The following is a 72,089-nucleotide window of genomic DNA, read 5'->3' on the forward strand; positions in this document are numbered from 1 at the left end:
ATCTGGAGTCTTTAAGAATATTTTCAGCTACATGTTGGCCCCTATAAATCTGGATTCTTTAAGAATATTTTCAGCTACATGTTGGCCTCTATAAATCTGGACTCTTTAAGAATATTTTCAGCTACATGTTGGCCTCTATAAATCTGGACTCTTTAAGAATATTTTCAGCAACATGTTGGCCTCTATAAATCTGGATTCTTTAAGAATATTTTCAGCTACATGTTGGCCTCTATAAATCTGGACTCTTTAAGAATATTTTCAGCAACATGTTGGCCTCTATAAATCTGGATTCTTTAAGAATATTTTCAGCTACATCTTGGCCTCTAGAAATCTGGATTCTTTAAGAATATTTTCAGCAACATGTTGGCCCCTATAAATCTGGACTCTTTAAGAATATTTTCAGCTACATGTTGTCCTCTAGAAATCTGGATTCTTTAAGAATATTTTCAGCAACATGTTGGCCCCTATAAATCTGGACTCTTTAAGAATATTTTCAGCTACATCTTGGCCTCTAGAAATCTGGATTCTTTAAGAATATTTTCAGCAACATGTTGGCCCCTATAAATCTGGACTCTTTAAGAATATTTTCAGCTACATGTTATCCTCTATAAACCTGAACTCTTTAAGAATATTTTCAGCTACATGTTGGCCTCTATAAATCTGGATTCTTTAAGAATATTTTCAGCTACATGTTGGCCACTATAAATCTGGACTCTTTAAGAATATTTTCAGCAACATGTTGGCCACTATAAATGTGGAGTCTTTAAGAATATTTTCAGCTACATTTTGGCCTCTATAAATCTGGATTCTTTAAGAATATTTTCAGCAACATGTTGGCCTCTATAAATCTGGAGTCATTAAGAATATTTTCAGCTACATGTTGGCCTCTATAAACCTGGACTCTTTAAGAATATTTTCAGCAACATGTTGGCCTCTATAAATCTGGAGTCTTTAAAAATATTTCCAGCTACATGTTGGCTTCTTTGGAGCTGGATTCTTTAAAAATATTCTCAGCTACATGTTGGCCTCTTTAAATCTGCATTCTTTAAGATTATTTTCAGCTACATATTGGCCTCTAGAAATCTGGATTCTTTAAGAATACTTTCAGCAACATGTTGGCCCCTATAAATCTGGACTCTTTAAGAATATTTTCAGCTACATGTTGGCCTCTATAAACCTGGACTCTTTAAGAATATTTTCAGCAACATGTTGGCCCCTATAAATCTGGAGTCTTTAAGAATATTTTCAGCTACATGTTGGCTTCTATAAATCTGGATTCTTTAAGAATATTTTCAGCAACATGTTGGCCTCTATAAATCTGGAGTCTTTAAGAATATTTTCAGCTACATGTTGACCTATAAATCTGGACTCTTTAAGAATATTTTCAGCTACATGTTGGCCTCTATAAATCTGGACTCTTTAAGAATATTTTCAGCTACATGTTGGCCTCTATAAATCTGGATTCTTTAAGAATATTTTCAGCTACATGTTGGCCTCTATAAATCTGGATTCTTTAAGAATATTTTCAGCTACATGTTGGCCTCTATAAATCTGGACTCTTTAAGAATATTTTCAGCTACATGTTGGCCTCTATAAATCTGGACTCTTTAAGAATATTTTCAGCAACATGTTGGCCTCTATAAATCTGGAGTCTTTAAGAATATTTTCAGCTACATGTTGGCCTCTATAAATCTGGACTCTTTAAGAATATTTTCAGCAACATGTTGGCCTCTATAAATCTGGATGCTTTAAGAATATTTACAGCTACATGTTGGCCTCTATGGAGCTGGATTCTTTAAGAGTATTTTCAGCAACATGTTGGCCTCTATAAATCTGGATTCTTTAAGAATATTTTCAGCTACATGTTGGCTTCTATGGAGCTGGATTCTTTAAGAGTATTTTCAGCTACATGTTGGCCTCTATAAATCTGGATTCTTTAAGAATATTTACAGCTACATGTTGGCCTCTATGGAGCTGGATTCTTTAAGAGTATTTTCAGCAACATGTTGGCCTCTATAAATCTGGATTCTTTAAGAATATTTTCAGCTACATGTTGGCCTCTATAAATCTGGATTCTTTAAGAATATTTTCAGCAACATGTAGGCCTCTATAAATCTGGATTCTTTAAGAATATTTTCAGCTACATGTTGGCCTCTAAGGAGCTGGATTCTTTAAGAATATTTTCAGCAACATGTTGGCCTCTATAAATCTGGATTCTTTAAGAATATTTTCAGCTACAGGTTGGCCTCTATAAATCTGAATTCTTTAAGAATATTTTCAGCTACAGGTTGGCCTCTATAAATCTGAATTCTTTAAGAATATTTACAGCTACATGTTGGCCTCTATGGAGCTGGATTCTTTAAGAATATTTTCAGCTACATGTTGGCCTCTATGGAGCTGGATTCTTTAAGAATATTTTCAGCAACATGTTGGCCTCTATAAATCTGGATTCATTAAGAATATTTTCAGCTACAGGTTGGCCTCTATAAATCTGAATTTTTTAAGAATATTTTCAGCTACAGGTTGGCCTCTATAAATCTGAATTCTTTAAGAATATTTACAGCTACATGTTGGCCTCTATGGAGCTGGATTCTTTAAGAGTATTTTCAGCAACATGTTGGCCTCTATAAATCTGGATTCTTTAAGAATATTTTCAGCTACATGTTGGCCTCTATAAATCTGGATTCTTTAAGAATATTTTCAGCTACATGTTGGCCTCTATGGAGCTGGATTCTTTAAGAATATTTTCAGCAACATGTTGGCCTCTATAAATCTGGATTCTTTAAGAATATTTTCAGCAACATGTTGGCCTCTATAGACCTGGATTCTTTAAGAATATTTTCAGCTACAGGTTGGCCTCTATAAATCTGAATTCTTTAAGAATATTTACAGCTACATGTTGGCCTCTATGGAGCTGGATTCTTTAAGAGTATTTTCAGCAACATGTTGGCCTCTATAAATCTGGATTCTTTAAGAATATTTTCAGCTACATGTTGGCTTCTATGGAGCTGGATTCTTTAAGAGTATTTTCAGCTACATGTTGGCCTCTATAAATCTGGATTCTTTAAGAATATTTACAGCTACATGTTGGCCTCTATGGAGCTGGATTCTTTAAGAGTATTTTCAGCAACATGTTGGCCTCTATAAATCTGGATTCTGTAAGAATATTTTCAGCTACATGTTGGCCTCTATAAATCTGGATTCTTTAAGAATATTTTCAGCAACATGTTGGCCTCTATAAATCTGGATTCTTGAAGAATATTTCGAGTTACATGTTGGCCTCTATAAATATGGATTCTTTAAGAATATTTTCAGCTACATGTTGGCCTCTTTTAATCTGAATTCTTTAAGAATATTTTCAGTTACATGTTGGCCTCTATAAATCTGCATTCTTTAAGAATATTTCGAGTTACATGTTGGCCTCTATAAATATGGATTCTTTAAGAATATTTTCAGCTACATGTTGGCCTCTTTTAATCTGAATTCTTTAAGAATATTTTCAGCTACATGTTGGCCTCTTTTAATCTGAATTCTTTAAGAATATTTTCAGTTACATGTTGGCCTCTATAAATCTGAATTCTTTAAGAATATTTACAGCTACATGTTGGCCTCTATGGAGCTGGATTCTTTAAGAGTATTTTCAGCAACATGTTGGCCTCTATAAATCTGGATTCTTTAAGAATATTTTCAGCTACATGTTGGCTTCTATGGAGCTGGATTCTTTAAGAGTATTTTCAGCTACATGTTGGCCTCTATAAATCTGGATTCTTTAAGAATATTTACAGCTACATGTTGGCCTCTATGGAGCTGGATTCTTTAAGAGTATTTTCAGCAACATGTTGGCCTCTATAAATCTGGATTCTTTAAGAATATTTTCAGCTACATGTTGGCCTCTATAAATCTGGATTCTTTAAGAATATTTTCAGCAACATGTTGGCCTCTATAAATCTGGATTCTTTAAGAATATTTTCAGCTACATGTTGGCTTCTATGGAGCTGGATTCTTTAAGAGTATTTTCAGCAACATGTTGACCTCTATAAATTTGGATTCTTTAAGAATATTTCGAGTTACATGTTGGCCTCTATAAATATGGATTCTTTAAGAATATTTTCAGCTACATGTTGGCCTCTTTAAATCTGAATTCTTTAAGAATATTTTCAGTTACATGTTGGCCTCTATAAATCTGCATTCTTTAAGAATATTTCGAGTTACATGTTGGCCTTTATAAATCTGGATTATTTAAGAATATTTCCAGCTACATGCTGGCTTCTTTAAATCTGGATTCTTTAATAATATTTTCAGCTACATGTTGGCCTTTATAAATCTGGATTATTTAAGAATATTTCCAGCTACATATTGGCCTCTATAGACCAGGATTCTTTAAGAATATTTTCAGCTAAACGTTGGCCTCTATAGACCTGGATTTTTAAAAATATTTCCAGCTACATGTTGGCCTCTATAAATCTGGGTTCTTTAAGAATATTTTCAGCTACACGTTGGCCTCTAGAAATCTGGATTTTTAAGAATATTTTCAGCTACATGTTGGCCTCTATAAATCTGGACTCTTTAAGAATATTTTCAGCAACATGTTGGCCTCTATAAATCTGGATTCTTTAAGAATATTTTCAGCAACATGTTGGCCTCTATAAATCTGGATTCTTTAAGAATATTTTCAGCTACATGTTGGCCTCTTTAAATCTGGATTCTTTAAGAATATTTTCAGCTACATGTTGGCCTCTATAAATCTGGGCTCTTTAAGAATATTTTCAGCAACATGTTGGCCTCTATAAACCTGGACTCTTTAAGAATATTTTCAGCTACATGTTGTCCTCTAGAAATCTGGAGTCTTTAAGAATATTTTCAGCTACATGTTGGCCTCTATAAATCTGGATTCTTTAAGAATATTTTCAGCTACATATTGGCCTCTTTAAATCTGGATTCCTTAGGAATATTTCCAGCTACATGTTGGCCTCTATAAATCTGGACTTTTAAGAATATTTTCAGCCATATGTTGGCCTCTATAGATCTGGATTCTTTAAGAATATTTTCAGCTACATGTTGGCCTCTATAAATCTGGATTCTTTAAGAATATTTTCAGCTACATATTGGCCTCTTTAAATCTGGATCCTTTAGGAATATTTCCAGCTACATGTTGGCCTCTATAGACCTGGATTCTTTAAAAATATTTCAAGCTACATGTTGGCCTTTAAAAATCTGGATTCTTTAAGAATGTTTTCAGCTACATGTTGGCCTCTATAGACCTGGATTCTTTAAGAATATTTCCAGCTACATGTTGGCCTCTATAAATCTGGACTCTTTAAGAATATTTTCAGCAACATGTTGGCCTCTATAAATCTGGATTTTTTAAGAATTTTTTCAGCTACATGTTGGCCTCAATAAACCTGGATCCTTTAAAAATATTTTCAGCTACATGTTGGCCTCTATAAACCTGGATCCCTTAAGAATATTTCCAACTCCATGTTGACCTCTATAAACCTTGATTCTTTAAGAATATTTCCAACTACATGCTAATCCATTTTCTTCCCATCCTTTCCAACCTTTTGATTTCCCTCTCACATCATAAAACAATCGACCGCTCCATAATCATAATTCATCACGTTTACATCCAGTTAACCCCTTGGTCAGTGATATTAGCCTTAGCATTATTATTATTTTATGTTTTTGGTCATAGATATAAAAATACATGTGTAAATACTGGCACATGTTTGCGAAAGGCGATCCCCTGTACATGTGTGTGGATACTGTTAACCTTATTTTAATTTCACAGTTAACACTTTAACAGACATACAGATTGAAATCTTAGATGTTTCAGAATAAATATTATACTGACCAGCATCACAAGCGTAACCACAAACACTGGTCGGTTGATTGGTTGGTTGGTCAAGCAGAGATAAGGGTTTACACAATGTCTAAAAAGAAGAAGAATAATCATTACTCATAAAAATTCATCCCCATGCTTTGTTCTTAGAACTAGTCGTTGGTCTTGTTACATTCAACACCATGAAATAGATATTTCACAAAAAGAAGAAGAAAAATTGAATATTAACCACACATACATTTATGTTCATGCACCCATGTTTTTGGGGAGCAAATACACTATAAGACGAATGTAATGATACACTGAAAGTGTTATATGGACGGATTTTTTCTGAATATTTCCAACTCTATATTGACCTCTAAATATAATATTTTCAGACACATGTCGGCCTTTATAAACCTGAATACTTGAAGATTATTTTCATGTTGGCCTCTATAAACCTGAATTCTCTCAGAATATGTTCAATTCTATACTGGCCTCTATAAACGGGGATTCAACTCCATATTGACCTATATGAACCTGAATTCATAAAGAAGATTTTTCAGTTCCATGTTGGCCTCTATGAACAAATATTATTGAAAAATATTTTCAGCTCCATGTTGGCCTCTACAAACCTGGATTATTTAAGAATATTTACAACATCATGTTGGCTTCCAGAAACGGTGATCCTTTCAGAATATTTTCAGATCCGTATTGGCCACTATAAAAGTGGATTCTTGAAGAATAGTTTCAACTTCATGTTGTCTTATATAAACCTGAACTCTTCCCGAATATGACCAACTCCATGTTGGCCCCTAGAAGAGGGAATCCTTTTAGAATATTTTCCGCTCTATATTGAATATTTTCAGCTCCCTTTTGGCTTCGATAAACCTGTATTTCTGAAGAAGATTTGCATCTCCATTTTACCTCTATAAATCTGGATTCATGAAGAATATTTCCAACTCCATTTTGGCCTATATAATCCTGAACTCTTTCCAAATATGTGCAACTCGATGTTGGCTTCGACAAACAGGGATGCATTCAAAATATTTTCAGCTCCATATTGGTTTCTATGAAGCTGAATTCAGAATTTTTTCAGCTTCATGATGGCCTCTATAATCTTCCGAATATCTCCAGCACCATGTTGGTCTGTATACGAGAGGATCCTTCAAAATATTTTCAGCTCCATATTTTCGCCTCTATAAACGGGGAATATTTAAGAATATTGTCAGCTCCATATTGGTCTCTATGAACCTGAATTCTTGATGAATATTTTGAGCTCCATGTTGGCCTATTTTAACCTGGATTCTTTCACATGGAATATTTAAGAATATTCTTAGCTGGAGTAGTGTAAACATAAATCTATATAATATGATTTAATTCAATCCTTTTTTTGGCCAGATGGCTTTGAATTAATGTAAAGTTGTTTTTAAAAATAAAAAAAATAATAATATTGGCCTCTACGACCCTGAATTCTTGAAGAATATTTTCGGCTCCGTGTTGGCCTTCATATGCGGGGTCCTTTCAGAATATTTTCAGCTCCATGATGGCCTCTATAAACCTAGGTTCTTGACGAAAAATTTTAGCTTCATCTTTTCCTATATAAACGCGGATTCCTCAATAATATTATCAGAATATTTCCAACTCCATATTGACCTCTATTAGCGGGAATCCAATAGAAATATTTTCAGCTCCGTATTTGCCTCTTTGAACCTAAAATCTTGAAGAATATTTTCAGCTTTATGGTGGCTTCTAAAAACCTGAATTCTTTCAGAACATTTTTAGCTCTATATTGGCCCTAAATAAACCCGGATCCTTTCAGATTATTTCCAACTCCTTGTTGGGCTCTGTAAGACTATTTTCAGAGCTATATTGGCCTCTATAAACTCGGATCCCTTAAGAATATTATCAACTACATATTTGCCTCTATAAGCGGGGATTCTTTCACAATATTTTCTGCTTTATGTTGGGCTCTTTAAACCTGGATTCTTTCTGAAAAAATTTAACTCTATATTTACCTCTATTGATCTAAATTCTTGAAGATTATTTTCAGCTCTGTATTGGCCTCCATAAACTTCAGTTCAACAACAACTGCAGCTTACAGCTTTCTTTTTTTGTTCCTATTGCACCTGCTCTATACGTACATGGAATGTATGGAGGTAGAAGCCATGTGTAGAACTGCCGAGGTAATGTTACTTAACATATACATACATACATACATACATAAAACAAAAAAACATTGTTCCACAACATCCCATACGGGACAAGGGAGACTTCTCTCATATCAATGAGTGCACCCCGATTTATATTAGCTCAATGATATGGGACCTACTGTTTATCGCCGAGTCCGAACGGCGTGTCTTAAGACACCACTTATGGAGAAGTTTTTCAAGCCTGAAATACTCAGGAAATGTCGCCAACATTACTGAGGGGTATTTTGCCACCGTTGAAAAATGTTTGATGTTGCCTGACCGGGGAATCGAACCACCGACCTTCTGCGTGCAAGGCGGGCGTGCATACCATTGCACCACGGTGGCACCCTACATACATACATCCCGCTCATAAATAGCTGTACACCCAACATTTGTCTGCTTTTGGAAGGTCAGAAACTACTGGTCTCGGAAATGACCAGAGGGGTATAGTGCTGGCTGAGCACATTGATAGCTCTACGATTTCCACGGTCAATAAGGACACCCCTACCAGGATAACCATCGTGCCACCTGGTCTGACAAATAACGGCGCATAATAACCCTAACAAGAAATTCAAACCTTTGTAGAGTGAAACAGACAATTCTCTAAGGGGGGTGACATCTCCAGTACTCTTTAACTTCTACCTTTCTGCAATTCCTCGACCTCCAGATGACATTGAGCTAATTACGTACGCGGATAGTTGTACGCTCATGCTGAAAGGTCCCACCTTTGATAACATGTCTTTAGACCATTTCGGAAAGGAAGAGTGTTTCTATAGACCCATTCTGAGAGAAAGGGTGCTTCTTTAGACCTTTTCGGAAAGATACGGTGCTTTTATAGACCCTTTCTGAAAGAAAGGATGCTTCTATAGACGTTTCTGAAAGTTTTCTGAAAGAAATTGTACTTTTTTAGACACTTTCCGAAAAAAATATACTTCTATAGACCCTACCGAAAGAAAGAGTGCTCCCATAGACCCTTTCTGAAAGAAAGGGTGCTTCTATAGACCCTTTCCAAAAGAAAGAGTGCTTCTAAATACCCTTTCTAAAAGAAAGGGTGCTTCTATAGACCCTTTCTAAAAGAAAGGGTGCTTCTATAGACCCTTTCTAAAAGAAAGGGTGCTTCAATAGACCCTTTCTAAAAAACAGGGTGCTTCTATAGACCCTTTCTAAAAGAAAGGGTGCTTCTATAGACCCTTTCTAAAAGAAAGGGTGCTTCTATAGACCCTTTCTAAAAGAATGGGTGCTTCTATAGACCCTTTCTAAAAGAGAGGGTGCTTCTATAGACCCTTTCTAAAAGAGAGGGTGCTTCTATAGACCCTTTCTAAAAGAGAGGGTGCTTCTATAGACCCTTTCTAAAAGAGAGGGTGCTTCTATAGACCCTTTCTAAAAGAGAGGGTGCTTCTATAGACCCTTTCTAAAAGAAAGGGTGCTTCAATAGACCCTTTCTAAAAAACAGGGTGCTTCTATAGACCCTTTCTAAAAGAAAGGGTGCTTCTATAGACCCTTTCTAAAAGAAAGGGTGCTTCTATAGACCCTTTCTAAAAGAATGGGTGCTTCTATAGACCCTTTCTAAAAGAGAGGGTGCTTCTATAGACCCTTTCTAAAAGAGAGGGTGCTTCTATAGACCCTTTCTAAAAGAGAGGGTGCTTCTATAGACCCTTTCTAAAAGAGAGGGTGCTTCTATAGACCCTTTCTAAAAGAGAGGGTGCTTCTATAGACCCTTTCTAAAAGAGAGGGTGCTTCTATAGACCCTTTCTAAAAGAGGGGGTGCTTCTATAGACCCTTTCTGAAAGAAAGGGTGCTTCTATAGACCCTTTCTAAAAGAAAGGGTGCTTCTATAGACCCTTTCTAAAAGAGAGGGTGCTTCTATAGACCCTTTCTAAAAGAAAGGGTGCTTCTATAGACCCTTTCTAAAAGAGGGGGTGCTTCTATAGACCCTTTCTAAAAGAGAGGGTGCTTCTATAGACCCTTTCTAAAAGAAAGGGTGCTTCTATAGACCCTTTCTAAAAGAAAGGGTGCTTCTATAGACCCTTTCTAAAAGAGAGGGTGCTTCTATAGACCCTTTCTAAAAGAAAGGGTGCTTCTATAGACCCTTTCTGAAAGAAAGGGTGCTTCTATATACCCTTTCTGAAAGAAAGGGTGCTTCTATATACCCTTTCTAAAAGAAAGGGTGCTTCTATAGACCCTTTCTAAAAGAAAGGGTGCTTCTATAGACCCTTTCTAAAATAATGGGTGCTTCTATAGACCCTTTCTAAAAGAATGGGTGCTTCTATAGACCCTTTCTAAAAGAGAGGGTGCTTCTATAGACCCTTTCTAAAAGAGAGGGTGCTTCTATAGACCCTTTCTAAAAGAGAGGGAGCTTCTATAGACCCTTTCTAAAAGAGAGGGAGCTTCTATAGACCCTTTCTAAAAGAGAGGGTGCTTCTATAGACCCTTTCTAAAAGAGAGGGTGCTTCTATAGACCCTTTCTAAAAGAAAGGGTGCTTCTATAGACCCTTTCTAAAAGAGAGGGTGCTTCTATAGACCCTTTCTAAAAGAAAGGGTTCTTCTATAGACCCTTTCTAAAAGAGAGGGTGCTTCTATAGACCCTTTCTAAAAGAGAGGGTGCTTCTATAGACCCTTTCTAAAAGAAAGGGTGCTTCTATAGACCCATTCTCAAAGAAAGGGTGCTTCTATAGACCCTTTCTAAATGAAAAGGGTGCTTCTATAGACCCTTTCTGAAAGAAAGGGTGCTTCTATAGTCCCTTTCTGAAAGAAATGGTGCTTCTATAGACCCTTTCTAAAAGAATGGGTGCTTCTATAGACCCTTTCTAAAAGAGAGGGTGCTTCTATAGACCCTTTCTAAAGGAGAGGGTGCTTCTATAGACCCTTTCTAAAAGAGAGGGTGCTTCTATAGACCCTTTCTAAAAGAGAGGGTGCTTCTATAGACCCTTTCTAAAAGAGAGGGTGCTTCTATAGACCCTTTCTAAAAGAGAGGGTGCTTCTATAGACCGTTTCTAAAAAAAAGGGTGCTTCTATAGACCCTTTCTAAAAGAAAGGGTGCTTCTATAGACCCTTTCTAAAAGAAAGGGTGCTTCTATAGACCCTTTCTAAAAGAAAGGGTGCTTCTATAGACCCTTTCTAAAAGAAAGGGTGCTTCTATAGACCCTTTCTAAAAGAAAGGGTGCTTCTATATACCCTTTCTGAAAGAGAGGGTGCTTCTATATACCCTTTATGAAAGAAAGGGAGTTTCTATAGACCCATTCTCAAAGAAAGGGTGCTTCTATAGACCCTTTCTAAATGAAAAGGGTGCTTCTATAGACCCTTTCTGAAAGAAAGGTGCTTCTATAGTCCCTTTCTGAAGGAAAGGGTGCTCTATAGTCCCTTTCTGAAAGAAAGGGTGCTTCTATAGTCCCTTTCTGAAAGAAGGGGTGCTTCTATAGTCCCTTTCTAAAAGAAAGGGTGCTTCTATAGACCCTTTTCAAAAGAAAGAGTGCTTCTAAATACCCTTTCCGAAAGAAAGGGTGCTTCTATAGACCCTTTCTAAAAGAAAGTGTGCTTCTATAGACCCTTTCTAAAAGAGAGGGTGCTTCTATAGACCCTTTCTAAAAGAGAGGGTGCTTCTATAGACCCTTTCTAAAAGAGAGGGTGCTTCTATAGACCCTTTCTAAAAGAGAGGGTGCTTCTATAGACCCTTTCTAAAAGAGAGGGTGCTTCTATAGACCCTTTCTAAAAGAGAGGGTGCTTCTATAGACCCTTTCTAAAAGAGAGGGTGCTTCTATAGACCCTTTCTAAAAGAGAGGGTGCTTCTATAGACCCTTTCTGAAAGAAAGGGTGCTTCTATAGACCCTTTCTAAAAGAAAGGGTGCTTCTATAGACCCTTTCTAAAAGAAAGGGTGCTTCTATAGACCCTTTCTAAAAGAAAGGGTGCTTCTATAGACCCTTTCTAAAAGAAAGGGTGCTTCTATAGACCCTTTCTAAAAGAAAGGGTGCTTCTATAGACCCTTTCTAAAAGAGAGGGTGCTTCTATAGACCCTTTCTAAAAGAGAGGGTGCTTCTATAGACCCTTTCTAAAAGAGAGGGTGCTTCTATGGACCCTTTCTAAAAGAGAGGGTGCTTCTATAGACCCTTTCTAAAAGAGAGGGTGCTCTATAGACCCTTTCTAAAAGAGAGGGTGCTTCTATAGACCCTTTCTAAAAGAAAGGGTGCTTCTATAGACCCTTTCTAAAAGAAAGGGTGCTTCTATAGACCCTTTCTAAAAGAAAGGGTGCTTCTATAGACCCTTTCTAAAAGAACGGGTGCTTCTATAGACCCTTTCTAAAAGAAAGGGTGCTTCTATAGACCCTTTCTAAAAGAAAGGGTGCTTCTATAGACCCTTTCTAAAAGAGAGGGTGCTTCTATAGACCCTTTCTAAAAGAGAGGGTGCTTCTATAGACCCTTTCTAAAAGAGAGGGTGCTTCTATAGACCCTTTCTAAAAGAACGGGTGCTTCTATAGACCCTTTCTAAAAGAAAGGGTGCTTCTATAGACCCTTTCTAAAAGACCCTTTCTAAAAGAAAGGGTGCTTCTATAGACCCTTTCTAAAAGAAAGGGTGCTTCTATAGACCCTTTCTAAAAGAAAGGGTGCTTCTAAAAAAAGGGTGCTTCTATAGACCTTTTCTGAAAGAAAGGGTGCTTCTATAGACCTTTTCTGAAAGAAAGGGTGCTTCTATAGACCTTTTCTGAAAGAAAGGTTGCTTCTATAGACCCTTTCTAAAAGAAAGGGTGCTTCTATAGACCCTTTCTAAAAGAAAGGGTGCTTCTATAGACCCTTTCTAAAAGAAAGGGTGCTTCTATAGACCCTTTCTAAAAGAAAGGGTGCTTCTATATACCCTTTCTGAAAGAGAGGGTGCTTCTATATACCCTTTCTGAAAGAAAGGGAGTTTCTATAGACCCATTCTCAAAGAAAGGGTGCTTCTATAGACCCTTTCTAAATGAAAAGGGTGCTTCTATAGACCCTTTCTGAAAGAAAGGTGCTTCTATAGTCCCTTTCTGAAGGAAAGGGTGCTCTATAGTCCCTTTCTGAAAGAAAGGGTGCTTCTATAGTCCCTTTCTGAAAGAAGGGGTGCTTCTATAGTCCCTTTCTAAAAGAAAGGGTGCTTCTATAGACCCTTTTCAAAAGAAAGAGTGCTTCTAAATACCCTTTCCGAAAGAAAGGGTGCTTCTATAGACCCTTTCTAAAAGAAAGTGTGCTTCTATAGACCCTTTCTAAAAGAAAGGGTGCTTCTATAGACCCTTTCTAAAAGAGAGGGTGCTTCTATAGACCCTTTCTAAAAGAGAGGGTGCTTCTATAGACCCTTTCTAAAAGAGAGGGTGCTTCTATAGACCCTTTCTAAAAGAGAGGGTGCTTCTATAGACCCTTTCTAAAAGAGAGGGTGCTTCTATAGACCCTTTCTAAAAGAGAGGGTGCTTCTATAGACCCTTTCTAAAAGAGAGGGTGCTTCTATAGACCCTTTCTAAAAGAGAGGGTGCTTCTATAGACCCTTTCTGAAAGAAAGGGTGCTTCTATAGACCCTTTCTAAAAGAAAGGGTGCTTCTATAGACCCTTTCTAAAAGAAAGGGTGCTTCTATAGACCCTTTCTAAAAGAAAGGGTGCTTCTATAGACCCTTTCTAAAAGAAAGGGTGCTTCTATAGACCCTTTCTAAAAGAAAGGGTGCTTCTATAGACCCTTTCTAAAAGAGAGGGTGCTTCTATAGACCCTTTCTAAAAGAGAGGGTGCTTCTATAGACCCTTTCTAAAAGAGAGGGTGCTTCTATGGACCCTTTCTAAAAGAGAGGGTGCTTCTATAGACCCTTTCTAAAAGAGAGGGTGCTCTATAGACCCTTTCTAAAAGAGAGGGTGCTTCTATAGACCCTTTCTAAAAGAACGGGTGCTTCTATAGACCCTTTCTAAAAGAACGGGTGCTTCTATAGACCCTTTCTAAAAGAAAGGGTGCTTCTATAGTCCCTTTCTGAAAGAAAGGGTGCTTCTATAGTCCCTTTCTGAAATGCTGTTGACTTTTACCCCTTACTGTACATTCTGGTCATATGCGTTGACCATACATTGTTAAACAAATTGTTGGACGGTAAGTCGGTCTCTGTACGCTCTGTAAACATTTATGGAGATAAAAATTTATTATATTAAAATATGGTCAGTGGTTGTTGAAACGGTAGTTGGGTTAGGTTGTTTGCTTGATTTGGTTGGGAGGGTGGATGGTAGTTATGCTTTACTGGCTAACCAGTAGGTATTTGGGATTTGTTGAATTTGTTTGGTTTTATGTGTGCTGGGCTTCTCGATGATGTTGAGTAGTATTAGAGACTGATGACACGTGGTTGTTACCCCCTTTAAACACTATGAGTCCTTTGTGTTAAAGGGGTCAATCTGTATATGATATTTTATGCCGCCTTCTTTAATGGTGCTACGGTCAACCTATTTATTTATGTTTTACAGTTTTTATGAGGTTTGAAAATGTGTTCTACTTACATACATATGTATGAGGGAATATTTAAGATGTTTCTTTCTTTTAAAGGACATAGGATAGGAATAGCCTAGTAAATAATAACATTCAGAGGTTCCTATACAACCCTAAAATCTAAGCATTATAAGGATATTGATCTTAACCGTGAATATCCACACCCGAAAACCTATACTACCACCTGAAATCTCTAACTTAAGACGATAGAACCTAAATTACAATATTTTTTTGTATGCCAAAAAGTTCCTTCCTTTGACTTTGGTCTGATTGGATTTATAGCCTAAAATACATTATAACAAAACCAACCTCCTCCTCCTCCCCCTGTAAATACTCTTCTTAATTTTGTGGTCAAAATGCAATGCAATTAATACAATTATTGTCTTTGTGTTTGTGGCAAATGAATTAACTGTTAATTTCCACAAGTATTCAACCCAACTACCAAAATACCCTCCCCAGGCCAACCAACCAGTCGTTTGTTCGTGTCGTCATCACCCATTCTTTGGTGTCCTTCATTCAATGAGCAGAACAAAAATCAATAGCTTAATGTGCAAGAAGCACTTTGACTTCGTACATTGTATGGGGTATTACAAGTGTATCCACCAGACATAACAATTCATTTGGCTAAAGAGACGAGCGAACGAACCAACGGACATTAGCGGCGGGAGAGGCAGACAGATATGCGGGTAACTCAGCAACTCAGCCAGCGGAAACGATGTGAATTGAAATCGAATAAAAGAAAACATTGCGAAAATGGCTACTAAACGCATTAAGAGATTAACACACTGAGATAGATACATTTATTGGCATGTGGGGTAATGCGATGGCATGGCCTGTAATGGCCTAATGTGGCCTGCAAAGAATCCAATATAATATGACCAAGTTAACAAACAAATGACTTAATGACCCTCATTATTGGTAACAATAGGAATAACAAGTAAATGTAACATTCACCCGAACATGCAGACACATAATGTGGGGGGCTATAGGCCAGGCGGGGGGAAGCAGTAATCAACCGGGGGAATAAAGACCATTGCCACTAAATTTAATGATACGCCAACAGGTATAAATGTTATGTGGCACGCGTGTATGTAAGCGTGTTTTTTGGTTAACACATTCAAAAAGGGGTATTAACGATTTCCCGTCTACGCTAGGGGGTAGAAGAGGTGTGTGGGGGGGGGGGGGAAATCACATTCGCATGCTTTTGAATCCATAACAATTTAACTCTAATGATTGTGTAATTCCCACAACAGGAAATGAACAATGAAGAGTTAAATTAATGCCAAATTGTAAGCCCGATTGTGTTCTGGTGTAAAGATTTTTTCTACTAATGGACATCAAATGCAAATGGGGAAAATAGAGTTGCCTATGGTGGGTATACCTTACAAAGGTGGTCCGTTACAGAATTTTCGTCCTTTACGCGGCATTATTTCAGCAATCCATATAGGCCCATGTTATTTTCAGTTATGCGAGGTCACTTTAACAAACCCATGCTAAGATTAGGAGTAACGTAGTGCTAAGCAAGTATTCCTTACGGACATCCCCGAAGCGACAATTAAAGGAGAATTAGAAAATGATGTTGTAGAAGCAAGGGAAATATTTAGGAGGATAGAATTGAAGTAGAGGTTGGGAAAGAAAAGCTTAATTGTTCAGTGTGGTATTGCAAATTCTTCTTGCTGCAGCCATTTCAGACTCTTGGAAAAAGAAGAAAACTTTTTTGTTCGGTTTCACAGAAGGTTTAGGGAGACTGGATCGTTTGTTCACCCGTTATTCGTAGTCTTTTACTCGTAAGCATTGGACAGCGACACAGTAAATGTTCCATTGTCTCTAATTCCTCCTCATCCTCACAAAGTCTGCAGTAGTCGGCGCCTTCGGTTCTACCCCATTTATAAGAAAATGCTCGTATATTGCAGTGACGTGTGATTAGACCAACTGTTAGTCTGAGTTCGATCTTTTTCAATGAAAGATGATGTTCTGCGTTTGGAAAGGAGTGGCCAGATTGCCTTGGAAACCCTACATCCAGGTTCGTTTTGCAAAAATCTGGCTAGCCTTATTCCGATAGCCCTGTTCTAACAGCCGCATGAAGTGGCACAAGGGTGTCTAGACTGAGTTTTCTATAATGATATCTTGTGACTCTGATCCGCGGCGTGCCAATTCATTCGCCATTTCATTTCCTACAATTTTGCAGTGACCTGGGACCCAACACAGTGTTACTGCTGATTTTAGGTCACTTAATACTTTTATAGTACAATCCAAAACAACAGTAGACGTGATGGAATAGGACATAAGTGATTTGAGGGCCGCCTGACTATCGACGTGTATAGTCACCGGTCCATCGATGTCCCCTTTTATTCCTCAGTTGATCTTGCCCTCTTGGCGAGGAAGATGGCTGAGGGAGTGGACTAGCTTTCAGTTTCACATCCTTACTGGCAGAGGCCTTAATTAATCCAATCGACCAACCGTCTTCTCTAGCTGTGATTTTCCTGTGTCCTCCTTTTTAGATTCCGTAGGGGCCGCATTCACTTTGACTCCTCCGCTGTACGTAGTTTCAGCGACGGGAGTATGTGATGCTTCTATATTCGCCCTTTCCCCAGTGAAGGCAGCGGGATTCCTTCAATCCTTCTGGACTTCTAGGGTAGCTGGGGGTGGGTTGTCTCGAATTTCTCCACTACCTTAAGGTTCAACCGTATTAGTTTCACCTCTTTTTCCGATAGTAAAGAAGGTTCCCTGCTTACAAATTTCCTTAGAAAATTCAGCGACCTTCTGTATCCACTTCTTCTTCTTTTTGATTCAACGGTACGGCGGCGTCTGGCGGTAGTGGGAAGGCTGTCGGAGGTGGTTTTCATTGGTCCTCCTGCCTCAACCGCATTTTGCCAGTTAAGTCCTAGTCTATCGGCTTTGGCCGACGAAGGATCCTTCTCGATATACTCCTTTGTTGGATTTACGATATCCGATCTCACAGGATTACATATCGAAGACTCTTGCCCAACCGACGACGTTTGAATGACAGTCACGTTCATTTCATCGTCCGATGAGGATGCGTAATCGATGTTGTTAGCGTGAGAGCTACCTTGACTGAGTCGCAGATTCAGAGTCTTATCAAGAAGGTTTAGTAGTTGCCTACTTTGCTCTGTCAGATTATCGTGGATTTCAGATTCGAAGAAGGGAATAGTCTAATATACTTAAGGGTTTACTTCGATGTCACTTTGATTGCAGCCAAACAACAGATACACGAAGTCCAAAGTTGGGGTCTTAACGTCAAGAAAGAGATTTTTAATTTTTGCTTTCATTTAAAATCCAATATTGAAAAACTTCTAAAGGAATATAGTCTTCAAGATGACAAGATTTCAAAGTTCCCAGTTGATCCGGAAAATCAATCTCAGGGAAATTAAATAACAATAATAATAATGTGTACATTGCAGCAAGGCCAGGGGCTCAATTCTGTTCCTATAAAAATCTGAAATGAAAACTTTTTAAAGGAGAAAATTGTCAAATGAAAAAAATTATAAAGGAAATGTTTTTCATTTCAAATTTTCATAGAACAATAATCCAGCCCCATATATAGCAGTGAGTATATTAATGAAATTAAAGCGAATATTATGGTATCTAAAAGGTATCTTCCGAGCACTATCTGAAGCTAAGCTATGATGATTACCAAGGTAACTTTCTTATAGGCTATGTCGATGCAGCAGCCTTATACTTAAAGTTATAGTCATTTACAATTCGATGTCTTCGATACATACTGAGAATATGGTGGCCAAATGTTATCAGCAATTCTAAACGCTGCGAAAGGTGCAATGCCGATCCAATAACAATAATCATAAAAAGAAGAAAATGGAAATGGATAGGGCACACGTTGAGAAAAAATAACGATGAACTATGCCGTCAAGCCGTAGATTGGAATCTTCAAGGTAACAGGAAAAAAGGAAGACCTAAAAACTCTTGGAAAAAAAGTCTTCTGAAGGAGTTAGAAAACCACAAAATCATGGAGCGAAAAAATAAATAGCGATTGACAGGTTACCGTGGAAGAAGTCCCTATGTTCGGGTGACGTAGGGGATGGAAGATACCTGATCGGCTTTAACATGGCAAAGCACAGGATTTATCTTGGTCCCACTTTCATCTCAAGTGGACACTGACCTCCCCGTGGTGTCACCTGGGGAGCTGCCTTTAACACCCGTTAAAGGTAGTGAGCTAACATGTGCCGCGCGTTCACCCATAAGAACGTTAAAAACTTGGTTTTGGGCGTCGGGTTAGTAACCCTCCCCTAGAAAAAGCAGCCTACTATGAAAAAACAAAAGAAAAGAAAAACAAATCCCTCTAAAGTTGACGACCCCCGCAAACGTTTTAAGGACCATGATCTGCGAATCTGCACCTGGAATGTTCGCACTCTTTATAGAGAAGATTCAGTTTACACGCTGGCAGATGTACTTGTAAAGTACAAGACCGATATAACAGCCACACAGGAAATACGATGTATAGGCAAAAACGTCACAACAACACCTAAAGGTGATGCACTCTATTATAGCTGCCACGACACAAAGCATGAAATTTGGTTGCGGATCTGTAGTTGGTCGGAGGTTAAAACATCTGGTCTCCAGCTTCACCCCAGTGAATGAAAGACTCGCTGCAATTCGATTAAAAGCAACATTCTTCAACATCAGCTTTATTTGCGCTCATGCTCCCACTGAAGACAAGGACGAACAGACCAAAGATATATTTTACGAGCGCTTAAAAGAAACTTATGACCGTTGCCCTGCCCATGACATTAAAATTATACTAGGCGATTTTAATGCCAAAACTGGAAAGGAGAATATCTTTGGCCCAACAGTCGGGAAATTCAGTCTCCACAGTGAAATATCTGACAATGGTATGAAGCTGATAGTCTTTGCAGCTGCAAAAAACATGGTAGTTAACAGTACCAGATTTAAGTATCTCGATATTCATAAGGGCACCTGGCTGTCTCCAGATCAAAGAACAAATAATCAAATTGATCATGTTGTAATAGATGGAAGACATGTACCGAGCGTGTTGGATGTAAGATCGTTTCCAGGAGCAATCATAGATTCGGACCACTATCTTGTTGCAGCAAAGGTACGTACCCGTCTAAACGTTGCAAATGAAGTACGAACAGATACAATACGGAAGTTGGACATCGGTAAGCCGCAAACGCAACAGATAGCCACAGCATATTCCACTCAACTAGCCCAATTGCTTAATGAAAGCACTCCCCGTACCGATAACATATCAGCACAATGGAAAAATATTGTCCACTCCATGCAAACATCCGCAAAATCCATACTTGAATACCAGAGACCTCCACCAAGGAAAACATGGTATGACCAGGAGTGTGGTGCTGCTACCGAAGAGAAAAATACGGCGTATAGGGCTACTTTACAATCAGTAGCAACGCGTAGTGCACGAGAGAGGTATCGAGAGAAAAGGAAAGAGGAGAAACGTCTTTTCCGCAGAAAAAAGAGAGAAATGGATAGGCGGGAGTGTGAAAAAATCGAGATATACAGGAGCCAGAATAAAGTCCGAAAATTCTACCAAAGAGTGAAACATCAAACTGATGGCTCTGGTACTGGCACATCCTCCTGTAGAGACCAGCAGGGTAATTTGGTAACTAATACAGATAGTGTGCTAAGGATATGGAAAGAACATTTTTCCAAACTGTTGGTATCCGATAGTAGCGATGATGTATACCGCCCAGCCAGGATGAAGTAAAGACAGCAAAAAATCGGCTGAAGAATAATAATGCAGCAGGAGCCGATGGCTTGCCAGCCGAGCTGTTCAAAACCGAAGGCGACACGCTGATAAGGTGTATGAATCATCTAGTTAGCTCCATCTTGCAGGAAGAACGAGTACCCGACGATTGGAACTTGAGTATCCTGTGCCCCGTCCACAAGAAGGGAGATAAGACTGTATGCTCTAACTACAGGGGCATAAGTCTACTCCCTATTGCCTACAAGATCGTGTCAGGGATATTGTGCGAACGACTAAAGCCTATGGTCAACGAGATAATTGGACCATACCAATGCGGCTTTAGACCTGGCAAGTCCACCATTGACCAGATATTTACCCTACGGCAAATCCTGGAGAAGACCCAAGAGATGCAGATCGACACCTACCACCTTTTTGTCGATTATAAATCAGCCTTCGACAGCCCGCTGCGTTCAATGGTATTCCAAGCCATGTCTGAATTTGGTATCCCCGCAATGGTCATTCGGCTTTGTAAAATAACTCTAACTGACACAAGATCTTCAGTTAAAATAGGAAAGAACCTCTCCGAAGAGTTTAGTACCAAAAGAGGTTTCAGACAAGGAGACAGCCTTTCGTGAGATCTCTTCAACATCCTGCTAGAAAAGGTTATACGAGAGGCAAACGTCAAAATAAGTGGCAGAATCTACACCAATAGCCATATGTTACTTGCTTATGCTGATGATATAGACATCATAGGCCGATCAGTAAAAGAAGTAATTGATACCTTTATGAAGGGTCTGGCGGTTGGCCAACAGATGCTACTTCGGTCTGAGTAAGCATTCAAACAAAAATAACGATTTACAAAACACTGATACTAGCCGTGCTGATGTATGGTTCCGCCAGCAGACAAGGCAGTGCTTGGTGTGTTTGAGAGAAAAATTCTTCGAAAGATCTACGGACCAATCTGCGTTGACGGTGAATATCGACGTCGTATGAACCACGAGCTGTATCTGCTATACAACAACATCAGTATAGATAAACGTATCGAGATGCAACGATTGAGTTGGCTAGGCCATATCATAAGAATGATCGATGATGAACCCCGCCACATGGCGGTGCACGCTTGCGTTTCTGCAGAATTGGCAGGCCTAAGCTTAGATGGAGCTAACAAGTGGATGAAGAGAGGAAAAGGCGCGGTATTCCAGAATGCGAAACAGTAAACAGAGAGAATTGGAGATCTTTTCTTAGTTCGGATTATAGAACAAATGTTCTGTAATGGGCCAGCTAAGTAAGTAAGTAGTATATTCCTCAAGAAGTTACGCGGCACACAGGATACGTTTTTCAACTTAATAGTGGATCTGTCTCCTGGTGTTCTAGAAAGCAGTCTTGTATAGCTCTCTCATCTACCAAGTTCGAATTTATTTGACTTTCAGAAACACGTATTGAAGCCATTTGAATACTTGCATTTTACAGACATGATAACTTTGTTCCTTTACTTTTTAATGGTAAAATTGGCAAAAGAGAAAACTGTCAAAGCCGCTCAAAATTGCTCTCTCATGACCAGCTTTACCAGAAAAGTATAGGAACGAAAAAATTTTAGATCTGTTAACAATGTCAAACAGAAACATAAAAATGAAATGTCTTCTTTTATTTCACAGTTTTTAATTTTGTTTTGTCAGCGTTCGCCTTTTTCTTCTGTTTTTGTTTATTTTTTTTTCTTCATTGTCAAATAATCGTCAAACAAATGTCGAAAAATCAATTCTACCATTTTTTAACAGAAGAAATTTGTCTGGTAGCCTGTGGTAGAAGAGAAAGGCATTTTTGCTATCTCTCCTCTCTCACTCACTTAAGAATTGCTTCCAGTTTTACCCCTTTTTGCAAGGAACACACCTGATATTTCCACAAACAAAAAAAGCTCTAATAATTTACGAGGATAGATAGAGGAAGAATTTTTTTCATCTACTTCAGCAAGATCAGAATTATTATCACGGGTACTTACTGGGTACTTAGCTGGTCCATTACAGAGCATTTGTTCCATAAGCCGAACTAAGAAAAGATCTCCAATTCTCTCTGTTTAGTGCTTCGCTTTCTGGAATACCGCGCCTTGTCATATCTTCATCCACTTGTTTGCGCCATCTATTATTTGGCCTGCCAATTCTGCGTGCACTGCCATGCGGCCCGAATTTATACGCCTTTTTAGCGGGTTCATCATTGCTCATTCTTATGATATCGCGTCTCGATACGTTTATCTATACCGATGTCGTTGAGTAGCAGATGCAGCTCGTGTTTTATACAACGTCCATATTCATCGTCAACGCAGATTGGTCCGTAGATCTTTCGAAAAATTTTTCTCTTAAGCACACCAAACTCTGCCTTGTCTGCTTTTGCAAGTACCCAGGCTTCTGAACCATACATCAGCACGGGTAGTATCAGTCTTTTGTAATGCGTTATTTTTGTTTGACGAGATGTAGCTTTATTCCTAAATTGCTTACTCAGTCCGAAGATAGCATCAGTTGGCCAATACTATTCTTCTACGTATTTCACAACTGATGTTGTTGGTTGTGTTTACGGCGATGCCGAGGTAGACGAAGTCCCTTACTACCTCAAAATTATAGGAACCAACGTCAACAGTTGGCCCGATCTCTATGGACGCATTGTGCGACGACACCATTAACTTTGTCTTCTCGCCGTTTACCGCCAGACCCACTTTAGCAGATTTCCTTTCGACTTTTTCAAAGGTATCAGTTACTTCCTTTACCGATCGACCTATGATGTCAATGTCATCGGCATAAGCAAGTAACATATGACTGTGCATCTCGTATAACCTTTTCCGGCAGAATGTTGAAAAGATCACACGAGAGTCCATCACCTTGTCTGAAACCACTTTTGGTACCAAACTCTGCGGAGACGTTCTTTCCTATTTTAACTGACGATCGAGTATCAGTTAATGTCATTCTACAAAGCCGAATGAGCTTTGGGGCGACACCAAATTCAGACATTGCTTGGAATACCTTTGAACGTAGCGGGCTATCGAAGGCTGCTTTATAATCGACAAAATGGTGGTAAGTGTCGATCTGCATTTCTTGGGTCTTCTCCAGGATTTGCCGCAGGGTAAATATCTAGTCAATGGTGGATTTGCCAGGTCTAAAACGGCATTGGTAAGGTCCAATTATTTCGTTGACTATGGGCTTTAGTCGTTCGCACAATATCCCTGACACTATATTGTAGGCGATAGGGAGAAGACTTATGCCCCTATAGTTGGAGCATAAAGTCTTATCTCCTTTCTTATGGACGGGACACAGGATGCTCAGGTTCCAATTGTTGGGTACGCGTTCTTCATGCCAGATGGTGCTAACTAGCTGATGCATACGGATTATCAGCGTGTCGCCTCCGGTTTTAAACAGCTCGGCTGGTAGGCCATCAGCTCCTGCTGACTTATTATTCTTCAGCCGGTTTATTGCTGTCTTTACCTCATCTTGGCCGGGTTGTATACATTCAATACCATCTGCTGGGATTGGATCTGTGGTATCTTCGTCGACTTCGCTACTTTTGGATACCAACAGTTTGGAAAAATGTTCTTTCCATAACCTGAGCACACTATCTGTATCAGTTACCAAATTATCTTGCTGGTCTCTACAGGAGAATGTGCCAGTGCCAAAGACATCAGTTTGATGTTTCACTCTTTGATAGAATTTTCGGACTTCATTCTGTCTCCCGTACATCTCGATTTGTTCACACTCCCGCTTTTTCATCACTCTCTTTTTCCTGCGGAAAAGAAGTTTCTCCTCTCTCCTTTTCTCCCGATAACTCTCTCGTGCACTACGCGTTGCTACTGACTGTAAAGTCCTACTGATTGTAAAGCCCTATATGCCGCATTTTTCTCTTCGGTAGCAGCACGACACTCCTGGTCATACCATGGATTCCTTGGTGGAGGTCTCTGGTATCCAAGTACTGATTTTGCGGCTGTTTGCATGGAGTGGGCAATGTTTTGTCATTGTCCTGATATGTTATCGGGACGAGGAGTGCTTTGATTAAGCAATTGGGCCAGATGAGTGGAATTTGCTGTGGCTATCTGTTGTGATTGCAGCTTACCGATGTCCAACTTTCGTGTTGTGTCTGTTCGCACTTTTTTGCTACGTTTAATCTGGTGCGTACCTTTGCTGCAGCAAGTCTATGTTTGCACCTCGATCAATTTGTTCTTTGATCTGGCGACAGCTAGCTGCTCTTATGAATATCGAGATGCTCAAATCTGGTACTGTTAACCACCATGTTTTTTGCAGTTGCAAAGTCTATCAGCCTCATACCATTGTCAGATGTTTCACTGTGGAGACTGAATTTCCCGACTCTTGGGACAAAGATATTCTCCTTTCCAATTTTGGCATTAAAATCGCCTAGTATAATTTTAATGTCATAGGAAGGGCAACGGTCATAAGTTTCTTCTAAACGCTCGTAAAATATATTTTTGGTCTGTTCGTCCTTGTCTTCAGTGGGAGCATGAGCGCAAATAAAGCTGATGTTTTAATCGAAGTCTTTCATTCACTGGGTTGAAGCTGGAGTCCAGATGTTTTAACCTCCGACCAACTACAAATCCGCAACCAAACTCATGCTTTGTGTCATGGCAGCTATAATACAGTGCGTCACCTTTAGGTGTTGTTGTGACGCCTTTCCCGTTCCATCGTATTTCCTGTATGGCAATGATGTCGTCCTTGTACTTTTCAAGTACATCTGCCAATGCGTAAACTGCACCTTCTCTATAAAGAGTGCGAACATTCCAGTTGCAGATTCGCAGTTCATGGTCCTTTAAACGTTTGCGGGGTTCGTCAACTTTAGAGGGATTTGTTTTTCTTTTCTTTCGTTTTTATACCCTCAGCCTTTAGGCTATGAAGGGTATATGAGGAAAAGTCAAAATTTTTTAGTTTCCATGAAGCCAAGGTTTGCACTATTATAATACGCGAACTATTGTAGTTTACCGGTAACTATGACTATTGCTGGATTAATTTAGATGTTTTTGTACAAAGCTCAAAAATTTAGCAAAAAAATTTAATTTACGTGGTAGTTACGACCGCGTAAAGGAAAAAACATAGGTAAAAACACGTTGAAGCTAAACAGGTTTTTTACATTGCTATTCGATTTCTAATTAAACCATTCAAATGACGGACATCTGTCCAAAGTAAAAGTAGGAGAATACAAAATGAAGATTACACTTCTAATGTATCACTTTCCAAAATTTCCACTGCATCCACCTTTTGTGGATGCTGACATTTTGAAGCCGGATTTCAGGTGTTTTTTGTATTTTTTATGTAACTGGGACGCGCATTCGGATATTTCGAAAAACCAATTATAGGATTAAAGAACTCTCGATTTCGCATAATCTGATATGTATATTGAGTATGTAGCCCACACAGCAGCAGAGTAATCTACTGCCAAAGGCCAAAATTTAGTGTGATATTTTTTCTAAAAAACCTATTTTTTGGGTACAGTATTTACAATATCGTTTTGAGTGTGCTGGTACCCCGCGATATTTTAGTTTTTCGACGATCCGGATCATATGAATCGCAGATCGTAAAAATCCATCTACTAGAACGGCGGAAATGGCTACTGCAAAAATTGAAAAATTTGCGAAAAATGTTTTTCAAAATATCGCTGACTAATTCGCGTTTTATGTGGATCGTTTCCATTTCAATGAAGAAAGTGAATCATCACTCGCGTTTGTGCGAAAACAGCGGTTTGAAAAATTCAGTGGCATGGGAGCTGTATCCGATTTATCCAAAAAATACTGTGTGATGCTACATCCACGGTTCTTAATGGATTTTATTAAAATATGTTTAGATCGATGTATTTTTTCACGGTTGATAGTGAAATCGGATGCGCATAAAAAGTGTATGCACTTTGTGCAAAATATAAGCGTTATACAGTTTGTTGCACACTAAACTGCAGACGATGCTACATCTTAGCGGCCAAAGTAAATCCTGGCAAATGTGTACAAATTAAAAAAGAAGAATTCGCTGTATTGGTAAACCGCATGCGCATCAAGTGATTTTGAGGATTTCGCGATTTACACGCATTTCAAAATGAACATTACCCGATACAATTTTATTTCAAGATTATACCCCATTTAAAGGAACCCAACATTTATTTGAAAGATATCCGTATCTTCTGCTAGATGTTAGCGTGTTTTCGAGAAGTGATTAGAATAAAAAATGTGATTTATTGCGTGAAATTTAACTAAAATAGAAGGAAAACTCCGACCTATTTTTCTTACATTTTGTTCAACTAACTCACAAAATAAATTTTAATAAATATTTTCTCTTACAAAAATTTTATAAATTTCCTCAATATATTTTTTGTTTTTTTGCTATAATATGCAAACCGCTAAACGGATTTGTATAATTTTGGTTTCATTTGAATCTTCGCGATGTTTAGATTGCGTACATATTTTTTATATATTTTCAGATGCATAAACAGCTTGAATTTTATTAGAACAAGTTGTAAACTACCAATTGTTTTGGATGCTTTCCTAATTTCCGCGAAAATTTTCAACTTTTTCACTAAAGTTATGGGACCTCAGTAAACATATAGTATGTAGGGAGCTCCTAATTAATAGAGTTTCTCAATATAATGATTAGAGTCTTTTAAAGATTTTTTTCTTTTTATCAGAATTGAAACCGCCATAACTTTTGCGCGCAACAACCAAAATTAGTATCTCGAACAGATTTAAGAATGGGATTTTTTTCCCAATCTATGTACCAAAAATCTTTCATGTAGCTAAAAAATTTTTTTTTAATTTTTTTTTTATGGAAAACTAAAAAATTTTGTCCTTTCTTCATATACACTTTCATACGGGCAAAATGTGCCTCATCGAAATAATGGTTTTAGACCCCAAGTATGTTTGGACGAAATGTGTTTCAGACAATTTGGAGTCGATTGAGCAATGTCCGTCCGTCTGTCTGTCTGTCTGTCTGTCTGGCTGGCTGGAGCGCACGATAACTCTCGAAGGGATGAACCGATTCGGTTCAAATTTTGGCTTTCGTAATATTTTGTTCAAACTTAGTTTAAGTTCGAAGATGAGCTATATCGGTCCACTCCTTCCGGTACCTCCCACACAAAAGTTCGAAAATGTTCGGAAAATTTGTACGCACGATAACTCTTAAAGGGTGTAACCGATTTAGTCCATACTTTGCCCATCGTGGAGCGTGTACCAGACTTAGATCAGGTTTTAATATGGACTCAATCGGTCCACTCCGTCGGGTACCTCCCACACAAAATTTTGGAAAAGTTCAGTTTAGGAACATCTCTCGAATCGCTTTGATTTTTGCTTTAGCAACTTGTATTCACTGCCCTCCATACGACGGTATAAGTTTCATCAGGGGCAAGTCCATACTTCCTGAGAAAATAGCATGAAAGTTGCAAAAAAACCCCTATGACACCGTGTGAGGAGGTTGGGGGGCAAAATAACTCTCGAACGGGTCTGCCGATTCGGTCCAAAGATTGGCCCTAGTAATATTTTGTCCAAACATAGTTTAAGTTCGAAGATAAGCCATATCGGTCCACTCCTTCTGGTACCTCCCCCACAAAAGTTCAAAAATGTTCGGAAAAATTGTTCGTACGATAACTCTTGAAGAGAGTGACCGAATTGGTCCATACTTTACACATCCTAATATATCTACCAGATATAGATCAGGTTCAAATATGGACTATATTTGTCCACTCCATCCGGTACCTACCTTTCAAAATTTCGGATACATGTTCACTTTAAGACCCGCTTTCGAATCACTTTGATTTTTGTTGATGCAACTTGCATTGCTGCCTCAATTGCGATGGTAAAAGTTGTTTCAGGGGCAATTTCATACTTCTTGAGCAAACATCCCTGAAGGTCTAAAAACCCCTATGGTACCATATTTAGTGGATGGAGATCCATTCTTTTTAGTATCTCCTCCGCAAAACTTTTGATATTAAATCCTTATCAACATTTTTGTCATTTCAAACGCCCAAAATTTTTAAAGCTCCCTAAATACATGCGCATACACATACACAGGCTGAGGGTATATCTCTGTCGACAAAGCCGACTGATACTTTTTTACTTGTTTCATACTAGGCTAATTTTTTCTAGGGGAGGGTTACTAACCCGGCGCCCAAATCCAAGTTTTTTACGTTTTTATGAGTGAACGCGCGGCACATTTTCGCTCACTACCTTTAACGGGTGTTAAATGCAGCTACCCCAGGTGACACCACGGGTCAGTGTCCACTTTAGATGAGAGAGGAACCAAGATAAATCCTAGACTTTGGCATGTTAAAACCGGTCAAGACCGTTCCTTGGTTCCTGTGAGCATACATACATATGTTCCCACAACATCGCTGAAGGGACGAGGGAGACTTCTCTCATATCAATGAGTGCATGCCGATTCATATTGGCTTAATGATATGGGTCCTACTTTTTATCACCGAGTCCGAACGGCGATAAAAAGAGATATTCTTCATGGCTGTAATACTCAGGAAATGTCGACAGCATTACTGAGGTGGAATTTTGTTACTGTGAGCACCAGACAACAATTTTAACCTCCGGCTAACCAAATAATAACGCTTTACATGCGAATATTGTCATCCCTTACCGTTTTAAATTTTGGAATGTTTTCATGTGGTCAAGTTCGTCCACCAGTGTCAAAACTGCATCTAGTCTGTATAGGTTTCCCTCATGGCAGAACTACCAGGTAGTGGTATCACACCAGCTGATCGAATATGAAAAGTCAAATCCCTTTATAAAAAAATTATTTTTGTTGTAATTTCCCCAACAACATAAAGAAAGTTTTGACGTAACATATTCAAAATTTTACGATGCCACTACCTGGGTAATTGTGCCATGGTTTCCCTATATTTCAGATTGTCAGTCCCTAAAACGTCAACAGGGTTGAATTGATTCCTCGGTTCTTTATATTTCATGATAAGGTATTTTTCGAAGGGTTAGTCAAAAGGTATGCTCTTTTCCCCTTACAATATTTATTAGAAGGTCACCCTTCGACGACAAAGGATATCAACACATAACTGTATACTTATCATATTTATTAAACTGTTATCCTCCCTCTCTCTCTCTCTCTTAAACACTTTGAAGTGAAACTTATTGACCTTCTTCGCATGATAAAAAACTTTAAAATTTATGAGCAATTTGTTCATCTTTTGATGGGATATTTTAAAGGACTTTCTTTTTGCTCTAGGACATATTGGGCGTGTTAAATTGTTTATTCGATTTCCTTTAAATTCTTAACATTGATCCGTTACGGTAGGAAAACAAAACGTTTTGTCGAGGCAGACACGTGCCAGTGATTGAATTCAGACATGAAAAGTGTGAAAATTTGTTGTTTTCCAGTTTTTCCGCTTCACACAGAAGGAGAACAACAAACTTCCCCGCCTTTATTCGAAGAATAGGACTAATATTGCATGGGTGTTATAAAGGACCTGTCGTGTCTCTGTCCTCTGGCTGGCAGTTAAAAATAATATTTTTTTTTTAAATAGAAAAAAGGAAAAAGTGACAAAATTTTAATTCGTGCGGAAATATCGGAGCAACGTTTTGCTGGTGTGCTATTGTTTTTTTCGTTCTTCTTTAAAACATTTATGGGGAAAAGGGGAAGTGTGTATTAATAATTGCACACATGTCTAACCGTAAACCCTGTTGTTATCCTTTTATTCTGCCCTTTGCTTTTATGAGAGATTTCTCTTTTAAATTTTCTTTCTTTTTGAGGTTTGATTTGTTTTATGATTTATTGAGCCAATCTTCCTTCTGAGTCATGTCGGAAGGTGTTGCCAGCAGAAACAACAAAGCCAGTTATGTTGCAATTATGTGGCTGGTGGCACACGCTTCAATAGCTTGAAGGGTTTTGTTTTTAAGGATATTTTTTTACAATTTATTGAACACGCATGGGAAAGGTGTTTTATGGCTTAAGCATTAAGGGGATTGTATTTTAGGTAGTGCATGTCCTACAAATAGGAGACTTTACATCTGGACCAGGAAAATGAAAATCCTTGGAATCGATGATCATGGTTCGAGCTAGGGCTGCACAAGGGAAACAGATTTGTATTAATCGATCTAGAGTCGACCTTAGAGACTGTGTCTCATGCCGCAGCCGGAAAGTACCGTTGCTAAGTACCCAATAGTACCGACAAACAACAGTCTTTCTACATTCCAACTCCGACTTTAGGCTCGGACCTTGACTTCATCCAATACCTATTCCACGACACCGCTTCCTGATTCGACCTTCTAAAATATTAATAAACCAAAGAGATAATTTCCATCTTTATATCATCCGATCCGATCAAGTATTGATAAGCAACTCTTTGTATTCCCTCTAAAAAATTATGTCGCATTATATTTTTCATTCTTCCCGATTCCAGAAAAGATTGATTAACAATTGAAACCCATTAAGAAATTTTAATTATTATTTTGTTTTCTAAATGTCTCCATCGGAATGAAGGTGAAGAATGTGAAAGCCGCAATTGATTACGAAGAAAACTATGCCATTGAAGCAGTTCTACGGTCATTGAACCCCCTGTTGGAGCTTATGGAAGCGGACTTATCATGAAATTGAATACCGCGAATGATTTTGCACACGTTGTAACAAATTCTTCCCCTCCCCCAAGCCAAGCAAAAACCCCGCCAATAAAGTGTGTTTGAAACCTGATTGTGAAACTACGGAAAATATTTTTTTCATAAAAAAATAAAATTAAAACAAATTGAATAAAAAAAAACATAAAAACAATGTTGCTGACAATTGCAGTTTTTGGTTTTCAATTTGCTTTTGCACTCCTTTGATGAGATTGAATTAAACTGTAAGTCTGTATTTAATTTAGCACAAACAACAAACAATAGTTGTAATAATAATAATTTTTTTTCTATTTATTGTGGCTGGTGTTAGTTGTTGTTACTGTTGTCAAATTGTCGACACATTCAATTAAGTTAATTAAATTATCATATTGAAAGATTGAAATAATAATGAATTGTTAATTAAAACTCTGTGTTTTCTCAGTAAATTGAAACATTTTAATTGAAATGCGTGCAGACGCCGCACACACACACAGACACACATGAACGCATTTACCCTTAGTGGTATAAAGACATTGGTATTGGTGGCATTTTCCCAATTACATGTTATCCTGTAACACACCAGTATACACACAAATACACAGATAGTCATATTGCGTCTGAATGGAAATGTTCATTAATATTCGCATTCGGCAGTGTGCAAACATCGGAGTCCACGAGTTGGGGTCAGTGGCGCCCAATCTTAGGGTCTGAGGACACTATGAAAGATATAAAGGGTACTGATATAAGGATACTCTACGGAACATAAATGCTACTCAGCAAGACATTTTATTACAGAACATCAACTCTGGACCAAACAATCTTATTGAAAGGTACTCCATAGGATCCTCTCCGACATAAAAGATACTCTACAGAACCCTTTCTCAAAGAAACAATACACTGCAGGACTTTTTGATGGAGAAAAACAACTGTGGACCCAAAGAATCAAAAGAAATCGAATCTGCAGACAACTTCTCGACAGTAGCAGCCTCATTGTCCACTACTTCCCTCAATTCGGTGGGCCTAGATGCCGCTATTGTAGATCTGGGCCCAACGAATTAAGGCAAATAGAATCTGAGGCCAACTTCTGATTTCTAAGAGCACTTCTTTCGACAAAGGTTCCTACTGTGGTCACAACTTCTTTACAAAAGTGGCTCCTAGGACCAGCACTTATCTACAGAAAAGGCCTCTTGGCATGACGGATCAAAGGAGGTCAACATCTCAACAGTAGCGATCTCTTAGGCCTCTACTTTTGTACAATAGTGACTTCCTGAGCCAATACTTATCTACAGTAGCGTACTCTGAACCCAACGAATCAATTTTGGAAACTGAGGTTAACTTCTCGAAAGCAGAGGTCCCCAGGCCTCTTTGGCTACAACTTCTCTGGTTTCCTGGCTCCTTTTCTCTTTGAGGGCACTTTTTCTCAACAAAAGCCGCCTCTTGAGCCACTATCTCCCTACAATAGCGGGCTCCAGGGCAAATACTACTTTACAAAGGAAATGGATTCTGAGGTCAACATGTCGACAGCAGGGGCAACTACTTCTCTACAGTAGCGCCTAACGAATCAAAGTAAATATAATCTGAGAGCAACTATTCTGCAGTAGTGCCCTTTGAGGTCACCACTTCACTACAGTAGATTCCTCTTACTTCTCTTCAGTAGCAACCTTTGGGCTCTATGAATCCTAGGCCATTACTCTTCTACAGTAGCGACCTCTAGGTCCTACTTCTCTACAATAGAGGACTCCTAGGCTATTACTTCTATACAGCAGTGACCTTTGAGCCTCAAGAATCAAAAGATTGGAATCTGAGATCAACTTCTCTACAGTAGTGACCTCTGAGACCACTACTTGCCTCCTAGGTCATTACTTCTCTGGGATCCAAAAATCAAAGAAAATTTAATTCGAGGTCAACACCACGACAGTAGAAGGGCACTTCTTTCAACAGTAGAAGCCTCTATGGTCACAACTTCTTTACAAAAGTGGCTCCCAGGAACAGCACTTTTCTACAGAAAAGGCCTCTGGGCAAGACGGATCAAAGGAGGTCAACATCTCAAAAGTATCGGTCTGTTAGGCCTCTACTTTAGTACAATAGTGACTTCCTGAACCAATAATTCTCTACAGTAGCTTACTCTGAACCCAACGAATCAATTTTGGAAACTGAGGTCCACTTCTCGAAAGTAGAGGTCCCCAATGCCACTTCTTTTGGACAGTTGGAGCCTTTTGGGCCACAACTTCTTTACAATAGCCGCTTCCTGGCAACTACCTTTCAACAGTAGAGGTCTCTATGCCCAACGAATCAAAGGAAATATAAACTGCCCTTTGAGGACACTTTATCTCAACAGAAGCCGCCTCTTGAGCAACTATTTCTCCACAATAGCGGGCTCCAGGGCAACTACTACTTTATAAAGGAAATGGATTCTGAGGTCAACATCTTGACAGTAACTTTTATTGGTACAGGGCAACTACTTCTATACAGCAGCGCCCTCTATGCCCAACGAATCAAAGGAAATATAATCTGAAAGCAACTCTTCTACAGTAGTGCCCCTTGAGGTCACTTCATCTCAACAGTAGCGGCCTCTTGAGCCACTATTTCTCCAAACTAGCGGGCTCCAGGCAACTACTTCTCTCCAGCAAAGGCCCTGGACCTAAGGAATCAAAGGAAATGAATTCTGAGGTCAACATCTCGAGAGTAGAGCCTTTTGAGGCCACTTTTATTGTTCCAGCGGCCTCTGGGCCCAACAGATCAAAGGAAATGGCTTCTGAGGTCAACACTTCTTCACAACATTTGCGGTCCCTGGGCTCAACGAATCACAGAAAATAGATTCTGTGGTCAACACCTCGAGAATAGTGATTTCTTATGTCACTTCTTTACGGCAGTAGCGGCCTCCGATCCCAAAGAATCAATAGAAATATAAGCCGACTTTTGAGGCCACTTCTTCTAGTGGGCTTTGATACCACCACTTCTCTACAATAGCGGTCTCTTGGGCCACTTCTTCTCGACAGTAGAGGCCTCTGGTTCCAATTAATGGAATCTGAGGACACTACTTCTCTTTAATAGAGGCCTTTTACTTCTCTACAGTAGCCAACTCTGGACCCTAAGAAACCTAAGCCATCTCTTCTCTACAGTAGCGACCTTTAGGTCCAAGAATCAAAGGAAATGGAAACGGAAGCCACTACTTCTCTACAATAGGGGACTCCTAGGCTCTTACTTCTATACAGCAGCGACCTCTGAGCCTCAAGAATCAAAAGATTGGAATCTGAGATCAACTTCTTTACAGGCCATTACTTCTCCTAGGCCATTATTTCTCTGAAATTCAAAATCCTATGAATCCCAGGCCATTACTCTTCTACAGTAGCGACTCTTCTACAGAGGCCCCAAGAATCAAAGAAAATTGAAAAAGCGAACACTACCTCTCCACAATAGAGGACTCCTAGGATATTACTTCTATACACCAGCGAACTCTGAGCCTCAAGAATCAAAAGATTGGAATCTGAGATCAACTTCTTTACAGGCCATTACTTCTCCTAGGCCATTATTTCTCTGAAATTCAAAAATCATAGGAAATGGAATTCTAGGTCAACACCGGGCTACACTGGGCCCCAAGAATCCTAGGCCATTATTTCTCTACACTAGCGCCCACTACTACTCAATAATAGAGTCCTCCTAGGCCATTACTTCTATACAGCAGGGACCTCTGTGTCCCAAGAATTTAAGGGAAATTGAATCTGAGTTCAAACTCTCTACCGTAGTTGCCCCTGAGACCACTACTTACCTACAGTAGCGGTACATCCTCCATCTATCGCAGCTGAGGAGCGTCAGCTGCCACGACAAACTAGAGTAGTTTTGGCCCAACTACGCTCGGGATATTGCAGTCGCCTAAATTCTTATTGGGCGGAAATCGATCGCACCGTGCAAGACATCTGCCCAGTATGCGGCATGGGCCCGCACGACACACAACACCTTTTTAACTGCCCCGCCAAACCTACCCATCTAACTCCAGTGGATCTATGGCTACATCCCATCGAAGCAGCCACTTTTCTTGAACTGGAGATAGACCCAGAGCCAGATTGAACAGAGGAACGAACAAATAAACATAACAAAAACACTGTTACAACAACAACAACAACAGCAGCGGTCTCTGGTTCCAACGAATCAGAGGAAATGAAATCGGAGGTCATCTTCTCAAGATTTGTGGTTTCATGCGCCCCTACTTCTTTCCAGTAGCGGCCTCTGGGCCCAATAAATTAAAGGAAATTTAATCTGATAATCAACTACTCTACAGTAGCGGCGTCTAAGGCCAATTGCTCTACAGTAGCGGTCGCTGAGTCAGAGTAATCAATAGTAGTAGTCTCTAGGGCCAATTACCCTAGAGTAGTGACGTCTAAAGGCTAAGTACTCTAAAGCAGCGATCTCTGAGGCCAAGAAATCTAGAGTAGCGGCCTCTAACGGTCAACTACTCTATAATAGCAACCTCTAAGACCTGCTACTCCTAAGTAGCGGCCCCTAGGAACAACATATCTGCAGTTGTAGTCTCTAAGAGCAACTCCTCTACAGTAACGGCCTGTAAATGTCAATTACTCTACAGTAGCGATCTCTAAGGCCAACTATTCTTCAGTAGCAGCTGCTAAGGCCAACTATTCTCTTATATCGGTATCTAAAGTCAACTCATTTACAATAGCGGCCTCTTAAGGTCAACTACTCTACAGAAGCGGCCTCTGAGGCCAACTACTCAACAGTAGTAGCTTCTAAGCCAACTACTCTACAGTAGTGACCTCTAAAGACCACCTACTCTGCATTAGCGGTACTCTAAGGACAGCAAAATATTCTATGGCAGTGACCTCTAAAGGACGACTACTCCACAGTTGCCTCTTCTAAGGCTAAATACTCTACTGTAATGGTCTCTAAAGGCCAACTGTTCTACTGTAGCCGGCTCTCAGCTAATTAAAAGTAGCGGCATCTAAAGGTAATTTACTCCACAGTAACGGCCTATGAAGCCAAATATTCTATGGCAGAGACCTCCAAAGGCCAACTACTCCACAGTTGCGTCTTCTTAGTCTAAATACTCTACTGTAATGGCCTCTAGAGGCCAACTGTTCTACTGTAGCCGCCTCTCAGGCCAACTAGTTTAAAGTAGCGGCCTCTTAAGGTCCATTACTCTACAATAGCGGCCTCTTAAGTTCAATTACTCTACAGTAGGGGCCTCTAAGGCAAAATATTCTATGACAGTGACATCTAAAGACCAACAACTCCACAGTTATGTATTCTAAGAATAAATACTCTGCAGTAATGGCCTCTAGAGGCCAATTGTTCTACTGTAGTCGCCTCTCAGGCCAACTAGTTTAAAGTAGCGGCCTCTTAAGGTCCATTACTCTACAATAGCGGCCTCTAAAGGTCAATTACTCTATAGTAGCGTCCTCTAAGGCAAAATATTCTATGACAGAGACCTCTAAAGACCAACTACTCCAAAGTAGCGTCTTCGAAGACTGAACACTCTACAGTAATGGCCTCTAGAGTTCTTCTAAAGTTGCCGCCACTCAGGCCAACTAATTTACAGTAGCGGCCTCTAAAGGTCAATTACCCTACGGTCTCTTAAGTTCAACTACTCTACAGTAGCGGCATCTAAGGCAAAATATTCTATGACAGTGGCCTCTAGAGGCCAACTGTTCTACTGTAGCCGCCACTTAGGCCAACTTATTTACAGTAGCGGCCTCCAAGGCAAAGTATTCTATGGCAGTGACCTCTAAAGACCAACTACTCCAAAGTAGCGTCTTCGAAGACTAAATACTCTACAGTAATGTCCTCTAGAGGTCTTCTAAAGTTGTCGCCACTCAGGCCAACTAATTTACAGTAGCGGCCTCTAAAGGTCAATTACCCTACGGTCTCTTAAGTCCAACTACTCTACAGTAGCGGCCTCTAAGGCAAAATATTCTATGACAGTGGCTTCTAGAGGCCAATTGTTCTACTGTAGTCGCCTCTCAGGCCAACTACTTTAAAGTAGCGGCCTTTAAAGGTTAAATACTCTACAATAAGGCTACATACTCTACAGTAATGACATCTAGAAACCTACTTTTCTAGAGTAGTGGCCTCTCAGGCCTACTAGGTTACAGTAGCAGCCTTGAAAGTTCAATTACTCTAAAGCAGCAGCATCTAAAGACCAACTACTCTACAGTAGCGGCCTCTGAGGCCAAATATTCTATGGCAGAAACCTCTAAAGGCCAACTACTCCACAGTTGCTTCTTCTAAGACTAAACACTGTACAGTAATTGTCTCTAGAGGCCAAATATTCTACTGTAGCCACCTCTCAGGCCAACTAATTTACAGTAGCGGTCTCTAAAGGTCAATTTCTCTACAATAGCGGTCTCTTAAGTTCAACTACTCTACAGTAGCGGCCTCTAAGGCAAAATATTCTATGACAGTGACCTCTAAAGACCACCTACTCCACAGTTATTTTTCTAAGAATAAATACCCTGGAGTAATGGCATCTAGAGGCCAATTGTTCTACTGTAGTGGCCTCTCAGGCCAACTAATTTAAAGTAGCGGCCTCTAAAGGTCCTCTAAAGATCAACTACTCTACAGTAGCGGTCTCTTAGGCAAAATATTCTATGGCAGTGACCTCTAAAGATCAACTATTCCACATTTACGTTTTCTAAGAATAAATACTCTACTGTAATGTTCTCTAGAGGCCAACTCTTCTACAGTAGCCGCTTCTTAGGCCAGCTAGTTTACAAAGCGGTCTCTAAAGATCAACTACTCTACGGTAGTGGATTCTAAGGCAAAATATCCTATAGCAGTGACCTCTAAGGACCAACTACTCCACAGTTACGTTTTCTAAAATTGGTACTCTAGAGTAATGACCTCTAGAGCCCAACTCTTTTACATTAGCCGCCCTTCAGGCCAACGAATTCACAGAAGCGGTCTCTAAACTATTCAACAGTAGCGGCCTATAAGACCAACTATTCTGCAGTAGCGGTCTCTGAGTACAACTAATCTTCAGAAGTGGCCTCTGGGCCCAACGAATGAACGAAATGGAATATGAGGAAAACAATTTTACATTACTAAACGTTGGGCTCTACTACTACTCTATAGCAGGGCCCTCTAAGGAAACTACTCTACAGTAGCGGCCTCTAAAGCCAATTAATCTACAGAAACGGCATCTAAGGCCAACTAATCTACAATAGCGGCGTCTGAGGCGAACTACTCTACAGTAGCAGCACCGGAGGTCAACTTATCTACAGTAGTAACTTTTATGGACATATAATCTACAGTAGCGGCCTCCAAGGTCAATTATTCTACTATAACGGCCTCAAGGGCCAACTGTGCTCTATTACTACTATGCAATAGCGTCCTCTTTTGCAAACCTCTATTCAGTAAAGGCCTCTACGGCCGGTTTATATCAAAGTAAGGGTACTCAAAAAGACCATTTCTTATTCTACAGGACTCCTTCTGTGAGGAAAGGTAATCTACAGGATACTTTCTTATGGAAAGGATGCTCTACAGGACCCTTTTTTAAAAGGGAATATGTTCTCTAAAAAGGGTGCTTTACATGTAGTTTGGACATCTCTGTTGCTGTTGCTGTAGCTGAGAATAGTTGTTGGTAAACTTTGAACTGCCTCACAAACAAACAAACAAACAACCTCTTCTCTCAACCTGGTTTCATGGCAAAATGGTTATTAATTATTGCTCAAAAGGATGGCGTTTTAACCAACCAACGTCGTAGAATGGAAACAGGAATGTCTAAAAGGCCATAGTTGCAGGTCAAAATGTTAACCACCCAAAACTCGTGGAATTTCCTTCTACGGAAGGAAAACACAGAGTCAAAAGCGTAAAATCGAAAACTGTGTACAAACGACGACGACTTATATTGCTGGTTTACTTACACATCCCGTTATTCCTGTGCCTCCATACACACACATATCGACACACTCACCCGCATATCAATTCGATTTGTAAATGAACATTTCATAATTTATGTGTATCGAATTTGGAATATGAATGGTATTCGTTCGCATCGTTTAAACAATCCCTGCCAGCAATTGGAAGTGAGTTTTATCTAATTTTATAAATGAGGATCTTTTTGGTGTCTAATTTTCTGTAAAAATGCGACATTTGTCTAATATACAATAACAATTGCATTGTTATCCCATTTGTATCGTATCCAGAATACGATAGACAAATAACATATGTATCTAAAAATAAATGTAAGCTATCTCATTTATATCCCAATGAAGGATGGAAATTAGATAGACATATCTATTTTCCATCCTTTATTTGGATACAAATTAGACAGCTTACATTTATTTTTAGAATTGTTGTAAGTTGAACAAATAAGACATTTGAACACAGATTGTTATATACGCAGATGGTGTAATGGTAAGCATGCTCGCTTTGCAATTTGAATGTCCGGGGTTCGATTACCAGGTCAGGCGACATCCCATTTTTCAAATGACAAAATTAATATAAGAGACAATTCCTGAAACAATTATAAAAATATAATGAATTAAATAAATTAAATAATAAAAAACCAAAAAGTCAAAAATAACCCAAACAAAGGATTAACGACACAACAATAAAACAAAACATAAAATAAAAAGGAATTAAATTAAGTTGAAAAGAAAAGAAAAATAAAATTTTGTTCTTTTTTATTTATTATAATTTTTATCAAGTTTTTAGCTATATTAATGTTTTATAGTTAAAAAAAAAGATTTGTCATTAAAAAAATGTCGACTGGCCTGGGAATCGAACCCGGGCATTCAGATTGCAAAGCGAGCATGCTTACCATTGCTCCACCGATATTATCGTTTTAATAACTTTCTGAAGTGTCCAATTAGACACTCAAAAAAGTATCTAATGAGTGGAACAGTTCTTCCGGAGAGCTTTATCTTTTTGGATAAGAATGCGACTATCGCATTCGTTTGTGCAATCTAATTGAAGTGACTCATTGGACAATAAACAGATAGCAAATGTTGGCAGGGATAACTCATCTATAAAGATAACACCCCAATCTATGTAGGTTATATTGATGGTAGTTAATTAGTGAAAACTAATGTAATTTATTAATACAGATCTATTTTGAATTTTCTGGAATTCAGGTCTCCTCGAAAAACCCAAGTTGAATACCCATACAAACCTTTTTTTCTTTCTTGGTTATTTTTAAGAGACAAAAAACCTTTTCCATTAGTATATCTAATATTCCATCCACTAGAGGTCTGACCTGATTAGCTTGTTCCCCTTTATATACATCGCCCAAACGAAGCGTATTTTAATTTACTTGGCGTTATAATTTCTATGGGCCATGTCGCATTTTTAAAGGGTTTCATATTGATTTCACGCATATCAAAGTTAATATTTATGGACTCATCTTGAAACGCACGCACCACTGCCAATTCACGCACCCTTCAAAATTGTCTTAGTTCATAATTCACACTGTCTATACTTTTTTTTGCCATAGACAATGAAGCTGGTAGATTCTGTAGAGATATTCATATTTACATCCAATTTAACATATTAACATCCCAACAGATACAAACAGACTCAGATACTCAGAATGAACTGATTGGTGAACACGATAATATACGACGAATAAAAGTTACACTACGTTTACATAAAAAATGATTAAATAACAACGAAAAGAAAGGCCACTATAGGAAGATACTGAAGAGTAGTTGGTCTTACAGGACACCGTCGAAGAGTATTTGGCTTTAAATATTCTATAGTACTGGGCTCTGAGACCAACAAGTCGACAGTAACGGTCTTTGATGCCAACTAATCAATAGAAGTTACCTTTGAAGCTATCATCTTCTCGAAATTAACGGCTACAGTAGAGACATTTGGACCCAGCGAATTAAAAGAAGTGACATCTGAGGTCAACTTCTCGACAGTAGAGTCTTCAGAGGCCACATCTTCTCGACATAGCAGCCTCCAAAGTCACTTCTCTACAATACGTGCCTCTTGGTTCAACAAATCAAAAGGAATTGAATCTCAGGTTAACTTTTCAACAGTAGTGGTCCGTGAGGTCACCTTCTTTCGACAGTAGTGGTCTCAGGAGGCTCACCACTTCTTTACTGTAACGGTCTCCGGAACCAAAAGTAGCGGCAGTACCGGTCTTTGAGGCCAACTAATCAATAGAAGTGAGTTTTGAAGCTAGCATATCGAAAGTAGCGGCTACAGTAGCGACCTTTGGCTACAGTAGCGACCTTTGCGGTCAATGAATCAAAAAATGGCATCTAAGATAAGATAAAGATACCATTCTTGACAGTAGTGGCCTCTGAGGCCACTTCTTCTCTACGGTAACGGCCCACTGTGCCAGTACTTCTCTACAGTAAAGGCGTCTGGGCCCAACGAATTAAAATAATCAAGAGTAACTGACTCTGGGCCCAAAAAAATCAAGAGAAATGCAACTGGGGCCAATGAATCAAAAGAAATGGCATCTGAAATCAATTTATTGACAGTTGTGGCCTCTGAGGCCACCTCTTCTCTACATTATCGACCTACTTCTTTACAGAAACGGCCTCGAATCAAGGAAATGCCATCTGACGTCAACTTCTCTACTGTAGTGGTTTCTGGGGTTAACGAATCAAAGAAATGATATCTGAGGTCACTTCTTCTCGACGGTGGCGGTAGCAAAAGCATCTGGCTAATTTACATATATATGCGACCTCTGGGACCAAATAATCAAAAGAAATGGCGTATGATATCAAATGTTTGGCAGTAGAAGCCACTCTTCTTGGCAAAATCGCACGCCTTGGCCAATACTTCTCTAGAGCGAACGCCTCTAGGAACAACGAATCAAAATAAATTACATGGGAGGTCAACTCCTTGACAACAGCGGCCTGCTAGGCAAATACTTATCTACACTAAAAGCCTCGGGATCCAACGAATCGACTGATATGACATCTGAGGTTAACTTCTCTACAGTAGCGCCCTCTGGGGACAACTAATCAAATGAAATGGAATCTGACATAAACTTATTGAATGTAGTAGCAGCCACTTCTTTTCGACAGTAGCGGCCTCTTGGGCCACTACTTCTCTACCGTTACGACCTCAGGGCCCAACGAATCAAAGGAAATGGAATCTGATGTCAACTTCTCGGCAGTAGTGGTCTCTGAGGCAAACGAATCAAAAGAAATGACATCTGAGGTAGAAAAACCATCTGAGGTCAACTTCCATATATCAGTGAGCTCGGGAGCCAACGAATGAAAAGAAATTGCATATGAGATCAACTTTTTGACAGAAGTAGTCACTAAGACCACTCTTCTCGGCAGAAGCGGGCTCCTGGGCCACTAATTCTCTGCAGCACAGGCATCTGGGCCCAACGAATCAATAGAAATGACAAAGGAGGTCAACTCCTTGAAAGTTGCTGCCTCCTAGGCAAATACTTCTCTACACTAACGGCCTCTGGAGCCAACGAATCGACTGATATGACATCTGACGTAAAATTCAGTACAGTAGCGCACTCTGGGGAAATGACATATGATATCAACTTCTTGACAGTAGTGTAATCTGAGGCTACTTCTGTTCGACAGTAGCGGATTCTTGTGCCACTACTTCTCTACACTAACGGCCTCTGGATCCAACTAATCGACTGATATGACATCTGAAGTCAACTTCTCTACAGTAGCGCCCTCTGGGGATAACTAATCAAATAAAATGGCATCTGACAAAAACTTCTTGACAGTGATGGCATCTGAGGCCACTTCTTTTCGGCAGTAGTGGCTTCTGGGGCACGAATTATCTACAGTAACGGCATCTGGGCCCAGCGAATCAAAAGAAATGGAACCTCATGTCAAATTCTCGACAGTATTGGCCTCTGTAGCCATTTCTTCTCGACAGTAGCGGCGTGTGGTGAAAACGAGGCAAACGAATTGAAGTCAACTTCTCGACAGTAGTGGCGCTACTACTTCCTTCCTCCGAGGCCACTTCTTCCCGGTCTCATGGGCCAAACGAATCAAAAGAAACGGATTCTGATGTCAACTTCTCCACAGTAGCGGCCTCTGTGGTCATTTCTTTTCGACAATAGCGGTCTCTCGGGCCAACATTGAGGCCATCTAGCGGCCTCTAAAGCCAACTAATCAACAGTAACGGCCTCTAAGACAAACTAATCTCTAGCAGTGGCTCCTGTGACCAAATATTCCTCAGTAAGGGCCTCTATGTGGAACTACTCTACTGCAGCGGCCTCTGTGACCAACTACTCCACAGTAACAGCCTCTGTGAGACCAACTAATCTGTAGCAGTTCCCCTTGTGGTAATTTCTTGTCGACAGTAGTGGCCTCTGGGGTGACTTCTTCTCGAGAGTGACGACTTGTGGGGAAAACGAGTCAACCGAAATTAAGTCGATTTCTCCACAGTGATCTATAAAACCAACTTCTCTGTTGTAGCGAACTCTAAAGCAATCGAATCAACAGTAGCGACCTCTATGACCAGCTGATCTTTAGCAGTGGCAATCTACTCTATGGCTAACTACTCAACAGAAGCGGCCACTGTTAGGCCATCTGCTCTATAACAGTGACGTCGTCTGTGGACCTCTAAGGCCATCTAATCAACAGTAGTGGCCTCTGAGATGAACTAATCTGTAGCAGTGTCTCCTGTGACCAACTATTCCACAGTAGCGGCCTCTATGTGGCAATCTACTCTACTGTAGCGGCCTCTGAGGCCAACTATTGCGCAGTCGTGGCCAGTAAGACAAGCTAGTTTACATTAGCGGTCTCTAGAGGTTATTGTTCTACATTAGTGGCATCTAAAGGCCATATAATCTTTAGTAGCGGCTTTTTTTGACCAACTAATCTGTAGCAGTGGCATGTGTGGTTAACTATTCCACAGAAACGGCCTCTTGAGGTCATGTACGGGCCTCTAAAGTCATCTAATCAACAGTAGCGGCCTCTAAGACGAACTATTTTGAAGCAGTGGTTGCTGAGACCAACTTTTTCTCAGTAACGGCCTATATGTGGACAACTATTCTATTTTAGCGGCCTCTGGTCCCCAAGAATCCTAGACCATTATTTCTCTACTGTAGTGCCCACAACTACTCAATAATAGAGTCCTACTAGGCCATTACTTCTATACAGCAGCGACCTCTGAGCCCCAAGAATAAAATGAAATGGAATCTGAGTTCAAACTCTCTACAGTAGTTACCTCTGAGACCACTACTTCTCTACAGTAGCGGCCTCTGGGTCCAACGAATCAGAGGAAATGAAATCGGAGGTCATCTTCTCAACATTAGTGGTCTCATGGGCCACTACTTCTTTCCAGTAGCGGCCTCTGGGCCTAATAAATTAAAGGAAATGTAATCTGAAGTCAAATTCTCTACAGTAGTGGCCTCATGGGACACTACTTCTCTAGGGTAGCGGTCCACCGAATCAAAATAAATTTTAATCTGAGGTACAGAATGGGCATCAATACAGTAATGCTATATATTCACCAGTAGCGGCAACTGAGGCCAACTACACTGCATTAGCGGCCTTTGAGATCAACTACTCTACAGTAGCGACGTCTAAGACCAATTGCTCTACAGTAGCGGCCACTGAGGCAGAGTAATCAATAGTAGTTGTCTCTAGGGCCAATTACCCTAGAGTAGTGACGTCTAAAGGCTAAATACTCTAAAGCAGCGGTATCTGAGACCAAGCAATCTAGAGTAGTGGCCTCTAACGGTCAACTCTATAATAGCGACCTCTAAGAACACTGCAGTCTCTAAAAGCAACTCCTCTACAGTAACGGCCTGTAAAGGTCAATTACTCTACATTTGCGACCTCTAAGGGCCAACTATTCTACAGTAGCAGCTGCTAAGGTCAACTATTCTCCTGTACCAGTATCGAAAGTCAACTCATCTATAGTAGCGGCCTCTTAAGGTCAACTACTCTACAGAAGCGACCTCTGAGGCCAACTACTCAAAAGTAGCACCTTCTATATGTGATCAATTATTCTATTTTAGCGGCCTCTGTGACCAACTACTCTACTGTAATAGCATCTGTGAGACCAACTAATCTGTAGCAGTGTCCCCTTCAACTATTGTTCTGTAGCAGTGGCCTCTGTGAGGCCATATGCCCTATTTCAGTGCCATCTGTGGCCAACTAATCCAGAGTAGTGAAGGTTAAGACCAGCTTTTCTATAGTAGCGGCTCCGCTATTGAGGAGTAGTTGGTGAACTACTCCTCAATAGCGACCTCTATAAGGACAACTAATCTTTAGCGGTGACCTCAGTTGCCAATCACTCCACAGTAGGGCGATCTGAAGCCAACTACTCTGATCAATGTCCTCTGATTCCAACTACTATAATCTATAACAGCGGCTTCTGAACCAATTAATATTTAGCAGTAGCGACCTCTATGAGCCAAATATCTCTGTTGAAGCGTTCTGTGATGCCAACTATACCAAAGTAGCGGGATATGAAGTGTACAAATCTCTAACAATGTACTCTGATTCCTACTACTCCAACTAGTAGCGGACTCTAAGGCCAACTACTTGACAGTAGCGTGCATTGAGACCAACAACTCCACAGTAGCGCCCCCTCAAGGCAATTATTGTACAGTATCTGAGGACAACTGCTCCATAGTAGCAGCTTTTAAAGCTGTAAACAGATTCAAGATCCGAGTAAAGTTTTGTGTCATTTCTGGTGGATGAATAAAAGACAAAATATTTTTTTATTCTTCTACCAGAAATGATACAAAACTTTACTCACACGTTGGATGTGTTTTCAGCTTAAGAGTATCAAATCTACAGTAGCTGCATCTATGACCAACTACTTTACACTAGCGGGCATTGAGACCAACCACTTCGCAGCAGCGACCCTAAAGGCCTGGGTACATAAGCCGCTCGGCTTTCTTGCTTAATTCATTTCTGGTAAAAGACCAAAGACCAAGTTCGACCTAATTGAAATGTGGTTCTGGCATTTCCTTATTCCTTTACCAGAAATGAATTAAGTAAGAAAGCCGAGCGGCTTATGTGTCGAGGCCTGAAGGCAACTACTCTACAGTAGTAGCATCTGAGGCCCTACAGTAGGGATCCGTAGGAAAGAAATTCTATAGGAGCGGCTTCTGTATTCAACTATTGTACAGTACTCTATGCTGTGACCAATCACCCTTCATTTGTAGTCCCTGAGCCCAACCACACTTCATTAGCGGCCACTGGGGCCAACTTCTCTAGTGACCTCTGGGACTAAGTAATACACAGGTGACGTCTACCGTGGAGTAGTGGATCTTAACGGCGAATCCTGTATATGGCCTCACTCACGATTACAGTATTAAAGACAACTACCACAATGTTACAAACTACCTCATAAGTCCTTAATACCAACCTCGTGTTCTAGTTGCGAACATACAAATCCACAAATAAAATATTTAAAAAAACCATAAATTCCGCAAAATCTGAAAAAAAATGTTGCAAGAAATTGCCGTAAGTGTGGGGTACAGCATATTCTTTATGTCTAATCTTAAAATCTTCAAATAAAAAAGGGGTTAAACTGTCTTTAAAATATGACATTGTTTAAACTTTCGCCCCTCATTTGCACATAACACACGCACACGAAGTAAGGAAGTATTTGCGAAGAAACTTTTCCAAGATGATATGATGGCATGTTGATGAAGACATCGTAGGAACAAAAAAGGAATTTAAAAACAAGAGCTGTGTGGTGAATAGCAAAAGGGGTTAAGTAAACTAAGACTGTAGAAAAGTCTTTCAGCTACAGGAGTCCTGCAAAAGAAGAACAACTCAAGACCCTTTTACCAGGAGAAGACAGACTATAAGGAAATTTTTTATCTATAGAAGAATTATATGTATAGAAGAACATTAGTAGGGGCTATATCTACATAACATCTTAGTGGTCTTTTAGTTAAAGAAGCCTTTAAAAGATCATTAAAGGTCTTCTATAGAAGAGCAGATCTTTCAGAAGTCTTTTGTTAATAATTCTTTAGTAGATTATTTTATCTATAGAAGAACTTTATGAGCTATTGCATCTATAAAATGCCTTTAAGAGGACTTTTTTTATAAGGCGGCTTCTACAGTAGCAACCTCTGTGACCAATTACTCCTCAAGAGAGGCTTCTGAGGCAGTCCATAGATTAACTTTAAGAGGTTTCCTTCTTATTACAGATGACTTATTTTTGCAGAAAAGCCCTATGAGGTCGTCTGTCTATAGAAAGCCTATAAGAGATGTTCTTCCTTTATAAATTCTCCTATACATGGAATACTTTAAGAAGGCCTTCCCTGTATAGAAATCCTTTCTGTTACTTATAACAATTTGCCTTTTACCTTCTGCTAAATTAAAAGATGTTTATGAATACCAAACGGGGGGATGGGCACTTGTCTACGCCGCTTGATTTAGCACTGGTGTAAGGTGGATGGGCCATAGATGTGTGTTTGTGTGTGTGCCACTCTTGTAGAGTTTATTTTTTACGCTTTTTCTCAAGGCTATAAAGACTCTTACAGAAAGAAGACAGACAGAAAGGCTAGATTAAATTAAAGCTAAGAATACGAAACAAAAGAAAATTTGTACAATAGATAACTGAATGGATGGATGAACTGATGAATATGGTCGGATATATGCTGGGAACGTGTACTTTGTGCGTGGAATATGAATGGTAATAGATTTAGATAAATATCCGCAACATATGTAGGTATGTATGGATGGGCAACAAAAAAATGAAAAAGGGGGATGGTATAAACGATTGAAGGATTTTTCTTTTGCTATAAAAAAGAGCATGAAGAATACCAGCAAAAAACGACAACAAAAAAAAACAACAATAACAAGTAGATGGAGAAAAGGAAAATAAGTTTGGAAAATGAAACATGTCATAAGAAAACGAATTGAAAACTTCATAAATTGACAAGTTGTATTTTTCTTTGTATTTCCATTTCTCCATGAAGTGTTCGGACATGTCAAGTGTTTTTTATTTTCTCTCTCTGCCTCTATCTATCTCTCTATGAAAAGATTTCTTATCGAAAGGGCATTAAAAAATTGCCATTGAATATGAGATTTAAAAAAAATTATCCACAAATACCACTTTTGTTAAAAAATGTTTTTACAATTGTTGAGAAGGGAGAGGGTATTGCGTATTAAATGGAAAATGTAAGACCACTATATTTATCTTAATCTTAATGAGAATTTTCCTAATCCATCCTTTGATGTTAATTTTTTTAAAAGATTTTCATTTAAATTATATTTAAGCTTTTTTAAGTTGCTATGGTTGTAGATTCTGCGGCAGATAAAGATAAAGAAAATTGATTGATTTGGAACATAAACTGTGTGGTAACATAAGGTCAAATATTCTACAGTAGCGAGCTCTGGGAACGATTATTCTGCAGTAACGGCCAGTGAGTAGCGGCATTTGAATTCAACTCCTCTATAGCAGTGACTTTTTTGTGTGAAATCACTCTACTGTAGCGCTCTCTGAGAACTACTTCTCTATATTAGTGGATACTAAAAGCCAACTAATCTACAGTAGCAGCCTTTATGTCCAACTAATCGGTTTCAGTGGTCTCTGTGGACAAGTACTCCACAATAAAGGCCTCTGTGATGCCAAACAACTATGTAACAGTGATCTATAAAACCAACTACTCTGTTGTAGCTAACTCTTAAGTAGTCTAATCAACAGTAGCGACCTCTATGGCCAACTAATCATTAGCAGTGTCATCTATGGCTAACTACTTCACATAAGCGGCCACTGTTAGGCCATCTGTTCTATAACAGTGACGTCTGTAGACCTTTAAGGCAATCTAATCAGCAGTAGCGGCCTCTGAGATTAACTAATCTGAAGCAGTGACTCCTGTGACCAACTATTACACAGCAGCGGCCTCTATAGGACCAACTAATCTTTAGCAGTGACCTCAGTGGCCAACCACTCCACAGTAGGCGATCTGAAGTCAACTACTCTGATCAATGCCTTCTGATTCCGACTACTATAATCTACTACAATCTACTATACTGTAGCTGACTCTGAGACCAACTAGTCGTGGCCAATAAGACCAACTACTTTACATTAGCGGTCTCGGGAGGCTATTGTTCTACATTAGTAGCATCTAAAGGCCATATAATCTACAGTAGCGGCTTTTATTACCAACTAATCTGTGGTTAACTATTCCACAGGAACGACCTCTTGAGGCCATCTAGGGGCCGCTAAAGTCAACTAATCAGAAGTAGCGACCTATAACACTACCTAATCTATAATAGAGGCCTCTGAAGTCAACAACAGTGCAGCAGCCTCTGAGACCAACTACTCTATAGCAGTGGCCTCTATGACCAACTGCTCTGCAGTAGAAACATCTAAAGCCAACTTCTCTATAATAGCGGAATATGTGGCAAACTGTGAGACTACCAGCTACATAGTAGCGGCCTCTGATACGAACTACTCTATAGCAGTGTCCTCTGTGGCCAACTATGAGACCAACTACGCCACAGTAGCAGCCTCTAAAGTCAAGTACTCCACAGTAGCGACCTCTGAATCCAACTACTCCACAGTACCGGCCCCTGAGTTCAACTACTCCACAGTAGCAGACTCTGAAGTCAACTATTTCATATTAGCGACCTCTGAGGCGAACTACTCCATTGTAGCAACCTCCGAAGCCAACTACTCCAGAGTAGCGACCTCTGGACCAATTATATCACATAAGCGGCCTCTGAATTCAACTACTCTACAGTAGCGGGCTGTGAGATCAACTATTCCACAGTGGCGGCATCTGAAGTCAACTACTCTGCAATAGCGCCCTCTATGGCCAACTGTGAGTCCAACTACTTCTCAATAGCGGCCTCTAAAGCCAATTACTCCATAGTAGCGGCCTCTGAGGACATCTACTCAATAGTAACGGACTGTGAGACAAACTACTTCTCAACTCCTCTATATTAGTTGTCTCTATGAGACCAACTACTCCACAGAAGCAGCATCTAAAGTCAACTATTTCATATTAGCGACCTCTGAAGCGAACTACTCCAGAGTAGCGACCTTTGAGGCGAACTACTCCACAGCAGCGATCTCTAAAGCCAACTACTCCACAGTAGCGGCCTCTGGACCAATTATTTCACATAAGCGGTGTCTAAATTCAACTACTCTACATTAGCGGACTGTGAGATCAACTACTCCACAGTAGCGGCATCTGAAGTCAACTACTCTATAGCAGTGGCCAACTCTATAGCAGGTGAGACCCACTTATCCACAGTAGCGGCTTCTGAGGCTAACTGCTATACAACAGCGGCCTCTGTGGTCAACTGTGAGACCAACTACTGCATGGGAGCGGCCTATGAGACCAACTACTCTTTAACAGCTGCCTCTGCGGCCAACTACTCTATAGCGGTGATCTCTGTGACCAACTCCTCTACAGCAGCATCCTCTGAAGCCAAATACTCTGTAATAGCGGCTTCTATGGCCAACTGTGAGTCCAACCAAAGATGTATAACATAACAAGATGTGACATTCTCATTGCTACTATACATCGGCAGATGGCACTGGAGGTCTAACATAATTTTAATTTACAATATGGTGACATGAATTTATGTTATTCTTGTTTTTGTTGCCGTCATGTTCTGTTAGTTCTCTGTTATACACAAACACCATCTATAATTTAATAGTAAAATTAAACTGCATTATGCACCGTGTCAAATTTTTACCATTTTATGTCTTTGGTCCAACTACTTCTCAATAGCGGACTCAAAAGCCAACTACTCCATAGTAGCGGCCTCTGAGGACATCTACTCAATAGTAACGGGCTGTGAGACAAACTACTTCTCAGTTGCGACCTCTGAAGTCAAATAGCGGCCTCTGAGGCCATCTACTCAACAGTAGCGACATCTAAGACCAACTACTCTTGAACAGTGGCCTCTGTGGCATAGCTTTCCATACATAGTAGCGGCATCTTAGCCCAACTACTCTGCAGCAGTGGCCTCTGTGTAGAACTAAATTCTCTTCTAGGCCATCTCTCGGTCTCGGGGGTTTAACTTGGAGATAAACCTCGCAAACGCCACTAAATAAAAGCTGTGTTCCTTTACTTACCTGAGGTTACCATTTTTACCATTTTTAACCTGCAAAGCGTTCCTTAACCCCGAAAAGTGGCAAAACTGGAAGCAATTTTTAAGAGAGTGAGAGAGGAGAGAGAGCGAAAATGGATTTCTCTTCTACCACAGGCTGCTAGCAAAATTTCAGCAGGTAAAAAATGGCAGAACGATTTTTCGACTTTTGTTTGACGATTATTTCACAATGAAGAAGAAAATGGACGAAAAACAGAAGAAAAAGTCGAACGCTGACAAAACTAAATTAAAAACTGTGAAATAAAAGACGAAAATTGATTTTTTAAGGCTATACCTAATTAATTGTGTCTTGCGTGTGCGTTCGAAAAAACAAAAACAAAAGTATTTCAAATTGAAAACAAAAACAAATACATGTATTTTGTTTTTTTTTTTTTTTTTTTTTTTTTTTGAACGCACACGCAACACGCAGTTAATTAGGTAAAGCCTTATGTTTCTTTTGACATTGCTGCCAGATCTGCCATTTTTCCGTTCTTTTACTTTTCTGGTAAAAATGTTCATGAGAGAGCAATTTTGAGAAATTTTTACACTTTTCTCTTTTACCACCCTTACCATTAAAAAAGTAAAGGAACAAAGCTAAAATTTTGAAAAATTTGTAAATGGCATACCGAATTGGAATAGCTAAATTTTATTATTCTTCCTGACTGACCAATCGACACCTTTCCCCCTTTTGTCTTCACATCATGTCCATCATGCCCATCATCTCTGCTTATTCATAATAGAATTTCTATGGAAGTAAACATTGACATTGTTGATGAATAGATAACATGTCCATGTCTACATTCCAACATCACTTGAAGATCACTTTTCAATGACAAATTTCCAAAGAATTTTGAATGAAGAAATATTTTAATGAACGTGGGAACAAAATCCAGTGGCTTGGGTATTTTTGGTGATGCAAATTCCTTTGATGAGAAATAAACTCACAGGCAAAAAAAATGAAGCGAAATGGGCCACAGAATGCCTGGCCAGTCTTTTCTAAAAAAAGTGCTGTAAAGTATCCCTCGTTAGAGAAATGTAGTGCTCCACTAACATAAATCATGGGTAGGAAGCTCTACAGAGTCATTTCTTATAAAAAAGATTACCCTCATTCTGTATTATTAAAAGAGTTTTCGACAGTATACATTGTTATACTTAGAGGTGCTCTGCAGTTCCCTAGATCTATTTGCTCTATTTTTGGATGGAAACGATGCTATTTAGGTATAAGGACACGTGACCTTAATTAACGCAAAAGTCCATTGGGTTCATTCTGTAAGTAGAAGAGAAAATAAAGAATGGGAGAGTAGTAAGAAAGAAAATTTGGTAGCGTTTAGCTGGAAAATATAAATAAGACTTCAAAAGGTATTGCAATTTAGTTTAAAGCTTCAGGAAGCTAAGAGTACTTTCCCCATAGCCATAGCCCACAAAAGCGACGTAATCTATTTGGTGTTATTTTGTTTACGTGTTGTTGGTGTTGTGTCGAACATGTGACAGTTTTATTTTTTAACCCTTTAAACGCGATAAAATTTGTAAAGCTCTATTTTTTTAATATTAATTCGGTTATAGGTTCATCTTGGAAATGCGAAATTTCCAGAAGTTATTTTTTTGATATTTGGTGTTCAAAACCCGGACCAATACCTGAAAAGGCTCAATTTGTATTTGACGACCTTATTGCCAACATTGAAGACGAATATTTTATTACTGAAAGAACTAAATTCGAGAATTCCATAAATTACAATTGCAAAAAAATGGGGATTGATGATGAGTTTAAACAGAAATTTGAAAGCAATAATTTTGAAGATAGTAACTTATTTCTTACGTCATATGTCCCACTTCAACTTATTTTAACTCAAAAAGGATCTGACACTACTAGTATAATTTGGAAAAATCCTCGGCCATCCTCTACCCGCTACTGCCGACCCATTTGATTTCAATTTAAAAAAGAGTCCGTCGAATTTTCAATTAATGAGCAGAATTACTTCAAAGACAAAATATCAAAGTTATGTCCTACAAAAATTAAAACAGGACAGAAAATTCTGCACGTTGATCATAAGTTGCAGTTAACCATGATGTAATGCCTTAACCCAGACGTCATCAGCAAAATGCTACATTTGTAATGCAAAACCAAAAGAAATGAATAATATTGAAGCCAGTTTACAAAGAGAAGTGCATACAGACAGTTATGAATTTGGGTTGTCACCTCTGCATGCATATATTCGGTTTTTTGAATATTGTATACATTTGTCTTACAGACTTGAACCAAAGAAATGGCAAATTAGGTCAAACTCCGAAGAAATACATCAATTCCAGCAACGAAAAGAGCAAATTCAATTAAAATTTAGGGAACGAATGGGTTTAATTGTGGACAAACCTAAAACGGGAGGTAGTGATTCTTCAAATGATGGCAATACTGCCAGAGAATTCTTTAAGAATGTGAATTTATCTGCTGAAATAACAGACTTAGACAAAGGTTTAATTGAGCGGTGTTCCATATTACTACAAGCATTTTCTTCCGGTTACAATATAAATATACAATCTAAACGGCAAAGCAATTGACAAATAAGTATTCTTGGTTCTACCTTCCACCCACCGTACATAAAATTCTAATTCACGCTCTAGACATTATACAATATGCTATGGTATCAATTGGTGAACTGTCAGAGGAAGCTGCAGAGTCCAGAAACAAGGACATAAAAAGGTTTTGATTAAATCATACGCGAAAAATTTCCCGTGTTTTAACAAATAGGACTTAATTAACCGGTTACTTCTTACCTCGGACCCTTTTATAACCGGACAACGAATATTGCCAAAGAAGAACAAATCTATTTTATCAAAACCCTATTTTGATTTGCTTGAGTAACATAGACATTTGTAATTATTCATTTTAATATTGAATTTTGAATATTATGTTGTATGATAAATTTAAATCTAATAAAAAAGAATAATTTTTTTATACATGTGTTTTATAATCTCGAAATACCATCAAATCTGTTGGGAAATGTGCAGAACAAATAAAAATACCGGTTTTTCAGATGTACCTTTACAAGGGGACTATCCCTAGAGGTGGGTCTATCTTGATAATTTTTGGTAGGATAATTTCTTGTCCTCCAAGAACGCCACATTGCAAACTACAGCAATTTGGGAGGTACGTTATATGAAGACCATACAAAAATATGGACCGATCCCGTCCATTTTATTACATTGTTATTAGTACGTCCAGATTGTGCTACGACCAAAGTTTCAAGTTGATATCTGCACTAGAAGTATTTTTGGCCGCTGTTTCCATACAACGTCGACCACAGTGCATTGGTGAGAAGAAATCACTGATCTCCATAGGGACCAGACATCCTCCATTGTGCAGGATAGAAGTGACTTGCCCACATATTCATCTCCCTGAGCCTAAAAACACTTTTCAATTGGAATATTCATAGGTTTGATATTCAGCATTGCTGTTATGACAGCCTGCAGAGCCTTCGGATTATGCTCTTTAGTATTTGTTTTGATATTATTAGTTGGACATACGATTCCCCTATAGAGGGCAAAAAAGTCTTTGAAAAAAATTTTTCTTACAGAAAAATAATCAGTCTTCTTCCAAGACCAACAAGTCTTCTTACAAAAGGCCTTCTTAAAAAGACTAACCGATCTTCTAATATAAGATTAACAGATTTTCTTAAAGAAGACCACTAGGTCTTCACATAGGAGATAAATAGGTCTTCATATAGTAGACCAATAAATCATCTAATAGAGGACCAATAGGCCCTCTTATAGAAGACCAAAAGGTTGTCCTATAGAAGACCTAGAGGTATCTTAAAAAAGATCATCAGTCCTTCCTACAGACGAGTAAGAGATCATATTTTATAAAACCAAAAGATACTCTTGTAGAAGACCAACAACAGACCAATAGATCTTCTTATAAATGACCAACTAGATTTCTTATAGAACACCGCAGGTCTAGAAGACCAAGATCTCTTCATATAGAATATCTACTTATATAAAATCAACAGATTTTCTCATAGAAGATTATTGAGTCTTTATACAGAAGAGACCAACATGTCTTCTTATAGAAGACCAAAGGACTTCTTACAGAAGGACAAGAAGGTTTCTTATAGAAGACCAACATGTAGTCTTATAAATTACAAACAGGTTTTCACATAGACGAAGAAGAAGACATGTTGGTCTTCTTATAGAGGACCAAAAAGTGTTCCTATAGAAGACCAAACGGTATTTTTGTTGAAGAACAACAATCTTCTTATTGAAAAACAATAGATCCTCCTCTAAAGGATCAACAGGGTTTTTTATAGAGGAAGCCGTGCCTTCTTATTGAAGACCAACATGACGTCTTATAGAAGACCAACAGATCTTCTTATTGAACACCACAAAACCATCTTATAGAAGAATAAAAGTAGTTCTTATTGAGGATCAAAGGGTCTTCTTATATGATTTTTTATAGAATATGAATTTTTATAGAAGACCAACAAGTGTTCTTACAGAAAACTAACATACCTTCTCAGAGAAGACCAACGGTATTCGTAATAGATGACCAACATTCTTTTTGTAGATGACTAACATATATTCTTATAAAAGACCAATAGTTCTTCTTATAGAAATCCAACAGGTCTTCCAAATGAAGACCAATTATAGAACACCAAATATAGAGACCAGTAGGTTGTTTTTTATAGAAGACCACCAGGTCTTCTTATAAAAGACCACTAGCTCTACCTATAAAAGATAAATACATTTTCTTAAATAAGTCGAAAAGGTGTTCTTATAAAAGACAAATATGCTTTCTTATAGAAAACCAGTAGGTAGGTCTTCATATAGAATACCAATAAGTTTCACTAAAAGCCAAATGGTTATTCTTAAACAATTCCTAAAGGTTTCTTATAAAATACCAATAGGTTTTCTTACTGAAGACCAATACTTCTTCTTGTAGAAGTCTAATAGTTGCTTTTATAGTAGACCACATAGTCTTTTAATAAAAACCAGAAGAACTTTTCGTAGAAGTCTAAAAGGCATTCTCATAGATTTTCTTAAAATAGACCCAAAAAGTCTTCTTATAGAAGACCAACCGTTCTGCTTTATAGAAGACCCGAAGACAATCGTATAGGAGACCAAAAGTTTTCTTATGCGAGGCCAAAAAGTCTTCTTGTTATAGAAGATCTAAAGGTATTTTGATAGACATAGCAGTAGGCCGGGACCGAAGATCTGCTTTGGGAAAACCAGAAGGTCTTCTTATAGAGGAACAAAAAGTCTTTTTTAGAATACCAACTGGTATTTTTATGAAGTAACATATGATCTTTAATTAGAAGACTAACCGTTTTTCTTATTGAAGACCAACCAGGGTCCGAAAATACGGTTAAACTGACAGTAGGGCATAGAGATTTTACTTAATTGAAATACTGAGAAAAAGTGAAACAACATACCAGCTTCTTGGTATAAGGCGAGCATACTAACTAAATCGCCAATATGGCACCCTTAACGGAAATTATATACTTTAAAATGTAACGCCCAACTTTAAAGCCCTTTGAAAGTGGATTCTTTAAAGGATTTGTCAAACCTTTAACTGCAGATTTTGTAATACATTTTTCATCCAATTTAAATCACTAAAATTTTTCTGTAAAAGAAAAAAGAGACCTACAACATTAGGGCACCCATGTGTTAACTTGTTATTTAATTTATAATGAACGGCAGAAGTTTTTTAAAGAACTTTTGGGGACAAAGTCCTTTAAAAATGATTTTATCATTTTTTTCGGACTTCCTTAAGGTCTCTAGAGATTACTTACTTACTTAGCTCGCCCATTACAGGACGTTTGTTCCATAGACCGAACTGAGAAAAGATCTCCAATCCTCTCTGTTTAGTGCTTCCCTTTCTGGAATACCGCGCCTTGTCATCTCTTCATCCACTTGTTTGCTCCATCTATTCTTTGGCCTGCCAATTCTGCGTGCACCGCCAAGTGGCTAGAATTTATACGCCTTTTTAGCGGGTTCATCATCGCTCATTCTTATGGTATGGCCTAGTCAACGAAATCGTTGCCTCTCGAGCCGTTTAACTATATTGATGTCGTTGTATAGCAGATACAACTCGTGGTTCATACGTCGTCGATATTTACCGTCAACGTAGAGCTTTCGAAGAATTTTTCTCTCAAACACGCCAAGCACTGCCTTATCTGCTTGCGCAAGTACCCAGGCTTCGGAACCATACATCAGCACGGGTAGAATCAGCATTATTTTTGTTTGACGAGTAGTGGCTTTGTTTTTAAATTGCTTACTTAAGCCAAAGTAGCATCTGTTGGCCAATACAATTCTTCTTTTTATTTCACAACTGATGTCGTTTGTTGTGTTTACGGCGGTGCCGAGGTAGATGAGGTCTTTTACTACCTCAATATTATAGGAACCAACTTCAACAGTTGGTCCGATCTCAATGGACGCATTGCGCGTCGACACCATCAACTTGGTCTTCTCGCCGTTTACGGCCAGACCCACTTTAGCACATTCTCCTTCGACCTTCATAAAGGTATCGGTTACTTCTTTTACTGATCGTCCCATGATGTTTATATCATCAGCTTAAGCCGACATTTACAGACATGGTTTGAAATACCTTTGAACGTAGAGAGCTGTCGAAGGCTGCTTTATAGTCGACAAAAAAAGGGTGGTAGGTGTCGATCTGCATCTCTTGGGTCTTCTCCAGGATTTGCCGCACGGTAAATATCTGGTCAATGATGGACTTGCCAGGTCGAAAGCCGCATTGATATGATCCAATTATTTCATTGATCATGGGCTTTAGTTGTTCGCACAATATCCCTGACACTATCTTGTAGGCGATAGTTGGAGCATAAAGTCTTATGGACGGGACACTGGATGCTCAGGTTCAAATCGTCAGGTACGCGTTCTTCCTGCCAGATGGAGCTAACTAGCTAATGCATACACCTTATCAGCGTGTCGCCTCCGGTTTTAAACAGCTCGGCTGGTAGGCCATCAGATCCTGCTGCCTTATTATTCTTCAGCCGGTTTATTGATGTCTTTACCTCATCTTGGCCGGGTGGTATACATTCAATACCATCTTCTGGGATTGGATCTGTGGTATCTTCGTGACTTCGCTACTATTTTGGATACCAACAGTTTGGAAAAATGCTCTTTCCATATCCTTAGCACTCTATCTGTATCAGTTACCAGATTACCTTGCTGGTCTCTACAGGAGGATGTGCCAGTTCCAAAGCCATCAGTTTGATGTTTCACTCTTTGGTAGAATTTTCGGACTTCATTCTGTCTCCTGTACATCTCGATTTGTTCACACTCCCGCTTTTCCGTCTCTCTCTTTTTACTGCGGAAAAGACGTTTCTCCTCTCTCCTTTTCTCCCGATACCACTCTCGTGAGCTACACGTTGCTACGGATTGTAAAGTAGCCCTGTATGCCGCATTTTTCTCTTCGTTAGCAGCACGACACTCCTGGTAATACCATGGATTCCTTGGTGGAGGTCTCTGGTATCCAAGTACTGATTTTGCGGCTGTTTGCATGGAGTGGGCAATGTTTTGCCATTGCCCTGATATATTATCGGGACGAGGAGTGCTTTGCTTAAGCAGTTGGGCCAGTTGAGTGGAATATGCTGTGGCTATCTGTTGTGATTGCAGCTTACCGATGTCCAACTTCCGTGTTGTGTCTATTCGCACTTTGTTTGCTACGTTTAATCTGGTACGTACTTTTGCTGCAACAAGGTTGTGGTCCAAGTCTATGTTTGCACCTCGAACCGATCGTACATCCAACACGCTCGATGAATGTCTTCCATCTATCACAACATGATCAATTTGATTTCTTGTTTTCTGATCTGGAGACAGCCAGGTGCCCGTATGAATATCGAGATGATTAAATCTGGTACTGCTAACTACCATGTTTTTTGCAGCTGCAAAGTCTATCAGCCTCATACCATTGTCAGATGTTTCACTGTGGAGACTGAATTTCCCGACTGTTGGGCCAAAGATATTCTCCTTTCCAATTTTGGCATTAAAATCGCCTAGAATGATTTTAATGTCATGGGCAGGGCAACGGTCATATGTTTCTTATAAGCGCTCGTAAAATATATCTTTGGTGTGTTCGTCCTTGTCTTCAGTGGGAGCATGAGCGCAAATAAAGCTGATGTTGAAGAATTTAGCTTTTATTCGAATTGCAGCAAGTCTTTCATTCACTGGGGTGAAGCTGGATACCAGATGTTTTAGTCTCCGACTAACTACGAATCCGCAACCAAACTCATGCTTTACGTCATGGCAGCTATAATACAGTGCGTCACCTTTAAGTGTTGTTGTGACGCCTTTCCCAATCCATCGTATTTCCTGTATGGCAGTAATATCGGCCTTGTACTTTTCAAGTACGTCTGCCAATGCGAAGACTGCACTTCCTCTATAAAGAGTGCGAACATTCCAGGTGCAGATTCGCAGATCATGGTTTTTAAAACGTTTGCGGGGTTCGTCAAATTTAGAGGGGTTTGTTTTTCTTTTCTTTCGTTTTTCATAGTAGGCTGTTTTTTCTAGGGGAGGGTTACTAACCCGACGCCCAAACCCAAGTTTTTAACGTTCTTATGGGTGAACGCGCGGCACATGTTATCTCACTACCTTTAACGGGTGTTAAAGCCAGTTCCCCAGGTGACACCACGGGGAGGTCAGTGTCAAGGCGTGAATTTTTTCAAAAACATATTTTCAATGCGTGGACTTTTTCAAAAAAATTTTTTCAAGGCGTGGATTTTTTCAAAAAAATTTTTTCAAGGCGTGGATTTTTTCAAAAATATTTTTTTAAGGCGTGGATTTTTTCAAAAATATTTTTTCAAGGCGTGGATTTTTAGAAAAATATTTTTTCAAGGCTTGGATTTTTAGAAAAATATTTTTTCAAGGCGTGGATTTTTAGAAAAATATTTTTTCAAGGCGTGGATTTTTAGAAAAATATTTTTTCAAGGCGTGGATTTTTAGAAAAATATTTTTTCAAGGCGTGGATTTTTTCAAAAATATTTTTCCATGGCTTGGATTTGGTTTTCTTCAGTACCATTTTTCTGTTAAATTTTTGTTACTTTTAAAAGGTCGCGCCCAACGTTCATAAGATACCTAAAATTTTAGGTCGTCAGTAGAGTTTACAAGTTCTAAAAAAACCTTTAAACGTGATTTTTTAAACAACTTTTGGGGACAAAATCCTTTAAAAGTGTATTTATGATTTTTTCGAACTTCCTTAAGGTCCCTTGATCTATATTAAACCTCTAAACGTGGAATTTTTAAAGAATTTTCAGACCTTTAATTGGGGATTTTAAAAAGAAATTTTCATCTAATTTACCTCAGTATTATATTTTTTTATTACTTTTAAAAGGTAGCGCCAAACGTTGAAATGTGGCCTAAAATTCTAGGGAACACAAAAAGAAATTATTTAAGTTATACATTTAGCGCCCAATTTATACATGAACATCAGAAGAATTTGCATGACTTCTTAAAATCCCTTAAACGTGATTTTTTTTTTCAAGAATTTATCTAATAATCCTTTAAACGTAAATTTAAATTACAATAAATTTGAAGAAAAATTCTTAAAAAAATCCGCAATTGAAGATCTTAAAAATTCCACCACTAAATGTTTTTTTGTTCAAAAAGATCTTTAATCGAGGAATATTTAAACCTTTAATTGCGGATTTTAAAGAATAATTAATACAGTTCACTTCAGTAACATTTTTAATAAAACGTGGCGCCCAATGTTGAGGAAAAACTTAAATTTCTATTGCACAAGGCATTTTGGGGCGCCTGCTATTGTGGCATATTTTATTGAGGACTCAGAGTCTCTTTCCAACACCCTTTCTTTGGGGAAAAAAACTTCATATCTGATAAAAAGAAATCCTCAAGATACTAAATTTAACGCTCCTGGGGGCGGTATTCTTGTTCTATGAAAAATTGAACGGAAAAATATTTTTTCATATATTTTTCATTTGACGCTAGTTTCCTTCATTTTACATTTTCATAGATCAAGAATCGAGTCCATAGTCCAACATAAATTCCTGGATCAATGCTGTTTGTTTTTTTTTGTGTTTTCTTTAAAAATCCACAGAAAAATTTTCAAAATCTTTTTCAAAAAAATCAATAAAATACATGAATAATGATCGTATGATATTTGGAAATTTTTTTCTTTAAACAAATCCACGAATAAACACTCTTTGATTTTTTAGATGTATGTATGTATGAAATGGTGGTTGGTATCACATTTACACCTTATTTCCTTCAGAAGAATTTATGGGGAAATGGCAGTATGTGTACCTATGTATACCTGTAGACGGATATCGTTGCAAAAAGAAGGAGGGGCACACAAACAAAGTGTCGAAACTGAAGGGGCGTTATCTTTATGATTTGTTTTCATGTTGAAATCATTATGTTCGAATGGATGTTGCTGTTGTTGTCGTATGTATGATTGTGTGTATGTAGGTCTGCTTGACATGGCTGTTTGAATGAATTCATTCGTTCGTTTGCCTGAATCGCTGTTATTTATTTGGGTGTCTGTATGTCTGTCACATTCGCTTTTCCGTATATCCATCTATAGAATTTATGGCGATATGGTTGGCATTCGTTGTTGTCTATCATCTCCACACACACAAACACACAATGATGTTTGTTACAATTAATGTCTTTACAGTCAGTTGTCCTAGGTAGCTGCAGAATGGTTCTGGTGGTAGCTCTGTTGGTGTAGAATTTACGAAATTTCCATGGAAAACAATTTCACACCTTTAAATGAGAAACCAACAACCACTTGTTTTACTCCACTCCCCCGCACTAGGCTCCACTTGAGGTTTTGATGTTGTATGAAAAAGGGATAACAATGAGACAGACGGCAACAATCAACCAAACACGGGATATATTGCTTGGCTTCCACTGAGACTTGCGCAAAACCGTCACAAATTCCTATATTCCAGTCATTCGGAAAGCGACAATTTTTTGGAAGTGCCAATGAAGAATGGATTTGTCTGTCTGTCTACTGTGTTTTATAGATTATATGTAGCCGTGTAACTCAGTTTTCAGATTTTTACCACCACAACTATGCATATACATATATGTATATAATTGTAAATTTATATTAATTTATACGACATATACATCATCAAATGTGACCTTGGCCAATCGGAATTGTTTAGTTTAATGGCTTGGCATAAAAAATTAGAACAATGATGATGATGGAAAGAAGAATTTTTAAATTATCATATGTAGACGGACGTTCTTCTCAAAAGGTCAGAATTAATAATAAAACCATATCCCACTAACATCCCAGAAGGGACAAGGGGAATGACCCTTAATCGGTAGCGATAAAGAAAATAATTTAATTAAAAATTTGGCGCCCAACGTGAAAATGAACATCTGAAAAATTTAAAGACCTTTCATGGTGGAAAAATTCTCAGTCCCTAAATCGTGGAATTTTTAAAGAATTTGTCAGACCCAAAATCAGGGACTTTTAAAGAATTTTTCAGATCCTAAATTGTGGACTGTTTTAAAAAAATTTTAAGATCCTAAATCGTGAATTTTTTAAAGAAATTTTCAGATTCTAAATCGTGGATTTTTTAAAGAATGTTCCGATTCTAAATCGTACATTTTTTAAAGAATTTTTCAGGTCCGAAAACGTGGATTTTGTAAGAATTTTCAGATCTTAAATCGAGGATTTTTTAAAGAATTTTTCCAAACCTAAATCGTGAATTTTTTAAAGAATTTTTCAGATCATTAATTGGGGATTTTTTAAAGAATTTTTCAGATCCTAAATCAGGGATTTTTTAAAGAATATTTTTTATGGAACTTGGATTTTTTAAAGAATATTTTTTATGGAACGTGGATTTTTTAAAGAATATTTTTTATGAAACGTGGTTTTTTAAAAATATTTTTTTATGGAACGTGGATTTTTTAAAGAATATTTTTTTATGAACGTGGATTTTTTAAAAAAATATTTTTGAGGAAACGTGGATTTTTTAAAGAATTTTTTATTCAATGAAACGTGGATTTTTTAAAGAATTTTTTATTCTATGAAACGTGGATTTTTTAAAGAATTTTTTATTCTACGAAACGTGGATTTTTTAAAGAATTTTTTATTCTATGAAACGTGGATTTTTTAAAGAATTTTTTATTCTACGAAACGTGGATTTTTTAAAGAATTTTTTATTCTATGAAACGTGGATTTTTTTAAAAAAAATTTTATTCTATGAAATGTGGATTTTTTAAAGAATTTTTTATTCTATGAAACGTGGATTTTTTAAAGAATTTTTTATTCTATGAAACGTGGATTTTTTTTTAAAAAAAATTTTATTCTATGAAACGTGGATTTTTTTTAAAAAAAATTTTATTCTATGAAACGTAGATTTTTTAAAGAATTTTTTATTCTATGAAACGTGGATTTTTTAAAGAATTTTTTATTCTATGAAACGTGGATTTTTTTTAAAAAAATTTTTATTCTATGAAACGTGGATTTTTTAAAGAATATTTTTGTATGAAACGTGGATTTTTTAATGAATATTTTTTATGAAACGTGGATTTTTTAAAGAATATTTTTCTATGAAACGTGGATTTTTTAAAGAATATTTTTTATCAAACGTGGATTTTTTAAAGAATATTTTTTTATCAAACGTGGTTTTTTTAAGGAATATTTTTTTATCAAGCGTGGATTTTTTAAAGAATATTTTTGTATTAAACGTGGCTTTTTAAAGAATATTTTTGTATTAAACGTGGATTTTTTAAAGAATATTTTTGTATTAAACGTGGATTTTTTAAAGAATATTTTTGTATTAAACGTGGCTTTTTAAAGAATATTTTTGTATTAAACGTGGATTTTTTAAAGAATATTTTTGTATTAAACGTGGATTTTTTAAAGAATATTTTTTATCAAACGTGGATTTTTTAAAGAATTTTTTTTATGAAACGTGGATTTTTTAAAGAATATTTTTTTATGAAACGTGGATTTTTTAAAGAATATTTTTCTATGAAACATGGATTTTTTAAAGAATATTTTTTATGAAACTTGGATTTTTTAAATAATATTTTTTTATCAAACGTGGATTTTTTAAAGAATATTTTTTATGAAACGTGGATTTTTTAAAGAATATTTTTTATGAAACGTGGATTTTTTAAAGAATATTTTTTATCAAACGTGGATTTTTTAAAGAATATTTTTTATCAAACGTGGATTTTTTAAAGAATATTTTTTATCAAACGTGGATTTTTTAAAGAATATTTTTTATCAAACGGGGATTTTTTAAAGAATATTTTTTATGAAACGTGGATTTTTTAAAGAATATTTTTTATGAAACGTGGATTTTTTAAAGAATATTTTTCTATAAATAGTGGATTTTTTAAAGAATATTTTTCTATGAAACGTGGATTTTTTAAAGAATATTTTTCTATGAAACGTGGATTTTTTAAAGAATATTTTTCAATGAAACGTGGATTTTTTAAAGAATATTTTTTTATCAAACGTGGATTTTTTAAAGAATATTTTTTTTTATCAAACGTGGATTTTTTTATAGAATATTTTTTTATCAAACGTGGATTTTTTAAAGAATATTTTTTTATCAAACGTGGATTTTTTAAAGAATATTTTTTTATCAAACGTGGATTTTTTAAAGAATATTTTTTATCAAACGTGGATTTTTTAAAGAATATTTTTTATCAAACGTGGATTTTTTAAAGAATATTTTTTATCAAACGTGTATTTTTTAAAGAATATTTTTTTATCAAACGTGGATTTTTTTAAAGATTTTTTTATTCTATGAAACGTGGATTTTTTAAAGAATTTTTTATTCTATGAAACGTGGATTTTTTAAAGAATTTTTTATTCTATGAAACGTGGATTTTTTAAAGAATTTTTTATTCTATGAAATGTGGATTTTTTAAAGAATTTTTTATTCTATGAAACGTGGATTTTTTAAAGATTTTTTTATTCTATCAAACGTGGATTTTTTAAAGAATTTTTTATTCTATGAAACGTGGATTTTTTAAAGAATTTTTTATTCTATGAAACGTGGATTTTTTAAAGAATTTTTTATTCTATGAAATGTGGATTTTTTAAAGAATTTTTTATTCTATGAAACGTGGATTTTTAAAGATTTTTTTATTCTTTCAAACGTGGATTTTTTAAAGAATTTTTTATTCTATCAAACGTGGATTTTTTAAAGAATTTTTGTTCTATGAAACGTGGATTTTTTAAAGAATTTTTTATTCTATGAAACGTAGATTTTTTAAAGAATTTTTTATTCTATGAAACTTGGATTTTTTTAAAGAATTTTTTATTCTATGAAACTTGGATTTTTTAAAGAATTTTTTATTCTATGAAACGTGGATTTTTTAAAGAATTTTTTATTCTATGAAACGTGGATTTTTTAAAGAATTTTTTATTCTATGAAATGTGGATTTTTTAAAGAATTTTTTATTCTATGAAATGTGGATTTTTTAAAGAATTTTTTATTCTATGAAACGTGGATTTTTTAAAGAATTTTTTATTCTATGAAATGTGGATTTTTTAAAGAATTTTTTATTCTATGAAACGTGGATTTTTTAAAGATTTTTTTATTCTATCAAACGTGGATTTTTTAAAGAATTTTTTATTCTATGAAACGTGGATTTTTTAAAGAATTTTTTATTCTATGAATCGTGGATTTTTTAAAGAATTTTTTATTCTAGGAAACGTGGATTTTTTAAAGAATTTTTGTTCTATGAAACGTGGATTTTTTAAAGAATTTTTTATTCTATGAAACGTAGATTTTTTAAAGAATTTTTTATTCTATGAAACGTGGATTTTTTAAAGAATTTTTTATTCTATGAAACTTGGATTTTTTAAAGAATTTTTTATTCTATGAAACTTATATTTTTTAAAGAATTTTTTATTCTATGAAACGTGGATTTTTTAAAGAATTTTTTATTCTATGAAACTTGGATTTTTTAAAGAATTTTTTATTCTATGAAACTTGGATTTTTTAAAGAATTTTTTATTCTATGAAACTAGGATTTTTAAAGAATATTTTTTTATGAAACGTGGATTTTTTAAAGAATATTTTTTTATGAAACGTGGATTTTTTAAAGAATATTTTTTTTATGAAACGTGGATTTTTTAAAGAATATTTTTTTATGAAACGTGGATTTTTTAAAGAATATTTTTTTATGAAACGTGGATTTTTTAAAGAATATTTTTTTATGAAACGTGGATTTTTTAAAGAATATTTTTTTATGAAACGTGGATTTTTTAAAGAATATTTTATTCTATGAAACGTGGATTTTTTAAAAAATTTTTTATTCTATCAAACGTGGATTTTTTAAAGAATTTTTTATTCTATGAAACGTGGATTTTTTAAAGAATTTTTTATTCTATGAAATGTGGATTTTTTAAAGAATTTTTTATTCTATCAAACGTGGATTTTTTAAAGAATTTTTTATTCTATGAAACGTGGATTTTTTAAAGAATTTTTTATTCTATGAATCGTGGATTTTTTAAAGAATTTTTTATTCTAGGAAACGTGGATTTTTTAAAGAATTTTTTATTCTAGGAAACGTGGATTTTTTAAAGAATTTTTGTTCTATGAAACGTGGATTTTTTAAAGAATTTTTTATTCTATGAAACGTAGATTTTTTAAAGAATTTTTTATTCTATGAAACGTGGATTTTTTAAAGAATTTTTTATTCTATGAAACTTGGATTTTTTAAAGAATTTTTTATTCTATGAAACGTGGATTTTTTAAAGAATTTTTTATTCTATGAAACTTGGATTTTTTAAAGAATTTTTTATTCTATGAATCGTGGATTTTTTAAAGAATTTTTGTTCTATGAAACGTGGATTTTTTAAAGAATTTTTTATTCTATGAAACGTAGATTTTTTAAAGAATTTTTTATTCTATGAAACGTGGATTTTTTAAAGAATTTTTTATTCTATGAAACTTGGATTTTTTAAAGATTTTTTTATTCTGTGAAACTTGGATTTTTTAAAGAATTTTTTATTCTATGAAACGTGGATTTTTTAAAGAATTTTTTATTCTATGAAATGTGGATTTTTTAAAGATTTTTTTATTCTATGAAACGTGGATTTTTTAAAGAATTTTTTATTCTATGAAACGTGGATTTTTTAAAGAATTTTTTATTCTATGAAATGTGGATTTTTTAAAGAATTTTTTATTCTATGAAACGTGGATTTTTTAAAGATTTTTTTATTCTATCAAACGTGGATTTTTTAAAGAATTTTTTATTCTATGAAACTAGAATAATATTTTTTTTATCAAACGTGGATGTTTTAAAGAATATTTTTTTATCAAACGTGGATTTTTTAAAGAATATTTTTTTTATCAAACGTGGATTTTTTTATAGAATATTTTTTTATCAAACGTGGATTTTTTAAAGAATATTTTTTTATCAAACGTGGATTTTTTAAAGAATATTTTTTTATCAAACGTGGATTTTTTAAAGAATATTTTTTATCAAACGTGGATTTTTTAAAGAATAAGAATATTTTTTAAAAAACGTGGATTTTTTAAAGAATAAGAATATTTTTTATCAAACGTGGATTTTTTAAAGAATATTTTTTATCAAACGTGGATTTTTTAAAGAATAAGAATATTTTTTAAAAAACGTGGATTTTTTAAAGAATAAGAATATTTTTTATCAAACGTGGATTTTTTAAAGAATATTTTTTTATCAAACGTGGATTTTTTTAAAGATTTTTTTATTCTATGAAACGTGGATTTTTTAAAGAATTTTTTATTCTATGAAACGTGGATTTTTTAAAGAATTTTTTATTCTATGAAACGTGGATTTTTAAAGAATTTTTTATTCTATGAAACGTGGATTTTTAAAGAATTTTTTATTCTATGAAACGTGGATTTTTTAAAGAATTTTTTATTCTATGAAACGTGGATTTTTTAAAGAATTTTTATTCTATGAAACGTGGATTTTTTAAAGAATTTTTTATTCTATGAAACGTGGATTTTTTAAAGAATTTTTTATTCTATGAAATGTGGATTTTTTAAAGAATTTTTTATTCTATGAAACGTGGATTTTTTAAAGATTTTTTTATTCTATCAAACGTGGATTTTTTAAAGAATTTTTTATTCTATGAAACGTGGATTTTTTAAAGAATTTTTTATTCTATGAAACGTGGATTTTTTAAAGAATTTTTTATTCTATGAAATGTGGATTTTTTAAAGAATTTTTTATTCTATGAAACGTGGATTTTTTAAAGATTTTTTTATTCTTTCAAACGTGGATTTTTTAAAGAATTTTTTATTCTATCAAACGTGGATTTTTTAAAGAATTTTTGTTCTATGAAACGTGGATTTTTTAAAGAATTTTTTATTCTATGAAACGTAGATTTTTTAAAGAATTTTTTATTCTATGAAACTTGGATTTTTTTAAAGAATTTTTTATTCTATGAAACTTGGATTTTTTAAAGAATTTTTTATTCTATGAAACTTGGATTTTTTAAAGAATTTTTTATTCTATGAAACGTGGATTTTTTAAAGAATTTTTTATTCTATGAAACGTGGATTTTTTAAAGAATTTTTTATTCTATGAAATGTGGATTTTTTAAAGAATTTTTTATTCTATGAAACGTGGATTTTTTAAAGATTTTTTTATTCTATCAAACGTGGATTTTTTAAAGAATTTTTTATTCTATGAAACGTGGATTTTTTAAAGAATTTTTTATTCTATGAAACGTGGATTTTTTAAAGAATTTTTTATTCTATGAAATGTGGATTTTTTAAAGAATTTTTTATTCTATGAAACGTGGATTTTTTAAAGATTTTTTTATTCTATCAAACGTGGATTTTTTAAAGAATTTTTTATTCTATGAAACGTGGATTTTTTAAAGAATTTTTTATTCTATGAATCGTGAATTTTTTAAAGAATTTTTTATTCTAGGAAACGTGGATTTTTTAAAGAATTTTTGTTCTATGAAACGTGGATTTTTTAAAGAATTTTTTATTCTATGAAACGTAGATTTTTTAAAGAATTTTTTATTCTATGAAACGTGGATTTTTTAAAGAATTTTTTATTCTATGAAACTTGGATTTTTTAAAGAATTTTTTATTCTATGAAACTTAGATTTTTTAAAGAATTTTTTATTCTATGAAACGTGGATTTTTTAAAGAATTTTTTATTCTATGAAACTTGGATTTTTTAAAGAATTTTTTATTCTATGAAACTTGGATTTTTTAAAGAATTTTTTATTCTATGAAACTTGGATTTTTAAAGAATATTTTTTTATGAAACGTGGATTTTTTAAAGAATATTTTTTTATGAAACGTGGATTTTTTAAAGAATATTTTTTTTATGAAACGTGGATTTTTTAAAGAATATTTTTTTATGAAACGTGGATTTTTTAAAGAATATTTTTTTATGAAACGTGGATTTTTTAAAGAATATTTTTTTATGAAACGTGGATTTTTTAAAGAATATTTTTTTATGAAACGTGGATTTTTTAAAGAATATTTTATTCTATGAAACGTGGATTTTTTAAAAAATTTTTTATTCTATCAAACGTGGATTTTTTAAAGAATTTTTTATTCTATGAAACGTGGATTTTTTAAAGAATTTTTTATTCTATGAAATGTGGATTTTTTAAAGAATTTTTTATTCTATCAAACGTGGATTTTTTAAAGAATTTTTTATTCTATGAAACGTGGATTTTTTAAAGAATTTTTTATTCTATGAATCGTGGATTTTTTAAAGAATTTTTTATTCTAGGAAACGTGGATTTTTTAAAGAATTTTTTATTCTAGGAAACGTGGATTTTTTAAAGAATTTTTGTTCTATGAAACGTGGATTTTTTAAAGAATTTTTTATTCTATGAAACGTAGATTTTTTAAAGAATTTTTTATTCTATGAAACGTGGATTTTTTAAAGAATTTTTTATTCTATGAAACTTGGATTTTTTAAAGAATTTTTTATTCTATGAAACGTGGATTTTTTAAAGAATTTTTTATTCTATGAAACTTGGATTTTTTAAAGAATTTTTTATTCTATGAATCGTGGATTTTTTAAAGAATTTTTGTTCTATGAAACGTGGATTTTTTAAAGAATTTTTTATTCTATGAAACGTAGATTTTTTAAAGAATTTTTTATTCTATGAAACGTGGATTTTTTAAAGAATTTTTTATTCTATGAAACTTGGATTTTTTAAAGATTTTTTTATTCTGTGAAACTTGGATTTTTTAAAGAATTTTTTATTCTATGAAACGTGGATTTTTTAAAGAATTTTTTATTCTATGAAATGTGGATTTTTTAAAGATTTTTTTATTCTATCAAACGTGGATTTTTTAAAGATTTTTTTATTCTATCAAACGTGGATTTTTTAAAGAATTTTTTATTCTATGAAACGTGGATTTTTTAAAGAATTTTTTATTCTATGAAACTTGGATTTTTTAAAGAATTTTTTATTCTATGAAACTAGAATAATATTTTTTTATCAAACGTGGATGTTTTAAAGAATATTTTTTAAAGAATATTTTTTTTATCAAACGTGGATTTTTTTATAGAATATTTTTTTATCAAACGTGGATTTTTTAAAGAATATTTTTTTATCAAACGTGGATTTTTTAAAGAATATTTTTTTATCAAACGTGGATTTTTTAAAGAATATTTTTTATCAAACGTGGATTTTTTAAAGAATAAGAATATTTTTTATCAAACGTGGATTTTTTAAAGAATAAGAATATTTTTTATCAAACGTGGATTTTTTAAAGAATATTTTTTTATCAAACGTGGATTTTTTTAAAGATTTTTTTATTCTATGAAACGTGGATTTTTTAAAGAATTTTTTATTCTATGAAACGTGGATTTTTTAAAGAATTTTTTATTCTATGAAACGTGGATTTTTAAAGAATTTTTTATTCTATGAAACGTGGATTTTTAAAGAATTTTTTATTCTATGAAACGTGGATTTTTTAAAGAATTTTTTATTCTATGAAACGTGGATTTTTTAAAGAATTTTTATTCTATGAAACGTGGATTTTTTAAAGAATTTTTTATTCTATGAAACGTGGATTTTTTAAAGAATTTTTTATTCTATGAAATGTGGATTTTTTAAAGAATTTTTTATTCTATGAAACGTGGATTTTTTAAAGATTTTTTTATTCTATCAAACGTGGATTTTTTAAAGAATTTTTTATTCTATGAAACGTAGATTTTTTAAAGAATTTTTTATTCTATGTAACGTGGATTTTTTAAAGAATTTTTTATTCTATGAAACTTGGATTTTTTAAAGATTTTTTTATTCTGTGAAACTTGGATTTTTTAAAGAATTTTTTATTCTATGAAACGTGGATTTTTTAAAGAATTTTTTATTCTATGAAATGTGGATTTTTTAAAGATTTTTTTATTCTATCAAACGTGGATTTTTTAAAGATTTTTTTATTCTATCAAACGTGGATTTTTTAAAGAATTTTTTATTCTATGAAACGTGGATTTTTTAAAGAATTTTTTATTCTATGAAACTTGGATTTTTTAAAGATTTTTTTATTCTGTGAAACTTGGATTTTTTAAAGAATTTTTTATTCTATGAAACGTGGATTTTTTAAAGAATTTTTTATTCTATGAAATGTGGATTTTTTAAAGATTTTTTTATTCTATCAAACGTGGATTTTTTAAAGATTTTTTTATTCTATCAAACGTGGATTTTTTAAAGAATTTTTTATTCTATGAAACGTGGATTTTTTAAAGAATTTTTTATTCTATGAAACTTGGATTTTTTAAAGAATTTTTTATTCTATGAAACTAGAATAATATTTTTTTATCAAACGTGGATGTTTTAAAGAATATTTTTTTATCAAACGTGGATTTTTTAAAGAATATTTTTTTTATCAAACGTGGATTTTTTTATAGAATATTTTTTTATCAAACGTGGATTTTTTAAAGAATATTTTTTTATCAAACGTGGATTTTTTAAAGAATATTTTTTTATCAAACGTGGATTTTTTAAAGAATATTTTTTATCAAACGTGGATTTTTTAAAGAATAAGAATATTTTTTATCAAACGTGGATTTTTTAAAGAATAAGAATATTTTTTATCAAACGTGGATTTTTTAAAGAATATTTTTTTATCAAACGTGGATTTTTTTAAAGATTTTTTTATTCTATGAAACGTGGATTTTTTAAAGAATTTTTTATTCTATGAAACGTGGATTTTTTAAAGAATTTTTTATTCTATGAAACGTGGATTTTTAAAGAATTTTTTATTCTATGAAACGTGGATTTTTAAAGAATTTTTTATTCTATGAAACGTGGATTTTTTAAAGAATTTTTTATTCTATGAAACGTGGATTTTTTAAAGAATTTTTATTCTATGAAACGTGGATTTTTTAAAGAATTTTTTATTCTATGAAACGTGGATTTTTTAAAGA

Source organism: Musca autumnalis, unplaced genomic scaffold, assembly GCF_047663935.1.
Source record: "Musca autumnalis isolate F117 unplaced genomic scaffold, ASM4766393v1 scaffold_2, whole genome shotgun sequence".
NCBI lineage: Eukaryota > Metazoa > Arthropoda > Insecta > Diptera > Muscidae > Musca > Musca autumnalis.